Source organism: Melospiza georgiana, chromosome 9, assembly GCF_028018845.1.
Source record: "Melospiza georgiana isolate bMelGeo1 chromosome 9, bMelGeo1.pri, whole genome shotgun sequence".
Classification (NCBI taxonomy): Eukaryota; Metazoa; Chordata; class Aves; order Passeriformes; family Passerellidae; genus Melospiza; species Melospiza georgiana.
Genome location: NC_080438.1, coordinates 1,062,799 through 1,134,887, shown reverse-complemented (window position 1 = coordinate 1,134,887; position 72,089 = coordinate 1,062,799). Strand labels below are relative to the sequence as shown.

General features: G+C 42.1%; 2 protein-coding genes across 3 annotated transcripts; both read left to right on the top strand.

The window, feature by feature from the left end:
• Positions 1-23,595: 23,595 nt before the first annotated feature.
• RGS18 (regulator of G protein signaling 18) lies at positions 23,596-31,327 on the top strand. 2 transcript variants are annotated; one of them, XM_058030244.1, is made up of 5 exons: positions 23,596-23,752; positions 24,432-24,533; positions 27,535-27,596; positions 28,611-28,777; positions 31,073-31,327. In XM_058030244.1, exons 1-5 carry the CDS (start codon positions 23,634-23,636, stop codon positions 31,325-31,327), a joined length of 705 nt encoding a protein of 234 aa, XP_057886227.1. In that variant the 5' UTR covers positions 23,596-23,633. The 2 variants fall into 2 exon arrangements, with proteins under 2 accessions (XP_057886227.1, XP_057886226.1); XM_058030243.1 differs by having other exon boundaries at positions 27,532-27,596.
• Positions 31,328-40,778: 9,451 nt separating this feature from the next.
• On the top strand, positions 40,779-44,886 carry RGS21 (regulator of G protein signaling 21). The gene is made up of 4 exons (XM_058030270.1): positions 40,779-40,789; positions 42,189-42,265; positions 43,533-43,699; positions 44,683-44,886. Exons 1-4 carry the CDS (start codon positions 40,779-40,781, stop codon positions 44,884-44,886), a joined length of 459 nt encoding a protein of 152 aa, XP_057886253.1.
• The last annotated feature ends 27,203 nt before the right edge of the window (positions 44,887-72,089 follow it).

Genomic DNA, 72,089 nt, shown 5'->3' with positions numbered 1-72,089 from the left:
CACTGCATGCAGCCACATTTCCTGTCCCAGGGCCCTGACTGCGGCCTGACCTCCCTAAGAGACACACAGAGAGGCCACACTCACCCCCATAGGGTCTCCCAGCCGGCGCTGGGATTCCCAGAAATAGCGTCCCACAGCAGAGTCTGAGGGAACTGTCCTTTCCCATGGCTCTGCAACGCACGGTGTGACTCCACGCATGAGCACGGCCCTGGCTCTGTGGCCAGCCCCTGGAGGCGGCCTGAGGAGGGGCCGTGTCCCCCAGCGCAGCCCTGGCAGGAGGGATGAGTCACCCTTCTGCAATATGGGTCATTTGCTGCTCACACGGAAAATTTCTCGAGTGCGTGGATGTACCTCCAGGCTGACCCAGTCCCCTTTCTGCTCTGCAAGCACGAGGCAAAAATGGAACTCTTCAAGGGAAAGCTGCTTTAGTTTGCTGTGGTAGTTTCTTGATGAGCCTGCCATTCTCTGAAACAATGCTCTGTAGACATTAGCACATTCATTTGTAGCCTCCTTTAGTTCCAGCTTTGCAGAGTTCATACAACCAAATATGGAATCCAGACAATTTCCCCATACTCTCAGTTGTTTCCTACTTAAATGTGCAGCTACAACAGCATCAGGGACCTTTTGTCATTTCTAAGGGCTTGGAATTTCCTAATCATTCTGAGGGATTGGTAAGAGTCATATTTTTCTTCACTTCAACCCCAAGGTTTTGGGCTGCCTACTTGTCCTGTTAGTACCCAGAAAAAATATTTCAACTTGTGTCAAAGGAAGAATTTTGTTCAGCCCAAATGGATGGGTTTTTTTCCCTCTCCTGGTTTGGATTTGCTAATGAAATAAGTTTTGGTTTTTTGTATGATGGTTTTTTGGTGGGTTTTTTGTTTGTTTTTTTGGTTGATTGGTTGGTTGGGGTTTTGTTTTGTTTTGTTTTGTTTTTTAAGGTCTGGCTATTCTTTTTTTCATGGCCATCAGACCACAGGAAAATTTATTATTTGAGTAACTTGCCTTCCAATTTCCCGAAACTCTATCTCCTCATCCATTTTAAACATTTCCTGCTAATCACTAAGACAATCACTGCACCACAAACCAGTCAACATATGGCTGTTCATTGATGCTTTCTCATACAAAAATCACTTTGAAATGTCTCATTTAGCCACTTGTAATGCATTTAGTATGGATTTTATGACACTTTAAGCCAAATATTGATAGCACGTCATATTCACTTATGAATCTATTTCACCACCATAACTTCCTCATGAAAAAACTATTAAGCTCATTAGAAAAGGTCTATTTTTCCATTAGATCATGTCAGCTGGTATCAATGACATCACTGCCTTTTCCAGTGTGTTCCCCATTGTCCATACTAATTAGTGCTCCTGAACTCATCAACAGTTAAGAGCTATGGGACTGCACAGCTCACCCTTTCCTAGGGAACCGCTTTAATTGTGAGGACTGATCGTGAAGGTTGGAAAAGACCTCCAAGATCAGCAAGCTCAGCCTTTCACCAAGCACCTCCATTCCAGCTAAACCATAGCACTGAGTGCCACGTCTGGGGATGGTGATTTCTCCACTTCCCTGGGCAGGTCGTTTTGATCCTTAACCACCCTTTCAGTGAAGAAATTCTCCCTGATGTCCAGACTGAACCTCCCCTGCTGGAGCTTGAGGCCCCTTCCTCTCATCCTGTCACTAGCTGCCTGGGAGAAGAGTGCAAACCCCACCTGGCTCCAATCTCCTTTCAGGCAGTTGCAGCAAGTGATAAGGTCACCCCTGAGCCTCCTCTTCTCCAGGCTAAACACCCACAGCTCCCTCAGCTGCTCCTCACAGGACTTGTGCTCTCCAGAGCCTTCAGCACCTTCATTGTCCTTCTCTGGATCTACTCTAGCACCTCAGTGTCTTTCTTGTAGTGAAGGGCCCAGAACTGGAAACAGTACTTGAGGTGTGGCCTCACCAGTGCCCAGTACAGGGGGAGCAATCCCTTCCCTGGTGCTGCTGACACACTATTCTTGATCCAGGCCGCATGCCCTTGCCTTCTTGCCCAGCTGGGCACAGCTGGCTCATGTTCACCCACTCTTGACCAGCACCTCTTTTTCTGCACGGCAGCTTCTCAGACACTCTGCGCCAGCCTGGAGCATTTCATGGGATTGCTGTGACCCAAAGGACCTGGCCTTCTTGAGCCTCATACAGCTGGCCTTGGCTTGTGGATCCAGCCTGTCCAGATCCCTCTGCAGAGACTTCCTGCCCTCCAGCAGAGCAACACTGCCACTCAGCTTGGTGTCTGGGAACTTGCTGAGGGTGCGCTCGGTCACCTCTTCCACATCACGGATAAAGATATTAAACAGGACTGGGCCCCATAGTGAGCCCTGGGGAACTGCACTGCTGACTGACCACCAGCTGGATGTAACTCCAGTCACCACTGCTCTCTGGGCCTGGCCATCCAGTCCTTAACCCAGTGAAAAGTGCACCAGTCCAAGCCCCGGGCTTCCAGCTTCTCCAGGAAAATGCTGTGGGGAAAATCAGAAAGCATGGCTTTCCAATTCCAGTATTGTTTTATTTTTAAATGAATGGAAAAGAACCACTCTTTGGTGTATTCCTCCAAGAACCCTAGTGCAAGCCAGTTGCACTTAGCTGATGGGAGACTGTGTGGATCATTCCCAGGGCTGTGCAGCCCCAGGCGGGGAGACACTTGCTGTCTTTACAACGGACACCGAGCTGCTGTTTGTTTAAATACACAGTTCTGTGCTCCTTCCTGCTCTTCACAAGCTTTTTGCACTACTTGAGGCTTACTGGGAAATCCCCCTGTGAGAAACAACAGTTCACTTTGAAAATTTAAAAAGGTTTGTCAAACCTTGACAAAAACACAACAAAAGGACTACATAAGGAAAAATTCACAGCGCTGGGAACTGCCTGCATGCACACCACATGGCTGGTTAATCTTCAAGATGGATGCTCAGTCTTTTATACCCCGGGGGTTGCATCAGCCAGCCCAGGCCCTTCCCAAAGTCTGTCAGGCAGCTCTTCTTTGCCATTTATCAGTGCAGACTGCTTTCCTGTAACTGGATTGGAGCTCAGGTGTTGCCATGCCCACTCCCTGAGCACCACCAAGCTTTTCCATTCCCAGCTGCCCCATGCAAGGGACACGTGTGCAGCCTTCTTCTACCTGTCCTAGAGAACCCCAGCTGTCTGATGGCAACAATACAGGAGGCAAAGGGAACTGTGGGGAGAACAGAGGACACCTAAACTACAATAACATAACTGTACCTCACTAAAGCTTTTCTTAATATTCACACGATAGTTATCCTTTAATTGCAAGAGCCAATCATCTCATTATCCATCTCTAACACCCTTGAGCCAGAAGCTGTGATGAGTGGTGGTGGGACTGCCCAGTGACCCTGTGGGGCCCATCAATCACTGTTTGCTCACAGTCAGTGCTTGGCACACACCTCTCACTTGTGGGCTGATTGCTTCACCCTAAGGTATAGAGTAGGAGGAGGCATCAAGGGAGGCAGGAAGAGAGTTGATGCATCAGAAATTAAGATGTCTTTATGTACAGTGTGCAACAAAACCACTTCTTGATCCTTCTGCACCCTAGCAACCCAGCTGTGCAGCAGCTCCTGTTCTCCAGCTTTAAAAAGCCCAACCCTTCAATGTGAGTGAACAACCTTCTGCCTGGACAAGCACTGCAGGATGAGGAGTTACAAGCTACAAAACAAAATCTTCCATCACTGCAGATGTAGCAGGATCTACTCTCTTAACCTCAAATGGACGTTTCTTGCTCCCTTCCCTCTTATCTTTGCAGCGGCAGCTTAGCAAGATTAGAGGTGCCATGCTACAAGGACCATGCCAGGGAACAAAAGCTAGAGCTTTATTGGCTCGTGAAAAGCCCAGGGGACGTTTTGTCAGTGAGGTCATGGCCCTGGGCTACAAGCACGTTGCTTGCTGCTCCGATCACAGCTTAGTTGTTGAGTTCTTTAAGCCAGCTCACAAAAGGTAGCTTGGAAGCAGCAAGCATCTGTCAGTGCCTGTCTCAAGGTTATGCCTGTTATTTAAAAGGTGACTTCTTACAAGCCTGTGAATGAGGTGGCAAGAATCACGATTTCAGGCTAAAGAAACACAAAAGCAAGAACAAGCAGCTGCGGCAGAGAGACAGCACCTTTTCAGACGCACTGCGTGATGCCAGCGTGCTGCACACAATGACTTGAGAAGAAACGAAAGGTCTTCGTGCCGCCCCAGCCTGAGGGACAATCCTAAAAGGTGCCAGGTATCCGATGGATCCGTCAGCCCTGATGTGCAACTGGTTTAAACCTCACAAAGAGGGAGAAGAGGAAACGCTGACAGCAGTTGATTCTTGCCTGAAGTTTCTTGACCTCTGTCTTGGAGGTGACTCAGAAAAATTAAATTGCAAGTGGCAAACTTCCAGTGTAGCAAAAATGTGGAATACTACAGCGGGCTGGTTGCACGGGACTGCATACCCTGTATAACAGACATGCAGAGGCTGCTTGCTGCGCCCTGTTTTGTCAAGGACATCTTGCTATTTAAAATTTATGTTGCACGAGTACTAAAAATCTGGGCAGATCTGAGTTTCACTGTGCCACTGAGAAAGATTTAAAAACAAGATAGAGAAAGAGCTGTGAGCAAAATCTATGGCACATGGGCTGTGCCCAGCAGCTGAAACTCAGAGGGACCACGCTCAATGCTTTATTGCTCAGAAATTTCTGCTTTTTCAAAAAAAAAAAAAAAAAAAAAAAAAAAAAGAGGAAACAACTGTTTCATGTTGTTACATTTTATCCTTCCGAACTTCTCAGCAGGATGCAAGTGCCTGAAATTTTAGTGCCTCTTCTGAAACCAGTGGTTCTGGTACTCCAGATGCAGGCTGAATGCTAAAGACTGCTATTACTGGCTCAGCAGATGAGCCACCAGTAAGCTGCTATCCCAAGGCAAACTCATGCTTTGTGTTTCAGCTAGAAATAAGTTTTGAGGAAAAATATTGGCTTCTACACATGTTTTGAATCAAGCCTCCAGTGTATCCATAACTGGCTCATCTAACACAGGATCACTTGGATCACCCAGGAATCTGACCAACACTTGCTGCAGCAATCCTAAATGGTCATCCACAGGGGACTTGTGGTTCTAAGGACGTAATGTAAAAAAAATCAAAGGAGATACTCTGTTGGATAACCTTATAAATGGAGCCACAAATGTATATTATGGACCTGGACTTCCCCAGATCAAGTATGTTCAGCTCCAGGACACTGTCTCTGATCACTGGAAACACAAGTCAGCTCTAAAGATGTGCATCACACTGAAAGGAGCAGCAATGCTCATTGCTGTCATGGTATAAATCACACACAAAGAGTTTTATAGTCCATAAGTACAGAGTGTTTATCTTATTTGTTCATCATAAGAAATTGCAGTTTGTGGCAAATTGCGTTTCCCCATTTTGTGAAATTATGCTGCAGTCCCAGTTAGTCTAGCTAAACCTCACCCACCGAAATCTAACATGAAATTGCCACTCGGTTTAACTTCCCTACTGGACTTGTCCCGCCTGGAAAGAAGGATTGCCAGACACAGACCTTGGGTTGTTACACAGAGCACTAGATGACCATCAGAACATGCCCAACATCCCATCAGCCAGGAAATGCTGCCTGTTGGACAGGACATTGCTTGTCCTCTGCCCGTATCACTGGGACAGCTGCACACCACTGCCATGCTGCCCTGTGCATTCACCTCTGCTCCATGGGCCATGTCCTGACACCAGCTGTATTTCTGCCTGTCCCGTGAGCACCAGCATCTTGTGGTGCCTGTGAAAGGAGGGCCAGGCTGAGAAAGGGAATGGAGACACTCTGCCTGGGAATGGGAAAGGCTGGGGTCATGAGAGCTGGAAAGGGAAAGAATACCCAGGGATGTACAGAAGGAGCAGGAAGCTCTGTGAGGAGAGGCCCTGAGATGAGCCATGGGAAGGAGGAGAACACATCCCACAGCATCTGGACAAAACAATCCTTGGGAACACTGTCCAGCAGCCAAAGATCTCCAGGGACATTCATCTGTCCCTGGAGGGAGCATCTGCATGTGCTGAGAGACCTTGCTGGCCTGCAAAAGAGGTCACAGTGAGCTGAAAGCAGCATCCCAGTGCTTCAGGACAGTGCAGTAGGATCTTTAAGAGAACTGTGCCACATATGGGCTCCAGAATGATTCTTCAGCTCAGCAACACCCAACCATCTTTACTGTCGTCTCGTGCTTGAGATGCATCATGGAGAATTACTTATATTCGGAGTGGGAGCAGCTAAAAATAGTGCTAATATAACAAGGATGAGAGATGAATTTCAAGATGGAGCAAGAAAATCCAGAATCCCCTCACAGTCATTATATACTCCCACAGCTTTCAGACATGCTTTGAACAGCAAATGCTGTTGCTGTTTGTTAGACAAAGAGGCAAATTGCTTGTGACAGTGGCAGATGCCTGGAAGGCTTCATATTGGAGTGATTTCTTTTTGCCCCCTCTTCCTTGAACATTGCTGCTCTCCATCTTTTAACCCTGTTCCCTGTTTCCTTCAACCAAAATATATGGGGCTGAGCTGCCAGCAGGCATGCAGAGCATCTGGTAAGCCATCACATCAAACCTTTCACTGGCACAGAACAGAATGGCATCTGCAATTTTCTGCGTCAGCATCAACAAGGCAACTGTCCCTGTCTTTTTCCAGGCTCGCCCTCCGGGCGGTGCCGTTTGTGCCACGTGCAAGGAGTCTGTCCCTTCTGATGGTGTGCAGCACAAATCTCGGAATAAGCACTGCGGATCTGTGAAATCTTCAAGAGCTTGTTGATGAGACACAAGCAGAAGGCTCAAGAGTGGAAACAACCAAGAGCTCAGGGACTGGGGTATCATGATACCCCAATCCCTGATGCTCACACTCCTTCAGGTGGTGCAAAAGGTACTCCTGACTGAAGGAGGACAAATACACAGAAAAAAAATCTACTTGCATCTCACCCGATTAGCTGCCTAGAGACCTCTCAAAAGCTGCAGAATCCCTGAGTTTAAGCCTTATCTGAAGAAAAAGGGTCATTTCTCTCCCTTTGTAGGAGCCCTTTGGATACGGTGACCCCTGTCCCGGTGCTGTCTCTCAGCTGTCTCACACAGATGCTGGCTCCCCCCACACTCTGCAAGCCCTGCACTGCCCCAGAGCAATCCCTGCCCCGCTGCGAGTGTAATGCAGAGGAAGCGGCTCATCTAAACTCTCTGAATCGCTCCGGGGGCTTTAGGGGGTGTTTACCCCTCCTGTTCTAGTAGACAAGGGCTCCAGGGAAGCTACCTTGAAATCCGAGCTGTATTTAGAGTGACAGGCAGCTGATGCAAAACAGGCTCAAAAGGCAGTTTGGAAAAGATAAATTGGGTAGAGAGAGGCCTGGCTCACCCCTCCCACAGCCACAATAAAGTGCTTGATGCGTCCCTTCTCTGCACTTGATCACGTTCCTGCTGCTTGTGTTTCGTATTATGCAACTGATTGACTTCACAAGATGTGAGAACAGAGCGTCTCCTTGCCCTGCTCCCTGATGTGTGCTAAGTGTGTTAGACTGGAAGGATGGAGCAGAAATCAAAACAAGCCCCGAAGCTGCCTGGTTTCCCTGCTAATCGCTTGTGCTCAGATCCTTGTGCTACAGCAGTCTGAAGGCACCACCTTCATGTTTCACTGGTCTGCAGAGCTGCTCTGCTGCAGCTTCCCAGTGACCACTGGGATATTTCCTGTATAAAAAACTGTGCTCAAACAGGACTTTGCTCTTTAGGGGTTAATGAGCCCCTCTCGAAGCAGACTCTGCTCCATGATATGTGCAGGAAGGCAGCAGGAGGCACAGATTGTCTTGCCAGCTGCATCCCCATCATACAATGTTAAAGTCACAGGGCTGTGGCCAAGGGCACGACCTGCTCGAGAAGTGCCCTAGCCCCTGAGAGCTCAAGGCATTTCTCATGGAGGCTCAGACTGCTCCCATTCGAGAATCCACTGCCCTGGAGCCAGCATATCCCACTGTAGCATCTTCAGCCTGGTGCCACCTCCCCAGGGATAGTCCCCAAAAAGCATTTCCCACCATGATGCTCACACTAGGGGGGAACAGGATCTCTCAACAGAGGACACCCATGTTGTGTACTCTCATGTCCAGGGTGCATCACTGTGACCTTGCTGAGCTTCTCAGAATTACTTTGCTCCATGAAATCTAGTGCTGACAAGAGTGGGTTTGCTGCTGTATTTTTCCATTTTCCAACATCCAGCTGTGGATTGCCTTTACTTATAGCTCATGGATAATAGAGGCCAAATCCCACTGTGCTTTTAAAATTCTTCAGTATATGCATGCTTGGTCCAAACCCCATCAGGGCAGTACAGAGAGCAGGCTGGACTGTGTCAGCAGCAGAGACCAAAGTAGGCTCAAATTTTGAAGAAATTATCTCTGAAATCCTGCTTGTCTTTGTTCTGTCTGAGTCACACGAGGTAATATACAGTACATACAGGAAGGGGAATGGGGACAGCTCTAAAAGCAGGGTTTTTCTTCCCCCACTGCAATTTCCCTCTCATATATTGCCTAGAGTTGTTCATAAGAGGGCAGGATATTCTGCCCTCAGCCCTTGACCAACAATCTTGTGGCATATAATTCAGTCAAATGTCTGCTTAGTATAGTTAATAAAAAAGAGGACCGTAATAAGATATTGGCTTTCACATTTATAGATATTATTTTTTGCATTGATCATAAGTATTCAGATATTATGTAATGTACACCTTTATTTAGCTGTTTGTCAGTATAGCAAAATCTATAAGTTTAAGTATGTCCTGCATAGTTTATAGAAATAGTAGTAGGGTGAATATCCCATTTTATAGGCCTTAGGTGAACACTAGGTGTTAAAATACCTCTATGGAGCCAAACAAATAGTGTAAAATGTTGTTCCCCTTTCCATTGACTGAATCCTTCAAGTAATAAGATAACTGTGACACAAACCAGAGCAGCAGAGGACAATTAAAGAATACCATGTTAAATTTAAGGAGGACATACAAAAATCTTATCAGAGGATGTGAAAGAGCAGGATGGAGACACAAGAAGAAATAAATATATTGACCTGACACACAGGATGTTATGCAGATAAGCTGGAGTGTGAAGAACCCAAACAAAGAAGTTCCCAAAACATCAGAAAGTTTACAAGAATGTTTGAATAATGTATGAAACACATGAATATGCATGTACCTCAGGATGTAATCATGTAATGGTTGTAGCCATATAAAGATAACACTTTATATGTCAGGACAGGGCATGTTCTTTGGCTGCCCGCCAGGAGCACCCCAGCACTGGACTTTTGTCTCTTATTTTATCCCTTAATAAACTTTACAAAAATTCTTTATCTTGAACTCTGTTTTTCGCGGTATCACAACAAAACAGTAACAGACCTGGAACACAAAACCAGGTATTATTATATAAGGACAGGGAAATCATTCCAAGCCAAAACTCCATCAGATTTTTATCCAGGTATTCTGTGTTCTGCAGCTGCTAATTCTTTTTCAGTTAACCTGTTCCAGTACTGGTGTAGAAACATGACTATCTCAACCAGCCTCCACTCATGAACTAACTGGCCTAACTATGCAGGGTTTGCAATTCAGTGAAGCAAATCCTTTGTTTAGCAGCAAGTACATCTGACCCTGCAGGGCTTGTCTGGAGACACTCACCCTTCCCAATCTGCCCAGAATCCCCAAATATGCAGCCATGGAAGAGCAGTGGTGAGCCTAGCATGTACAGAGCTTAGCAGCAGTTTACCTACAGACTGGAAATGAGGAAAAGCATGGAGATTTAGAACACGAGTGATCCTGCACAGGGAACGAGGGGAGGGAGAGCAGAGTGTGCCATGCACACCGACAGGCTGCTGGAGGTCCGTGCAGGATGAATGGATGAGACACAGAAGCTTTCAATCAACTACACAGCTAAGCAGCTGTAGTTCACAGCAGCTAAGTTGCTGTGAATTACAAATATTTTCCCAGGAGGTAAAAGGCTACCAGGCTGGGACCATGCTGCCAAGAGCACAGGGCAGTGTGCAGAAACAGAGCCTTAAACTGTACACACTGCCCTTCCTGCCACCAACAGCACAGGCTAAACTCCTCAGATTTGAGGCTTATCTGCTTCTAGTCTGGACACGTTTGCTTTCCTGGTGGCCCATCAGGAAATGCAGCGGTGTGTGAATTGCCATTCTCTTGGTGGGACGTGGGGTCTTGTGATGCCTTCCTTGTCTGTGCCGTGATCTGACCAGACTGCAAGGTCTTTTGGTCATGACATGAACACATTCTTCAGTTTTACAACCAGGAATGGCATCCTAGAAACCCAGTTCTGGGAGCAGTGCTCTACCTTATCACTACAAGTCATTCTTTTAATCCTCACCCTCTTGCTTTTCTCTCATTCTTTACACACACCACGATTCAGGCTTCACTTCAACCTTAGTATTTCTGTTACAAATCTCTTACACACCTACATGTGGGATAATCACAGAGCTCTGCCTCCTTCAGACCTTCAGTAAGAGGCTGGAAGATGGATATTGCTCTTCAAGGAGGTTGCAGACTGACTGGAAAGAGTCCAGAGTGCAGACCTAAAAGGTAAGATGGAAGAATGAGAGTTTGTTCAATCTAGAAGTGGGCAGACCAAAGCGACACAGGGTAACAATACATGAAGTACCTAAACATCACAGCCATAAAAGGCTGCAGTTATGGAGAGGAAGATGATAAACTGTTAGTGTGCCCATGCTGGGTAAGGACAAGAAATGTTTGCCCTCAATTACACCAAATAAGGATTAGATTAGGCAGCAGACAAGATTTTTCCAGCCATAAGATCATGAAGTACTAGACTGGATCATCTGGAGAAGGGCTTTTAACACCACATCGAAGAACTCCCACTAAAAATATAATTTATCTGCCTCTGGCAGGGTGAAGCTCTAGAGGGCCTTTCTGCATTCTTTCAGAGAGGGTTTATGGGGAGATGGTAAAACAGGAGTTTAAAGTCCAGCTTTGGTCTCCATGTTGGTGGAGATTTGTGGCTGAATGTTGGGCCCATGGCATGTCCTGACCCTAATGATCCCACCTGACTGCCTCAGGGACAAACATCCAGCTCCTGTTGAATAGCAGGGACCCACTAGCTCTGTAAAATCCTGACCTTCCCATTCTTCCCACTGCCATAAACCAAGCTAAGCTGCATCATCAAATTTTTTTTTTTTTTTTTTTTTTTTTAAGGTAAATGGATTTCCACCTACTCTGCAACCCTGGGGGAAAAGGAAGTTGAATTTCTGGCTAGAGACAGCAGTTCACAGTGACCAGTCGCAAGGGAAAAGATGATATCAATGTTTCTGAGTTTCCAGTTAATTGTGTTTACTGAAGAATGCATAGCATTACAGTGCCTTGAGCTTTGGCCAAGTCTGTAGAAGTAAATAAAGACAATTCCAGCCTAATGTTAGAAAACTGACCCTTGGATTATTTCTGAGCTCACTTCTTCCAAGAGCCATGGCAAGCATCAGGTGCTGGCCAGTTCCTTTCTGATCCTTTCCAGCCCCTCTTCCCCCCGTGCTAGCCAGAGTCCTGCTGACTCCTCCTATGCTTTATGAGCACGCCTTGCAGATTGCTCACAGCAACCCCAACACAGCCATTTCTGCCCAGTACAGACCCATTAGCCAGCAGCTCTCTCCTCAGTCTTTAATGATTCAAACCACAAAGCCATTTTTCATGCTACATCTTCTTTCCCAGTGAGTAAAAGTCAATTAGTGTTTTCAACTTTGCTCTGAAACAGCCTGGCTCCCTCCTGCTTCTTTATGCTACCAGGAAACCATCTACAATAATGACTTCCTTGGATGTCTAGTGCCATGTTGCTGTGAATTACAAGCTCTCTAAATTTCCCTCCCTGTGTACCAAACACCTTACACAGAAGCTATGTTTTGCTGCCAGAAATTCCATGATGAATTGGGCTTTGAACCTGTCATGTGGCTGCTTTTTAAATTTTAATTTTTATAGTCAAGAAAAGAAATACAATTTTGGCTTCCAGAATCTTATTTCCTAATTCAAACATGTAGTTCTTAATCCTGCCTTAATAGAGGAATAAACTCTTGAAAAGCAAACGCTCCAGAAGATCTGCAGAGTCAAAGCAGGTAGGAGTGCTGTGGTGGCTGCTGTCATTCACCCCAGGGCCCTGGCCAGCCCCAGGTCACACAGCCCAGCTCCCTGTGAGTGGCTGGCTGCAGCCCACAGGAGTTTCAAACAAGGGGCTTTGCAGAAACAAATCAGCCCCAAAAACAGGCTCTTGTATTTGTCAGTGTTAGGATGTGATAAGGCATTAAAACTTGACTGGCACATGATAATTGTATTAGAGCTGCGAGGGTTTTAAAGTTAAGAGACAGTAATGTTCCTGAAATGAAAAATTCAAAACTAGTGTTTTCTATCATATTGATATTTTTATTTGAAGGAATAGCCATTAATCAGAGCTAATTGAAATTAAATAAGATTTTAGAAATTAAATTATTTAATTGCCTTGCCATTTTTAATTAAAGAAAGCAATTCAATTATTAAATAAACTCAGATGTTTTTAGGTTCATTGCTGGTCAGTAATGAGTTTGTACATCTGCCTGAATTTCACAGAATCAAGCAAAGGTTTGGGTTGGAAGGTTTGTCATTCCACCCCCTCGCGAGCAGCAGATTCACAGCAGGTGAGTGGCGTCCCTGAGCTCCTTGACTGAAGTCTCCTACCCCACCAGCATGCCAGCATCCTCCCTTCCACATTGTGGAAGAGCTGTGAATGTCCTTCTATTTGCAAATATCCCCTCTTGGGCAGGTTGTAGTGTATCACCTGCCTCAGAAAGCCCACACAATAATTCCTGCTCTATGGCTAATGGGCAGGCAGGGGCTGGTCTTTGAGTCCATGGCATCCCTTCTGGCGCCTCCTGGGGCAAGTTCCATGCAGTGCCAGGCTCCTGGTGCTCTGCTGAGTGTGCCTGGTCTCTCGTGGCTGGATGGGGCTTGCCCTGGGCAACAGCACCTGGGGCACAAAGCCTGAGTCACTTTTGGGGAGAGCAGCCGGGGCTGAGCACGTGTGCAGGGAGTGTTTGCGAGGGCTCTGCTCAGCTCTGATTCAGCCTTGGAAGCAGCTGGCAAAAGTCACTGGGCCTGGCTTCAGGCCCAGCTCACACAATTAGAAAAGTATTAGCTGAACTTAATAGGAAAATCAACATTAAGCAGATCGGAGCTGGTACAGTTGTTAAAGACTATGTAGTGTTTTTCCCTGGCAGAAGCCCAGCCTAATAGAGGGCTTCCAGCACCCAGAGCAGTCTCCAAATGAAGGCTTAATTGGCCTCTGCAGCCACTCATATAATTACAAACACTTTTAATGAAGCATGAAAAATACAAGAGCCTGGGACTGGGACACGGAGGGAAGAAATCACTCATTTCAGAAAACAAAGCAAAGCTGCTTTACCTTCCTCTTACATTGAAATCTTCCCAGCTTCTGCCTGGCCAGCAGAATGTGGTGCTAATTTCCAGGGCAGTGCTAAGACCAAGGGGAAATCTAACACAAGACAAAACTTCTACTTTCTCCTGGCTGTGGGGGACACCCCTGCAGACCCCCAGCCCCGAGGGGTGGGGTGAACACTGGGCAGACACTGGGACGGACTTTGACTGCCCACTGCTGGTGTGCACAGCGCAGCCCTGCCTGCAGCAACACAGCTGATCTGGCAGAGGATTTATTGTTTGATTCTGCCGTAACTTCAGCTAAACGGCCTCCCTGATTTCTCTTCAACAGCTGCTCCCTGGAACACAAGCCTCTGCCCATGACTCAGGCACAGCAGCAGCATCTGTAGCACCTGGCTCAGCCAGAGCCAGGGAAGCTGCAGCCCCTGCAATATGCTCCCCAGAGCAAACTGGTGGAGAGCCCAAGGTACAGCTCCTCAGTTCCTATGCTGGGTTGAGACAAAGATCAAGGGGGTTTGGGTTGGTCTACAATTTTCTTGTTTACTGGGGCAATTTGTTGGCTCGTCTGTTTTCAGGAAGACTCTCAAGTCTTATTGACAGAGTAACTGAGGTCTGGAAGGGAGTCAGAACCCATCTGGTCCAACACTCACAAAAAGCAAAGAGAGACAGGACATCCTGTATCCTTTCTGTAGATCAGGTGGCACCTGGTCCCACCAAAAGGAAACTTCAATCAGGAATGTTAGGAAGGATCCACAGGCAGATCAAGTTCAATCAAGAAGGCTTCCTCCCTGTACATATGAGCAAAACAGATGTACCAGCACCACACCCAGCCTTGTCCAATTAGCCATGCTATCATCCTGGCTAATTAGCCTACTCAGAGCTTTGCAGGGCCAAAGGAACATTGCTTATTCTTTCAGTATCAGTTCAGATCACACTGGAGACTTTACCTTATATTTTGTCTCAGTGTTTACGACTAAGGCCAGAGTCAGGAGCTGTGTGTGTCCATCACCCACACCTCTGTTGCCAAAACTCAAAGCTGGTAATGCAGGGAGAGGAAAAACTCAGGAGAAAAATTCCAATAGTATCGTATGGAAGGCAAAGGGATGGCACAGGTGCTACCAAGGCTGCCAGAAGGGCAGCAAGGAGGCAAAGAGGCAGCAGTCAGCTGTGCCTGCTGTAGAGTAGATAAACACCATTGGGCATCACTTTGGTGCAGACTGGTTTTCACCACACACCTTGTGGGATTTGAAGGCTCATGGCCCTACACACATCTTGGCCTTCCCTCTTGGACCCTGCATCCCTCTCTTTGGAAAGCTCCAGTGCTCATTTCTCATGTGCCAACACACACCCTACACAGTGTCCATACAAAGCCACTGAATCACTCAGACCAGGAATGAGAGATAGGAAATTTCCATGCTCTCCAAGAAACTGATTTTGGCTGGACTTACTCAGCCTCCTGTCACTGCTGTGGCATTCACGTGTAGTTACACACTGAGAGATGGACACTGGTCACTGGACCACAATTTTTTCCATATGACTAACATGGTTTGCTAGCAAATTCTGTCCAAGAATTCTAGCCCTGCACAGGCCAGACTGTGTCAAGAAACGCTGCAGGATAATCTCACACGTAGCATTTTTTATCTTAGGGGGCACCAGGCAATCTACTGAAGCAGGCTGTATTCAAGCAAAGGGAGAGCATCCTCTCCCACCCAGGAAGATGGTGATTAACAGCTACAGTTTCCCTGGCACAACCTGGACACAGTCAGACCCAAAGCAATGACTTTTTCCTTGGCTTTGCTGGGTTTTACTTTAACAGCTAAGATGCTAACGTTTGATCAAATCACACTTGGCTAGAGCAAGGCCTGTCATGAGCTTTACTGCCTTCAAGTGATGATAAGCAGAAAGTGCGGATAAATAAGGCACCTGAAGAGGAGCACGTTTTGCAGCAGCCAGAGTGAGACTTCAGAGAGGCTCACTTGTGCAACGAGGCTTTTCCTCACATGTCCCAGGCACAAGCCCGGGGTTTTGCTTTGAAGTATCTGCTCTGACTCTGCCCCTAGGGCTTGGTGGGGTTCCCTGTTTTCAGCTCTGCTCAGATAACCATCACACCCGTTAAATGAGTACAGCATGGCAAGCACTGGGGGCAAAGCAGTGCCAAATGATCCTTCAGAAGCCAGACAAGGACCCCAGGTCACAGCCCACCTGGTTTTTTACAGCTAAGATGATGTGGGTTCCCACAGGCACTCAGCTGCCAGATGCAGCTGCAGGTGCAAACATCAAGAGAACAGTTGTGTCTCTGGCCATGTCTGCACAGCCCTGCCACAAAAGTAACAGAAAGAAACAGGGCCTGTGCCATCAACACAAATGGAGATTTGTCATTGATGGGTCTGTCATTGGAAGAGGGTGACCAGGACAGCAGTGCATGATCACTCAGCTGTGGATACTGGAGATCCATCAGAAGCCAGAAGGTGATAAGAGCATCATGTCCTTCTCAGTAGGAACAGAAGGATTCTCTGATACAGATGATCTTTAAACTGAGAGTTGATGGTCTGACCTTGCACAGTCATGAGGGCCAACTCTTCTGCCCCCCAGGCAGCCGACAAGGATCTTCACATCATGGCACATGTCTGGGATGAGTTGGTGTGAACCAGGCAGCAAAACTGCAAGTACAAGGGAAGTCTGAAAGGAGGTTGGAGCCAGGTGGGGTCCAGCCTCTCCTCCCAGGCTACTTGTGATCTGACCAAAGTTTTAAGCTGTGCCAGGGGAGGTTTAGGTTGTATATTAGGAAGAATGTTTTTCACAGGAAAGATGATTAGACACTGGAATGGGCTGCCATGGGAGGTGGTGGAGTCACCACTCCTGAAGGTGTTTAAGGACTGGACATGGCCCTCAGTGCCCATGGTCTGGGCGACAATGTGTGGTTGGGTCAGAGCTTGGACTCGCTGATCTCAGAAGTCTTTTCCAATCAAACTGATTCTGTGATTCTGTGTGACTCAGCAGGGATCTGCTGGAGGTGTGGGATGGACATATGGGGGTACCAAAGGTGCTCTTTCTGCTGGCTGCAGGTCTGACCCTGCTCACGGAGAGCTCGGAACCTCGGGGGAAACCCGAGGCAAGCTGCAGCTAAAGAGGCAAGCTGCACCTCTAGAGAAGAAATAGAATGAAAGGGAGGAGGGTAGGAGGGCTGGGAGGAGCTGTACCCAGGGCCACATCGGGAGCTGTAGTCCTGTACCCTCCATGGCTGCGCCTCAGCCTGTGCCCTGTGCTGGAAATCAGGCTCTGTGTTTCCTGGAAAACCCCAAACAACTGACTCCTTTCACCAGGGAAGCACCTGGGAAGAAAATTTCCAAAAGATCAGACTACTGCACTGATTATTTCCTAGTCCTTTAGAAAGGCTGCTCTGTTCATTGCTGCGGAGCCAAGCCCCCCTCCCCAGCATGAGCTGGGGGGGATGGAAGGTACCAGCAGCAGAGGGACACAGCACACAGCTCTTTTGGGTTTGACTGGAGAACGTGTGGGATGTTGATTCCTAGGCAGAGGTGTTCATGTCCCCTTTTTGCGAGGGAGAAAGGACATGTCAGAACTTTTCCTACAGAGGGAGCACCGGGACAGCCGTGGCTACCGTCAGCCACCAGCTGAGGTGCCTTGTTTTGGCGCTGGAAGGTCTGGGTGCCCATATACCCATCCTCTGGGCAACATGTGTCTATACTACAACATGTAACATCGGTCAGGATGAGACTGGAATTTGATAATCAGAAAGCAAACACTTTAAACTTGGAGATCATTCTGGGTTGAAAAAAAAAATAAATACTTAGCCTCAGTGAAAATCTCTAAATTAGGATTTGAAAGGCGCTTGTGGATCAAGTAAAGCAAAGGGTCTCCTGATCCGCAGACCTTCCCTAGGAATTGCAAAAAATGGCTGTGGTCACTGCAAACTGGAATGGAAATTGTTTCATACATGCCACAAGGACATATTTCAGATCAATCGTCTGTCCTCAGGCAATCTAGGCTGATCAGCAACAGACGAAGTGCAACATTTGAATCAGATTTGGTGACCACAGCAATATCAAACTTCTTAAAGATTCATGTTTATCAAGCTGACAGCAGAAGCTGATAAATGATCACCTGTTTTCACTCAACAGAGAGACTAGAATACCTCCCTTCCTAGTGTGCATACTGAAACTGCAAATATCATGCTTCCTCTGTTTTGAGGAAGCACTTTTGGCAAGCTTTGCAAAACTTATTTTTGTGATTCCAATTATTCTAGCTGTGGCAGAAAAACACAGAGGAGAAGGACAGGAGCAGCAGATTGGGCCTGATGAGGATCTGGTGTGAAAACCAGAGGTCACCAAGGACAACTCGTGCAAAAGTTAAGAAGTGTATCATCAAACCCACAATAATCATGCAGTATGCCATGACTCAGGCTAAAAGCCTGAAAAATTCGAGGAATGTATAGTGCCCAAATGGCAAGGTCTTTTGTCATGGTAATAACAGCACAGGGTGACAGCGAGGAATTCATAAAATCCATCCTGCTGCCTAGCAGAATGAAGGATGGGTTCAATTGTTTCTGCTGCTGCTGCTCACATCTGCTGGGTCCCAAATGTCTCAGATCACACAGTCTCCAACACAACACTGCGAACGAATCAGATAAGATTTCTTGCATGACTGGAATTAAACACTCACACAAGTAAAGTCAAGGACTTTACTAGAGCAAAGCCTTGTCTCTGCTACGCCTGAAGTTTCCCTGAAGGCTCTGTAGGATTCACAGCCCTCAGCCTCTCACTGTGTTAGGTAACCAGTAAGTTTTCTTGAGGGTTCCTGCAAATCTGAAAAAACTGGATAGCAGTTTTGGGAAAGCTGGTACCCTGATGCCTGGTGACAGAAGGCTTTTGTTGGAAATTCTGGTATTAGCAAAGAAGAAGAGAGACTATGACTGACTGGTAAAGGCTGACAAGGAACATCCCTGCCTCGAAGCCAAACTCCTCATTAGATTTCTAAGTTTAGGAGGAGGAAAAAAAAACTACAACTGCAAAACATCCATAATCTAGGAAATAAAACTATTCCAGCTTCCATTTTAGAATACAACTTTTTTCAATCATCAAAAATTAGTTGAACCTTCCTGGAAAATTTCTCAGTCATTCTGAAGAGTGCACTGAAATGTGATGTAACATTATTATTTTTACCTAATTTTCGTGATGAAAATGTCTTTGGGTAATTACTGAAGATAAAGATCAGACTGACATGTAGCTTTTATATCTTCAGATGCTTTTGACAGACCTTGAAGATAATATATTTACATATTCATATGGAAATTCAGCTATATATTTTTTGGGTACCAATTTTTTTTACTGCTCTGATGGGAAATCCACCATACCACTTTGTAAGCCCTTGGACTATTCCCCTCAGCTAAATTCAGGATGCAAGAACAAAATGTTATCAGGAAGAAATAGCAATAAAATATAATAACATATAGGCTGAAAAAAAATATTGCAGAATCACTGTGGAGGTTTGACAATGCCTGCCCTGGTAGCTCAGCCTGGGCTGCAGCATCCTGAGATGTTCCTGATAGTCTGACTGGAAGAGCAGAGATGCCTGGCATTAAGCATGTTGGCTCTGCTTAAACCACCCAGTGGTTCAGTGATATCAGACTCAGTCCTGATGCAACACAGATTTTATTCCCTTGTGCTCTGTAGGGAGTTTGATATTTTGGTTATTACGGTTAATAGTCAGTGGATTAGGAGTCACAGCCCTCTTGTGCATGACCAAGCAACAGTCCCACATCTTTCCCAGAAGGACCAGAAAACTCTCAGCCCAAAACTTGCTGCTGTTTGCTCCATTGGGTTGATAATATCTGTCTTAAAAAAAAAAAAAAAAAAACCAAACGAAAAAATCCTTTAAGATCGGGCTGTCATGTGAGGAGTCATTCTGGGTTTCTGTAAGACAGAAATAAATCCAGTAGTGCAGAACTCCAGTAGGAAGGATATTTTGTGCAGGATTTAGAGAACATTCCCGCCTTCAGCATTTCCGGCGAACAGCACAATGGAAAAACCACATTTTAAAAGAGGCCTGTGAGTGTGGAAGGTGAGCCTTTCCGGAAGCTGGTCATTAACACGCCATTGTCTAATGAGCACTGATGTCAGAGCTGGCTGCCAACACCGCAGGGCTCAGCCGAGGAAACGACTGCCTGAAGATTAATGGTGACAGTGATGTATGTCACTTGTAAACAGCACTAATCAGAGATGCCGGCCGGGAACCGCGGGCCAGGCAGGAAATGAATACAGCTGAGAACTTTGCAGACTCACTTTCTTATTCTGACCTTTCAAAAGACCAAATAAATTAATTCAGTTTAGCACGGATGTAAACACTTTCCCCGGCAGAAGTTCTGATGAAGCTACAAAGACTCCCCAGCCTGCGCCACTCTTCAGTTTTCATCACGGATGGCTTAAAAAATCCTTCAGCAATGCCTGGCTAGCAGACCCCAACAGCAAAGTGTTATGTTCCTGTCGTCAGCGCTTCGTATCTGAAACAACGCAATTTTGTTTCCTTCCTTTTAAACAGCAGCAACAAGGGAGAAAAACACATTTTTCAACGTGAGCCGTGTGCAGGCTTCACAATGATTCTCCTTATCTAACTGAAGAACCCCACACGACAACCCCCACCCCTGGGACACATCTTTTAAGGGCACCACTAAACAAATTCCCTGAATTAGCAGACAGCAAGATCCTCTAGTTGACATTTCCAATAGAACTCCTTTCCTTCTGGATCTGCTTCATGGGGAAGAGATAAAAAAAACCAACCATTGGTTGGATCATACTATTATTAAATTTTACGTCCAATTATTGTTTCCGATAAGGAATAAACAAGATAAATATTGAGGAGTGATAAATTGGTCAGAAGTGACTGAAGAGCAGAATTATTAATTAAAACCAAATTAGTTCAAAACACATAATTTTAGTTTTCAAGTCTTCAAATGTCTTTACATGAAAAATAAATATGGGAATTCATGTTTTCAGCCCATACTCTTCAGTGAAGTTTCTTTCCATGCTTATTTCTTCCTGTAAGAAAAAGCAGTAAAAACACTATTGGTTTGGATATTTTGTTTTTCTTCTCACAAATTTTGCTTCCCTTCAGCAGAAACATAACCCAACAAAAGCCATACTGGTAAGATTAGATTTGAAAAAGAACAGTGCTGGAGCTTGGCTGTGGGCAGAGCCAGAACATGAGAATGGAAATGGAGGAGGCAAAGTTTGCATTTACCTGGGAAGTAAGGAAAACAGCTTTGGAGAGAGATGCTCTGGGACTACTGACAAAGGAGGATTTCCCATTGTGCTCCAGCTCTTTGTGCCGAGCTGAACTGCTCAGTTGGGGCTGCACTTCTATTCAGCTGGACTGAAAGCCTGAATCTCTCAGAGACTCCCTGTAAAAAGGAAACATTACATTCTAAGTGTACAATACAATGCCCCTGTTGTTAACACTGTCAGTCAATTTTTCTTTCACAGTGGGCAGCTACTGTGTCTATACAAATCAAGCATGACCTGATCATCAGCTGTGACAAGACCTTATCAAACACCAACAGAAGCCAGCACAGACACTTTTCAGCCAAAGAACAGGAAGGCCCAAAGGATCAGGACATGACCTCATCATCCTGCACTTTATGCTCTATTCAATTTTACTTTTGTGTCACATGAAGATGGCTATGAAAATACATTTAGTATTCATCCAGCAATTGAAAAAAGTATTTCTGCAAGTAACAGAACATTAACTCAATATTGTTCTCATATTTTAGAATCTTGATTTGAGGGCTTAAAAATCAGAGCCTCCTTCCCAACAGATTTGTGAATATATTTCAGTGGTTAGAGAAACAGCTGGGAAACAGGACATTTAGTTCTCATCACAATTTTTTTAGAGCTTTCTAGATCTCTAGTCATGTCATCAACATAATATTGTAGGTCTGCTTTATCTGGTTTTAAAATAACTTATTCGTTTTCCTGTATCGTCATCCTGCAGCACCCAAAATGGCCCAGAAGCATTTACAGAGTCATTAATACTGTTACTATAACCACTGTAGCTTACAATTCAAAACAGGGATGCTCATTAGCACCAGCAGCAGTGCTGACAAAACACAGACTGACTTGGATGTCATTTGGCTGCTTCATGGCCTAGATTTAGTATAAGCTTTCTGTTAATGGGGAGGGGGAAGTGTGGGTGAGTGGGGGAAAATTGTTTGTGATTAATCCCCCCCTCTCCACACTCCAGATTTCTAAGTGAATTCTCAGGAGGTGCACAGCACACTGCTGCAGTCAGGACTGACACAATTGCTTGCACTGCAGTATAGGAATAATTCAATCTGAGTTGGACAGGCCCTTCAGACCATGGCTGGTGGGTGCTGAAAGAGGGGACACAGCTGCTCATCCCCATCTAGAAGCTGCCTGGCACAGTGGCCCCTTATAATTCACTTCTGAGTTATATTCCATCTCCAAATCTTCCTTAAATCAGCTTAGATAGGATGTGGAGGCTACAATTACAAATATTTTCCAGGAGCTGAAATCAGCAGGTAAAAAAGTTATGTCAGATGGGCACGGACAATATTTTATACATGTAACAGGTAAAAAAAGCTCATGTGACCACCACTATTGCAGAAAAGTGAAATAAAATAATGCAGTCTATCTTTATTTACTTATCTGTTAAAGGCAGAATAAATTATGAAACAATGTTGCAGTTAAAGCCAGTTTAAAATATGCATGATATAAGCCTTCTCTGAAATTGAAAATTAGGTTTAAACTGTAACCCTGCTTCCTAAAGTCCCTTGGGTTACAAAAGGCAGTTGTGCACTGTTCCCCATTCAGTCTGATTTTAAAATTTGTACCACACATGTGGCACAAGAGAGTTTTTCAGTTAACTCTTAAAAAAAATCACAATAGATTACATCTTATTCTTCTTTTAATGTTTTACAAATTTGGATTCCTAGCAGAGTTGGGATTTTTTCATTTCTTTTGAATATTAGTGTCTTCCATTCCCATTCTCCTTAGCTCCACATGAACAAGGCCACAGTGGGACTCTCACCAGAAGTACCCGTGGAAGTAAAACACAACAAAATTACGGGGGGTAATGAGGTCATGTCTTCTCCTCGAAGCTCAGTGTCCTACCTGAGAAATCAAAATGAGACATTGCCATTAAAAACATGAGAACTATTAAATTCTTAATCAATTAACTGCAGTAATTTTAACCCTTTCCAGTTTTTCATTCAGGTAACACTGAAGATGTTTCTTTATTAGATGTATTGTTCTTATGACACCTCCAAGAGAAACTGAATTTAAACCCAAGAAAATTAACTGACATCAGACTTGTATGTGAAGAGATAACTTGTGCTGATGAACCTCAAAGATTAATCTATTTTTACTTTATGCAAACTGAAATGAAAAGTTTTGGGTTATTTAGTAACACAAAAAAAATTTTTAAATGCAGAGGTTTTTTTTTCTGAGCTAAAGATTTTCTATCCTGGGTGGGAGATTGCAAGTAAACACAAATCCACAGACAGAGAAGTGAAAGAGGGAGCATTTAGTGGATGAACTAGAAATTAGAAGTGGGTGGTTGTAATTTCTGAAGAATGGTGCAAAAATTAAAATATCTGCTTGCAAAATGATTGATCAGCCAAAGCCTGGAGGAGACACTGAGAAACTCTGAAGTCAGGGTGCTGTGGATGGAGCTGTGTGCAGCACACAGCACTGACGCTGCAGAGGGCAGCTTAAGGGCAGGTGGAGTGCTTCTGGGGGCTGAAGAGAAGGCTGGATGTTATTTCATGTGACATTACTGTCATTTAGGTTAATTTTAGGAGCCTAGGGCATGCACAGGTGTTTGGGGCCAGGGGCTGGTGTCGCCCTACCGCGAGCAGGAGCTGAGCTGCGCGGAGCAGCTGCTGCTCTGGGCTGCGGTTTGTAGCACGAGCCCTGCAGAGCTGCAGTGTCACTTCCCCAAGGGACGAGGGCACAGCCAGAGCTGCCCGCGGAGCCCGGTGTGGGCACAGCTGCAGAGGCCAGGACAGAGCCACCTCCTGCCACCAGCTCCTCTGGACACAGGGCTGGGGCTGGCCAGGGCAGTCCAGGCTGCTGCAGCATGTGAGAGCGCGCAGCGGGGCCGAGGGAGCAAAGGGAACCCAGCTGGAAGCTTCTCTAGAGGAAGATGGAGAACCCGCTTCTTTTATTCCCCCAACTCAACATTTCTGCTTCAAAGGATAAACCCTATTACAAAGTCATGAAACCAGCGATTAAGGAAGAGCCAAACAAGGCAAGCAAGCCTGGGTAAGTGTTCAGGTCATGCCAACCTTCTGCGTGTTCTATTTACATGGAGGATTCTTCTAGCATAGTTTGTGGGGGTGAATTTAGGGCACAGCTAATTTCAGTTTTGACATATATGTGAGAACTCATGAACTGCAATCCTAGAAATTGTATGTGTAAAATATTAACTCTTTAAGAAGAGTTATCTCAAAGAACTCTCGGGTTTTTTTTTGGGGGTACAAGAAACATACCAAATTAATGATCTAAAAATACTAAGAAAGAGAGATTGCAAGAAGTTCTGAGAAATGCTTCTCTAAAGCCTGAATATGATCCGGGAAAGCTTTTTTCAAAAATTTCAAATGACAGGAAGCAATACTTCCTTTTTTCTTTGTGAAACATTAAAAGTAGAAGACGCTGAGCCAACTGTTTACATTGTCTAATGGGAAGTTTGGCCCCTCATCGTTAAAATAAATTAAAAGGATGCTGAAAATTAAAGGATTTCCATTTTTCTTTGACAGTGCAAAATATGTGCTAAGCTATGAAGAAAAAACCATTAATGTGAATAATATGCCTAGGAGAAGTAACACCAACATTACTATAAGTGAAAATAGGGAGCTCTATAATGCAGAAGCAGAGAATGCTTGAGAGGGAAAAACCAATTTTCTACAATGTTTCTTGAAAAGCCACTCCAATTCTGTCGTAGAGCTAAGCAGAAGAGAAATAGGCTGAGCCTGCTCCTGCAGAAACCTGAGTTCCATGAAAGTGATCACCTTGGCAAACCTGGAAACTTGACAAAAGCAGCAAGGTAAACATTGTAAAAGACTGGGTTGGTGGGTGATTCCCTCCAAGAAGCACCTGTGTGACTTGGGACGTTTCCTGTACCCATGTGTGTGCATTCAGACTGGGCAGAGTAACACTTTGAAAATTTCTCAGTGTAACCCAAGCATGCAAACACTACAGAATTACCTGGTATGCATCGAGGTAATCAGCAGTGTTTTCACACCACTTGGCCCCCATACATTTGCAGAGAGGTTTAAACCTTGTGCCAGCAGCCTTGGTACGAGTCCACTGTCTGTACAGAGCAATAATCCACTCAGAAATGCAGCTGGCAGGAAAATCATACAGCTCCTGGCAAAGCAGGTTTTTCAAATACTTCTGTGATGCACAAATGCCATAGCTGTGTTAAACAGTGAATGCAGAGTTCCTCAGTAACTGCAGTAATTGGTTGAACACTCTTGTCTCCAAAATTTCTACACTTTGGTAGTATTGTCCCTAGTATTTACCATAAAGATGCAGGGTACAGTCTTGGGTTTACTGACTTCCATAAGAGTTTAATTCCTCACTTCAGTGGGGTGCCAAGACATTGCTATACTAAGAATTGCATTTGTAGGTCCTGACTGAGAAGAAGAAATATGTAGAATGCTACAACACTGTGGCCGAAAGAATGTATTGGTCCTTTCTTTCCACCACAAATCATTCCAGAACACTTCAGTGCTTACCACAGCCTTTTCTCTTATTCCAGCAGTTCCCACTTTCTTGACCAAGCTGCCTGCTTTGACCAGAGCTGCTTCTACAAGCCATTAATGTGCTAATTGATGAGCACGTGGTAGAGGTCACCTAAGGACCCAAACTCTGCTTCCAGGACCCGGGGAAAAGTGGCTGGGGAGGGGGGATCTAAACAATCCCACCGGTGCATCTGAGTCACCAGGCCGTGTTTAGTGCTCACGTTTTGAGATGTCCTGGTTGCAGACATGTCAAACCATTCTAAGACTGCATCTGTAAAGAGAAAATAGAGCCAGACAATGCTGTGTGGCTCACATACCCCAGGTATTTAACGCAAAGTACAGCCATTCACTGCATTCTTACAATCTGCCAGACACTTTCAGAGCAGTAACAATTCTCTGAAGAATTTCCCCCTTTTAACATAATTTCCTCATTCAGCCAGCTGTCTTTTACCATGTTACTCTCCGCTGGTGCCTGACTAACAGAGATTTGACTGTTCTTGTATGAAAGAGAAACTTGTTGATTTTTGCTGGTCTTATATTTGGACTAAAGTGACAATCATATTTGTCAAAAATGGGAAAAACCAACCAAACAAATTTACTCTTTTTCAAATAAAAAAGTGAGATAATAGTTTGAAATTTATTAAGTGATTTACTTAGCTTTTATAATTTCAAATTCACATGTTCATTTTCACACAGAATTACTAAAATAAATAGAAAGAGATTTAAATAAAACACTGCAGATGGAAATTGAGGTGATAGTAGAAAAGTTAATTTGTTCATTTAGAAGTTTGGTTTTAGTTTAAATGTCTATTCATTTGTTTAAATTACTTTCTTCTCATATTTAGAAAGCAGCAAAGTTGAACAAATCTTGGTTTCTGTTTATTATTGCACAAGCTCACTGCTGCACTCAGGTGTTGGGGACCTGTGAGGCTCCCGGGTTGTTGCAGATGCTGAAGGAAAACCAGAAGCTCACAGGAGGAGTTTCCAAACCCACAAAGATCCTCTCCAGTATTTCATGCCTTTGTGAACTGAGTATGTGGTCTAAAGACATAAGGCTCTATCTTTCACTATGGCCAAAATAATTTCTGTAGGGACAGGAACCTGCAGCTGGCAGAGTTCATGGTACTTTCTGTAATTCTCATACCTAATAAACGCTGTGAGGGAGTGAGGTCTCGTTTCCCTGACTCCAGAATTCCCCTGCTTTCCCGAATTTCTCCTCATGAACTCTTTTCTTCTCCCTCCATTCCTGCAAGAAATTACTTCGGCTACGAAACATGTGATACCTATTAAAATTTTAAAAAACAAAACAAAACGCCTCCTTTCACTTTTTGTGCAAACCCAGAGTCATAATTGGCTTAAATTCCTTACCAAAGAGATTGGAATTTCCTTTCATCTAAACTACACGTGCCTCCTCCCTGCCAAGGGAGCCCAAACTGTGTAAATCAGGAAACAGAACCGCAAGCCTTGATGAGGAAGTGGGATCATGTTTCAGAAACGTTTGGTCCATAAATTGATTTGATCAACTAATCCCAGACCAGTCACTTACTGGTACTTTCAGTGTCCTGTGATTTGTCCTGGAATGAAAATGGTTCCAAACATGCACATCCACAAAGCAACTGATAAAATTTGCTTCTTTTTTCCCTTTCTTTGCTGTTTCCTAGGGCAGATTTTTCAAAATTGACGTGAAACACGTGCAACTTGACATACTTGATGAAGAACATGAGGAGTTTTATAAATGAGGCACAGTGTCTCAGAATAACATGGCATTTGAAGTGTTTGTGGTAAACAAACCAGACTACACGTGCTTTTGCCCTGTAAAACTGACACCTAAACCATATTGCTACAGTTTTTTCTTCAAGCTACAGAATTCTGTATATTTCATTAAGAAAGCAGACTGTGGTAACAGCCTCAGAGTGAGCATATCCAAAACTACATCTCTGCATGACTATCTCAAGTTTAAATAGCTGACAAGACCTGCTTCCCTTATGATTCACCATGCTACATGGTCTCAATTGCCTTAAAGATTAGTAGGACAACACAAATACCACAGTGAAAAGCCTCTGCTCTGATGTTTTTATAAAAAGAGAAAAGAAATATACTCTGCAGGAAAAAATGTCAAGAGTGAGTTAAAGGAAATGTTCCTGATGCCCCTTAGAGAATGATCTCCCTTAGTGAGGTGATCTAATCAAAGGCTCTGTGGAGCAGTCCTGAGCCACAATGGTGACAGATAATGTGTGTTACACAGCTTCCTAAATGCACAGTATGAACAATTATTCTAACTCCTTTCTGTTTCTTAAGCAGTGTGTCTCCTGAAGAAGCAGTGAAATGGGGAGAGTCTTTTGACAAACTACTTTCTGAGAAAGGTCAGTAGTTTTTTGTCTCTCCATGCAGACTGTTAGGATGGAAAATCGATGGTAAAGGATGGAAAATCATAAAATCCAGTTATGCCCTTGAATAGACATGCCAGTTACCTAAACTAGGTATGATGGGTCATTTATGGCAGCATGTGTTTCCTGCTCTTCTTGTCTTCTTCAGCTATAGCTTGCTGTCAACTTGTGAAAATAGTTTAAAATAATTTTTGTGTTTGGTGTTTTATTGAACAAAGTAATACAGCAGACAGCAGACTCCCTTCAGTAAACAGGAACATTTAACCATAATATTGCTCAAATATTCCCAACTGCATATGCTCCATGTACTTAAGACTTTGTCACTCCTGACAGTTTATTTCTAAGCCAGTGATTAGATCCAAGCTGGCCATCATTGAGAGGCCCTGCTGCTCCCATAATTATCAAATGCACATATGTTCCTGCCTTCATTTTGGAGGGGCACATGTTTCAGCTACAGTGCTGGACACTGTGGGCTTTTCAAAGCTGTTCCTTGAACAGTTCACATCCACACAATTGCATGACTTCCACAGATGAAGCATGCTTGGCAAAGAAAATATCCTCAGCAAAACAACAAAACAGCCAATTACAAAGATGCCGAAAGCCATCCATTTTAAATTGCTGCTGAAGAGTAGTTTACTTATGAGCAAAGATTCAAATAGATTTTTGATCAAACTGAATTGATATTCAGCTGGAATAAAGTCCACCACTTCCACATACTCCCATATGTTTTGCTTAATGTTTTTTCTAAATTTATGAGATTTTGGTAGCATTTTTTTACTGATGCTGAGAATTCTGTAAGGAGAGTTACAGGATCACAATGGAGAAACTGCACTTATTTACAGCCTTTATGTTTTCTAGGATAATTATCTCTAATGTGGTATTATTCCAAGGGAGCAAAACATATTTTACTACATTGCACAGACTCTTTGAAAGAGTAACTGTCTGATAAGGATAGATTTTTTTAATGCCATTCAACTTTCCCTTTTGTAGCTGGGCTGGATGCCTTCACAAAGTTTCTGAAAACTGAGTTCAGTGAGGAGAACATCGAATTCTGGATAGCCTGTGAGGATTACAAGAAAAGCAAAAGCGCACATGATCTTCTGCCAAAAGCCAAGACCATTTTTGAAACATTCATACAGAAAGATGCTCCAAAAGAGGTAAAGACCTTTCTCATTATACATAGCGTTTGATTGACACAACTGCATCTGGTGAAACTTTCTTTTGGGAAGTGCATGCCCAGAAGCAGCTTCAAGAGCTAATCCTGCAGTCCCCTGATATAAGAAGACTTTCATAAAAGTCAAAACGCTGGAAGGAGCACGGACGTGTCTTGATTGACTCCCTCTCCCTTTTCCACCCCTCCACCTCCAATTGTATATCCCTGGTGTGTTACTGTCAGCACAAAACGATGCTGATATGACAATCCTCACCAATGCTAAGGCCTTTTCTTAATATCCTAAGAATGAAAAAAGTTTTCATATTTCCAACTTATTAATTTTACTGAAGTTTATGAAGGGTTCATAAATGAACAGAAGAAATAATTTTTTGCCTGCCCTAAAAAGGAGATGAACAGGTTGGGAGATCATCAAATTTCAGTGAAATCACAAGCAGCCTCTTGAATAGGTCTTTTTGACTTACATTTTCCTTTAATTCTATCCCATTTGAGTAGATAAATAGCTGTATTTTTTTATTTGCCAGAATAGGGGAAGTTAAACACTTACTTCTGCTTCCTTGCAATGAGGGTGAAAAAGGTGTAATTCTCATTTTAGTGAAAAGATTGCAAAGCGGTGCAGTTTCCATCTGCAATTCCCATAGATTGCATTAGGATTCTGATCTGCTTTTCCTAGGAAATGCCTACTTTTAAGGACTTATGTCCCTTTCCATTCCTTTCCCTGCTGGGTGCCTTTGGGGAGAAGCAGCCCTGGACGGGTAACAAGTGCTGACACTGCCAATGCTTGAGACTGATTGAAGCAAAGAGATGAGCAGGAGAAAGCTGAGGAGAGGACAAGGCAGGGAAGTCATAGCAACATAACAATTTATTTCTCTGCCATTCTTGAGTTTGGTGCAGGCAGGGTGGAAGCTGTGGTTCACCTTGGACACTTGGCTTTGGTGTGACTTCCTCCCTTGGGCTCAGCTGAGACCACATAGCTCTGCAGCTTGCATATCTCCTCTAATTCCTTGTCCAGCAGAACTCTTTTACACAGTTTCTAAGCCTACAGTTTGATGGGATCATAAAATTTTGGATGAGCGGACCCTTCTCTGATCACTAATTGCCCTTCAGCTCTTAGATCTAGACTATTTGTTCCAACTAGTTGTATGGAAATGACAGGCACCTCTCAGGGAGGAAAAGAAAAACACTATAGAAGTCACTTTTTGATTGGGTCAACAAATTTTAAAATATATTCTACCTTATTTTTCAAAATAATGTGCTTGAACCAGTGCCTGTCACTTCATTAAAATTCTTATACTATTAAACATTTCCCAGGGTGAATACAGCAGCACATGGAGTAAATAGTAATTTTGATACACTTCCTCAATCTAAGGCCTCCAGAGACCCATTTAAATTAAAAAAAAAAAATAGAATTTTTCCACCTTCCTACTACAGAAAGTACACAGAAACCAGAAATTTTAACTAATCACTAATGTCATCTTATTAGAACAATTTCTACTTTAATCCTACATGAGAGCAGGGGAGATCTGTAATAGTCTGGTATTGCAAAGCTGGGAACATGTGACTATACAGTGTTCACTGTTAGAAAGTTACTTTTAGTCAAATATCAGAGTTTTTCTTCTGTTTCCCCAGTTTTCCATGATACCAATGATACAATGGGATTTGTGGAGACTTTCTGAGAGCCACCACTGAAGGCAAACACACTAATTCTGTGGTGTTAATATCCTGTTGTATGGGGGATTCAAGGTCCTCCTCATGCCTTGAGAGGCTACTAGAACAGAGGCTGGGCAGAGTTAAAGGAATAAAACAGAGATTTATTAAAGGCCTTCACAGGATACACCTTGGGCAGTACAAGAGCCTGGCCGTGGCTACACCCAATATGGACGACAAGTCACAAGTTTTCACACTTTTATGTTTTGGTCCTTTTCTATCTTGGGGTTAATTTTCCAATTCCAGCTCCAGGTGATGCAGTCCCATCCTCCCAGTTTGCTTTCCTCCATTCCCTGTTGTTTGCACTTTTTGGGCCTGAAGCTGCAGTGGTGCCCTTGGTTCTGGGCTGGAAAAGGATAGTTTTGTCTAAGCTGTGGAGAGAACTTGCTAACACTTTATAAGAAGTTCAGAGTTATAAACTAATGCAGTACAGAATCTGGAAAATATGAAGGCTCAAACTTAAGGCTTCACTCTTATCAGAAAAGTCTTTTCCTGGTGTACAGTATCAGTGCTGTAGATAGTAACACTGGATATGCATGAATGTACATTAAATACCCTTTTCCTCGTCCTCCAGGTGAATCTGGACTTTCACACCAAGGAAGCCACAAGCCAGAGCATGGGGCAGCCCCTGCGCAGCACCTTCGACGCGGCGCAGAGCACGGTGTACCGGCTGATGGAGCAGGACAGCTACCCGCGCTTCCTGCGCTCCGCCGCCTACCGGGGCCTGCTGCAGGGCCGGCCCGCGGCCCGCGCCCCGCTCCGCCGCCGCTCCCGCTCCTTCACCGTCAGCGACTTCCAGGGCGTGCGGCCGGACCTCACCCTGTGGTGACAGCGCAGCTCAGTCCTCCTCACCCCGTGTGGTGACAGCCCGGCTCAGCCCTCCTCACCCCTGTGTCCCTGTGTGGTGACAGCCCGGCTCAGCCCTCCTCACCCCTGTGTCCCCGTGTGGTGACAGCGCAGCTCAGCCCTCCTCACCCCGTGTGGTGACAGCGCAGCTCAGCCCTCCTCACCCCTGTGTCCCCATGAGTCCCTGTCCCAGCTCAGCCCTCCTCACCCCTGTGTAGTGACAGCCCGGCTCAGCCCTCCTCACCCCTGTGTAGTGACAGCCTAGCTCAGCCCTCCTCACTCCGTGTGGTGACAGCCCGGCTCAGCCCTCCTCACCCCATGTAGTGACAGCCCAGCTCAGCCCTCCTCACCCCTGTGTCCCCATGTGTCCCTGTCCCAGCTCGGCCCTCCTCACCCCCTGTGTCCCCATGTGTCCCTGTCCCAGCTCAGCCCTCCTCACCCCTTGTCCCCATGTGTCCCTGTCCCAGCTCGGCCCTCCTCACCCCCAGCTCCTGCAGCAACCCGGGTGTGTTTTAAACACCAAACCCTCAGCGGGTGTAACTAAGTGGTGAAGCAAAAGAAAATTCACTTATAGCAGGTCAGAGTTCTGGAGCAGAATCTCACTTTCATAGAAAAGTAGGTGATGTATTGGCATGTCATAACATGTGGAGTTTTCATATAGGAATTTTTTTTTAAACTCACAGCAAAGACTGTGATCAGATTTGGGGGAAAATTTTGATTTTCCTGCTTAAAAATGTCTCATATAGTGCCATTTGATATTACCAAACACGTATCCTGGGCCTGTACCTTTATACCAGAGTTTCATCACAGTTAGAATATCTGTATCCAGTCTTTGCACACATTTATGTTTTTTGCAATATTTCCTACACTAAGCACAGAGAATTTGTGGTATTTTCTGATACTGTAAAACACACAGGAACATTATTAGGTATAATGCCAATTTACATTTATTTTAACTAAAGACACTGCATAATTAAATCTATAATTAAAATGTGGCCATTGCCTATTTTAAGAGGAACGTAAAAATACCTATTTAATTTTTTAAGTTACATTTTTCTTATTCCACATGTCTGTTGTCTACTTTTAAGTTATGATGTATATATTAGCTTTGGCATCAAATGCATGTATTCTAATTTTTTGCAACTAAATGAGCAGCAGCAAGGGGAGAAGAATGCTATTTTAACACAATGTGTATTCTTAAATACCAGCTGATGTCTATGTATATAAATATAAAATATTTCTACTTTTATTTATTAACAGTCATGGTATACCAACTTTGCTATTACAGCTCTTGGACTCAGGCAGGACAACTTTCAGTTCCATTGGACATTAATATCCTCTCTATAGGTTATAGAAGAGGGAGGAGAAATCTTCTTTTTTATTTCTTTACTATCAAAGACAGACATATTTATTTATAGTCAGCACACACATTCATTCTGTTCTTTTCTTTCACAGTTGATGCAGACATACCTTGAAGCTTGGGGCAGTTCTTAAAATCTTAAACATTGGTTCAGTTTAGGAAGGGGCTGCAGGATTTATCTATAACTATGACTTGTATATTACATTGTTTCTTGTGGAATTTAAGCTTTCTCCCTTTCCCTCCCCTTTCTGTAAATGGTGAAGGAGAAGAGATGCAGTCCCTGAGGATGGGACTTTGTGTTCATTGGTAATTTGGGGTGTATAAGAGCTTCTGGATCTGTAGGTTTCCCTGTCTGCTTTATTAACTTCCAATAAATCAGATCTACTTAAAGAGTTGCCAGGATTTGATTTATCATCAGTACATTGATTTGATTTATCATCAGTACATTGAAGACTTCACCTAGGTTCAACTCTAGCTGTAATCACTGCCACAATAAACAAAATGTTACTGTGCACAGAGATCCAAACTCATGTGGAAATGCTGCTGAGCCACAGTGACCCAGGAGCCATCGCCAAGCTGGGGAACAGAGAGGAAACACATTTGTAATGGTTATCTATGCTGGTTTATTCATCACCCTCCCCTGATCTCAAAACACCAGGCATAGGCTCTTTCTGACAGTGAAAGCAGTCTTGACCTGGCTGAAGGGGTTTTTTCACTAAAGAATAGTCAGGCATTGGAACGAGCTGCCCAGGGAGGCGGTGGGGTCACAGTCTCTGGAAGAATTCAAGAGGCCTCTGGCTGTGGTGCTTGGGGCTACAGCTTAGGGCTGACTGTGGCTGGGAAAGGTTAATGTTTGGATTAGATCTCCAAGGTCTCTTACAGCCTTGGGGATTCTGTGATGAGGGAGTGTCAGGATCCGTCCTAGTGAACGGATGACCTGATGGTTCGTAGGGGCGATCTCAAAGTGCAAAAGAACCGACACGGTACAAGGGGATTTGCAGTGATAATCAAAACAAATGCAGTTTTATTGAAATAACCACAGCAAAAATGCGACAGAGGGATTAAGGGAGAGAGAAAGACAGAGAAAGAGAGAGGAGAGAGAGAGAGGGGGATATAGCTACCAACGCAGAGATGAAGTCCTTTGGTCCAGTCCAGTCGAGGGTCCGCCTGTTACGCTGGGGAGATCTCAAAATCTCTAGCTAACTCAGAGGTTTATATTATTGAAAATTGTGAGGGGGAGGGGAAACATATACAATAAGGAATAGATGTAACAGGTAGTCCATGTTCTCAGGAGTAAACAAGAGCCATTGTTTTCTTGGTCCAGTGGTCACAACCTGCAGGCAAACATCTCGCTTCGGTCAGCTTGCCTCCCCAACACACCTCCCCCGGGCTGGGGGTTTCAGTCCCAGTCCTTGGGAGGAGTAGAGGGGCCTTTTCACATGGGGGTTCCATGTCTCAGTCCTTGATGGAGAGGCTCCTTACATCTCAGTCTGTCTGTCACGGTGGTTGTAAAACAGGTGAGGGTCTTCTGTGGGAGACCACCCAAAACTCGGGAGAAGTCCAGCCAGGCCGAGAGGTGGAAGAGCTTCCAAAGCCATTGTTGCAAAAAGGGCACGGTGCCCCCTTCTTAGCACACAGCAAACACTCCTGTGAAAACAAATAGCTTAACACTGAGCTTTCAGGTCTCAGGGCCTTTGGCGTGTGACTTTTCTCCTTCAGAGACAGAGATTCTAGACAGGGGGGGTCTTCTCTTCAGTGGTCCTCCAATGACAATCGTGAGGCAGATGAGGGAAAATTCAGACAGACTCTCACAGGGAGTCTCTAGTATCACCAACAATGTCTGAATGCCTGTTCTCAGATATTTAAAATATCCGTGTTGGAGGAAGAGATTTGAGAACAGCCCCACCTGAGTGCTGGCACTGGCCTTGCTGCCACACAGACATAAAACCTGCACACTTGCAGCTAAATTCTGCCCTAGTGTGATTATGTCCCTTCATATCAGTGGAGAATCCACATCTTGGATGGATTGCCATGAAGGAAACAAATGAAAAAAGTACATATATTTAATACTGTTCCAAAATCCAACCAAATTACAAATATAGTACCCTGAGTAAGACATTTTCCTGTTAGCAAAATCCCAGCTGCTAGTCAGAAGGGTCTGCAATGATAAATAGAAGTCAACAGGAGCCCTTTATTTCGTTTCACAGACACATGGAAAATTTTGCTTATCTCCAGGGAGGTCTTCCTCAAACCCATCAGTCTGCGGTACTGACAGCGCGAGGACCTCTTATGAGTTTTATAATGAAAACAAACAAATAAGATATTCCTGGTAGCTGTTTATGCATGTGTGTTTTCCAAAGATAATTATGAACCCTAGCTGAATTTACAGCAGACTAGTGCCATGGGAACTACTGTAAAAAGAAAGTCAAGATAAACTCAGAGAAAGGAAGGCAAAGGACACAAAGATAAACCAAAATGAAATAATTATCTGGCAATGGGTTTTTTTCTAGAAGAGGCTCCTTTTAGTGGGGGAAAATGAGCACTCTATTATTTAGTGCTGTGCTGCAGTCCTGAAGATGAACTAGGTATGGATTTAGTACAAGTCTGTGATGCTGTTTCAGGATTGATCAGCCTCAGGACTGGCCCTGCACAGATGTATTTACAGCACAAATCTCTGGGCAGTACCAGAGAACACAGTCAGGCTTCTGTAGTTTTGGCAGAATCCATGTCAGTATGTAAATCCTCTTGTTGAGCTGCCCTAATGCAAATAATACATATACTAAGCCTGTTGGGCAAGTACTACTATTGGAGATGGTTTTATATAGCAGCTTTTTATATTTATACGTGCCATTCAGGGTTCAGCAAGAGCTCCCAAAATATTCCTCCTGTCAACACGATAATTTACCCTACCTAAACACTGCACTTTACTCCTTACATAGGTGAAGTCTCAAGACACAAAGCATGGGGGAAGCAATCTGCTGACTTGTGTGGCACCAAGGTTTTTCTCCTGTTTCAACACTTCAGTCTAATTAGATGCTTTAAATTGGCTGAAGGTGCAGCTCTTGTTTAATTTGAGGGAGGCAGAAATACACAGGACCAAATATCTTCTTCCGGTTGTGGATTTGTTACTGAACAAAAGACAACTTGACTGATTTTTCAACTGACAAAAACAAGAATGAAATCTAAGATAAAGAATCTCACAGAAGACAGATTTCCATTTCCCAGTGAAGCAGGCAATCAATAACACGGCTCTTACATGCTTTTACATGCTACAACTTTTAAGTGACTCACAAACAGCAGATCATTTTCCTCTCCTTTTGTCCCCAGCTGCTCAGCCTGCCTTAAATAGCTACTGCTTTGAATGCAGTTCCCTCTCCTTTCCACACATGCTGCCAAAGACATCAGCTGAGAAAAAAATTGCAGAAAATCATCTTCCTCTCATCAGTGATTCATATGCTCATGAACTTACACCTCGCTCAGTTGCTTATCCCAGATCCCACTCTGTTCTTTGCATTTTAGTCAAATGCCTCAATCAAATGCACTTTAAGCTCCTGTGTGGCTCTGTGCCAAAGAAAAAAATTATTTCCTCTATTCACCACCTGAGCTTGCTTCCATTTTTACTTTTCTCCTTGTTAATGTGTTGCTATCTTCCATTTGTTGTGCTCTTATCACTTAGAGCTGGTCTCATAAAAGCTCCTTCTGGTTTCATACCAAAGGAGTGAACTTCTCTCTTCTTTCCTAAATATAATCTGTTTGTGTAACCACCTCCTAATTCTCCCTTATATTTTACAGGACATTATCTGGACTCCCAGATTTACAATCTAGCCTCTACCATTGCCTTCTCCATGAAGAGTAACTAAAATTAACTAGCAAGAAACACAATCCTACAGCAGTCATTTAAGAGTTTTCAAGTAGGACAGAAGATAAGGCTGAAGCCTAAAAAAAGGACAACTCTGAACTCTCATTTCTTCACCATAAAATTTGCTTGTAATGAAGACACTCTTGTTTCTTCACAGCTTAGTGGCCTCATTTTAAATTTCTGCAGCTAATGCTATTCCAGTTTTTCCTGGTTGTACATTTTCTTGAGAATTGTTTCCAGTTCTTTTCCAGTGGAGGTTTGTGGTTGTACAGCACTTGGAAATCATGAATACGAGGAGCCCAGAGCGCTGTAAAATATTTTGACAGCTTGTTCTTGAAATCAAAACATTTCACCTGAAGGGCATAGTTTGCTTGGGTGGAAAATAACAGCTCATTTTCTTATGCAAAACAACTCTGTGGCATACTGAAGGCACACAGAGTTATTCACATGGAAAAATATCAATTATTTTGTGAGTTGCCCATGCTGTGCAGTGCTGTGGGAAGGTGGGCATTTACATAGTATTCTGATTAAGGTGTATTTGCATCCCTGTGGGACAGGCATTTCCATGTTCTTAGGATGCCAGAAGTGCTTGGATCACGTTGGCTTCTACCAACATAAGGGATGCACCCAAGTCCCCGTGGGCTTCGACTGCTTGGGGCAGCAGAACATTAAATTTTTTTTTTCTGCTGAGGTTACCTTGTACAAGCCAGCACTATCCAAGCAAATCTCTGCATGGAATGGAATGGAATTAACAGAGGCCAAGTGCTGAGGAGCATTAACACACTGAACTGCTGGGAAACATCAGCACATCCATTGGAGAGTGTGAGCTTTTCTCACTTTGTGCTCAGGTGAGTACAAGGCAGCCCTTTCAGGAACATATGTAAATGGAAATGGATTACTTAGGTTAATAAAGCAATGGTTTGAATATGTAACATTGATTTAGATTGTCTATTGTGATTAGTCAGATGAACAAAAATGACAGGTCTTATGGCCCGCAACAGCCAATAGCTTTTCATAAAGGAAGATAATTCAGCAAAACTAAAGACAGTTAAAGAACAAAAGGTGAGCATCAGTAAAAGTCAAGCTGTGAGCCTAAAAGTTCTAAGGATTTAAATATTTAATAGATGTGGTGTCCTTAGCAAGTAATATTGGCAAAGTTGGGAACATTAAATCAGATCCACATTCCCTTTTCTAGAGTTTCAGCTCTCCCATGTCATCAAAGGCAGAGGACTCAGAAATCCATAGCCCAGTCCTCAGAGTTACCAGAAGGTTAAGCGACAGGCTGACGGATAAAGAGAAAAATATCCTGCAATTAGCCAAGCAAGTAAGGGTCTGAGTGACTCTGGAGGCCCAGTCCCAGCTAGGACCGAACTGCAGCTGTAACTGTGTGTGTCAGCTGGGTCCAGCAGTGTCAGCTGAGTCTAGATTCACAAAAGGTATAGCACTAACTCTATGTGCAATTTCCAGCCCATCTCTACTACGTATTTAGTCTTGTTTGCTTGATGCTGTTTATTATGAATAGCCAACACATTTGCACAAGCAGCTGATGCATTTATATTAATACTGAGATCACTTTTTCTCCTATGACATTTCAGTGAAATATTAGAGTTTCCTTCCAGACACTAAGTTCCAAGCAGAGGAAGTACAGAGAAATACAACCAGCTGGTTTCTATGGGAAGAAGTGGCTGTGCCTAACTTTGGTTAGTGAACTTATTTTCATTGCCCCAGTACAAATATCACAACAATACTATTAACCTGTTGCATACCTAAAATATTTTCAGCTTGCATAGACTGAGCAGTCACTGACTGCTCAGAATGTTGTACAGTGATGAGAGTTCCTCACAGCTTCTTTGTGGTTTTGTGGATTTGAGCAGTACTCCATTAGATGCAAAAGCAATCTGACTGCATCCATCCATTTATTGTGTGTGTAAAATATTCCTGAGTTTTAGCATAGTTCTGTGGCTGCTAAGACTGACTTCAAAAATATCCATCAGTCCTGAAAAATCTTGAAGAGATGTTCATCTGCTTCATTCAGATAACAGGCTATCAGGTAGAAATTTTAAAAATGCATGTGTGGCACTATCTGGAATTTTGTTTTGAAATAAATGTATATTATCTGATGATTTTAATTAAAAATAGGCACAGGTCCTCAACCTTCCCTCTCATAGTTTCACAGGAGTTAATGGAATAATGATATAACAATGTTAATACCGCTTTTAAAAAAGCAAAAATAAATCAATTTATCGTCACAGTCCTGAGGTGGGTAAATAGAAGAACCACTGGCATTAGATATGGGTAAATGCTGAGAAATTAACAGAGCCAGCCATAAATTATGAATTGCCTAATTTAGTGTCACCTCTGTCCTCACAACTGGACTGGACTGACTCTTCTGGCATGACACTGTTAAAAAATTCAAATTGTAGCTGTTTATGCTCTGCCTGGCCAGAAGCTCCACAGATAAATATCAGCTGGATTTTGTATGATGTTTATTTCCTTTTGCCAAAGCTAAAACCTGGGACTGAATCAGGCACAAAGGACTTGATGTCAGTGCAGATTTCTCCCCTGTTGTAAGATGCTGAAGTTAGTCTCATGAGCACAATGTATGAAAGGCTTTTGGTCCTCTCTGGCACACAAGATATTCTCTAAATAACAAAAAATGACCAATTAACATTTCTGTTCTTCTGCTATAATGTTTAGAAGCAAGCAGATGCAAAGCTAAGGGATTACAAAAAGTATTAGTATTTTGCTGCCAAGAATATTTTTAGTAATATGTGGGACTAAAGGGCATCTTAGGTCATAATTTCTAGTGTTCTATTAATGAAGACAAGAATTGAAAATGATCTTATAATTATATGAAGCTCTATCTTCAAAGTACAGAAGAGTAGAAAGGGAGACTGCAAAAAACAACAGTTTGTGAAGCCTTATTCTGGTTTTCGGTCTGAATTTGTTCACTAGCTGCTTCTATACATTTTTTCTTTTGTCAATATAACCATTGTGCTAAAATAAATTTTTTTTCTCACCAGGTTAGCTCTCTGTATTCAGAGGGCAATCATAGCTCCTCTCTTCTTTCATCTTAAGAGACAAACTGGTCTTTCATTCTTCTCCTGCAAGACAGTGCAATTCTCCTGCTTGTCCCACCTCTCCATATCTGTTCCCACCTGATTTCGTCTTCCTGGAGCACAATTGACCAGATTCACTGGCTTTTGTCCCATGTGAAGTTTGTAAAATAGATTGGCCTGAAACTTCTTTTACAGATCTATAAAGGATAAGGGCAAGGAATAACCTCTTAACATTGCTAAGGGTGAAACATGGCATGTGGTGCTTGTGTTTTTCTTTCTGCTCTTAGAAGATGAACATGGCTAAAATAAGAAAGATGGTCTCACGCAGGCAGGAGTCAGCTTTGCTCATGATTGTACCAGAGAGGAAACTCAAATGAGACTTAAACTCCTAAGGCTGCTCTGGTGTAAAATATGTTTTAGGTGTTAAAAATATTTTAGTTGAGAAGACAAAAATCCCTAAGTCTGCAAGTTGGGAGAGCTGGGATCCCAGTTCCTGAACCACTGGAATTTTATGCTAAGTGGAGACATTGAGAACCAGGAATCTGGGTAATCTGAGCAAAGGATTTGGCCTCAGGACAAGATTTGGAGGGAGGCAAGAAATCAATCAGTAAGCCTGCTTGTTCAGGAGAGTGAAGGACAGCAAGGGTTATACAGAGGGAGCCAAGAGCTGGGGATGAAAGAATAATTATCAAGAGCAAGAGACAAATTACACAGATCAGCAGCTGGCTACAATCCCTTCTCAGCCAGTTCCAGGGAGCAATAAGGTCCCCTCTGGAGCTTTTCTCCGGGCTAAACACCCCAGGTCCCTCAGCTGCTCCTCATCAGACCTGTGCTCCAGCCCTTCAACACCTGCTGCCCTTCTCTGGGCTTGCTCCACTGCCCGTGACCCTGGGCACGAATGTGCTGCCATTGCCCCCTTTCCTTTTGCATTATGGCCACTATCAGGTGGGAGTGGTGCTGCTTAAAAATAGGCTGCATTTCTGAAAGAAATAGTTTTAAAGAAAACGTTGAGAAGGTTTGCCAGTGTGCATTGTCCTGTTTGGTTATTCACATGCTAACTGTGTTGTTCCTGCAGTGCCTTCAGCTTGAAGATCAGTCAGAAAACGAAACTCTGCCTTCCCTGAGACAGTCAGACAGACAAACAGTGGAACGAAAAATGCCAGTGAAGTGAGTTGCTGTTTATGGCTATTTTAACAGCAGGAGATTTATGTGATGGGATGACCAAGTTTGAATAATCTGTACAGCTTTGTTTTCCTTCACCCTTTGAAGGGGGTATGACTATTCTGATTCCTTGTTGTCAATTCTGCTTGCCATTTCCATTCAAGTAAATCCCACACAGTCAGTGAGATCATTCTGACTGGTGACTAAATATTAAAACAACTAATATTACCCATAAGAACAAGAAGCAAAACTGTTTGGTTTATCCTGGTCTTTCATTTTGCTTTTTTGCTTGACAAGAAAGCTAGTAAACATTTAATAAAAATCCTGAAAATTTATCATATATTTGATAAAAGTTTCTTATTGTTGCTAAAACAAATTCTCTGCTGATTAATGCCATCATCACATGATGTCTCACAAAATACAACATAATTCTATGTTTGGTTTTCATTTGTGTTTTCACAGACTTTCTATACTTGCACTTCCCTCATGTATGTCTTTATATATACTTATAAATATGCACTTTTTTTGCTTGCTTAAATATATTTTTTGCACTCTGGATACAAGTAAGTGGAGAGCTACAAAAAAGCTTGCTTGTTTAAGGCGTCACTGTCACCATCCCTTGTAATAATTATAACTACAGCCACATAATATCCTGACACTATTATATGATCTTTTTATAAATTTGCAATTAGAAAATACCATTACTGATGATGCTGAGAAGTGGCTGTGGAACACAGGTCTCAAACCAATCTCTATCATACAGAGAGCAGGGGTTTGATAGCTGAGCTCTCAGAGCCCCCTTAGGAACATCAAATGTTTTTTACAGAACTTGAGAGTGCTTGTCATTGTTTTTAATGCTAAGTTGGTTTTTTTTTTTTTTGATTGGTTGGGTTTTTTTGGTAGGGTTTGTTTGTTTTAAGAAAACTGGCAATATTTTATACAGAAGAAAGTGTTTACCCTCATGTCTAGCAGAAGCCTACAGCAAGTTGCAGGGGAAGAGTCAAAGCTGTGAATTTACTCAATTATTTATGCCCCCTAGAAGCACATATGAGGCCCATATTTCCTATTAGTGTTAGCTTGGTAATATTTTTAGATAATTCCTGTCATTACAAGCAAAAAATGCCATATAAATTAATTCCTAATCCTTTTGAACTCGAGAAGAAATTCAGTGCACTCTCTAGAACATTCCTACCTCTCCTGTGCTTTGTTAGAGCTCTACCAGCTGCAAGCATTACGAGTATTTCCGGGGTGAATAGTCAAGTTAGCAGTGCCAGTATCCCTGCTTTGCTGTGTGTAGGGTAGGAGGAGTGGCTGAGCCCCTCTCCCCAGCAGCCAGCCACACCATAGGCTCTCAGCCACCCCAGGCTGCACAGGGCAGAGACCACAATGCTATTTTCAAGGGCAGATGTTGTTTCCACAGGTCAAACGCTGGGGAAACCATGGCGTGGTCTGAGTCTGTGGATACAGTACTATCCAATAAAGGTAAGAAGGGATGGAAAAACATGTGTGTTTTTAAAACATTTGTCATCCCATTTACCCAACATTCCTGCCAGGTTTTCACTCTGCTCTCCGTTCAGCTCCCCACATGCACTGAACTGACCAGAGCTGCTGATGGAGGTGGGGGACCTGCTGTCCTGAGAGGTTTGTCCAATCTGCAGACACAACATACCTTCTCTCCAGTGCTCAAGGGCAGGCAGAAATGCTATGAAATAGTTTTTATTAAAGTGACTGCTAAATTCCCCTTGCAGAGGTTTCATTTTTAATAAGTTTTTTCACAAAAACCCACAAATGTTTCCTTAGATATTCCTGAGAAATATGTGCATTGTGCAGTGACTTCCAGTCAAACAAAAAAATGACATATCTAAAGTCACTTCTCCTAGAAATGCCATTTCTACAGACCTGACACCACAAACCACATGCAACTTGAAAATTTCCTTGCCCCTGCCCCATTTCCTCGCAATGATATTGTGGCCTGGACCTTGGGACGCCTCCACCCTGTTCCTGGATAGCATTAACTTGACTAATACAACTAAATTTGGGTACTGTCAGCTTTCTTTACTCAGAGGTTCTGATTTGGATTAATTTTAAAAACATTTATTCCAAACAAACCTTTATTTGTTTCATTTTTTCCCCTTCAAAGTGAAAAAAAAAAAGAAAAAAAAAAAAAAAAAGAAAAAAAGAGGAACAAAGAAGTAACAAAAGTAACAAGGAGTCCATCTTTTATCCAGGTCTTAATCTTTCCTTGCAAGGAGATGGAAGCCCCATTTGGGCAGGGAACCTCAGCTGTGGGGGAAGCACACTAGCCCAGTGTGACCTACATTTCTATTTGCTTCTCAGCCGAGGAGTCAGCCTCAAATCTCTGATTTCCAAGCCACTACAAAGCCTTTTGAAACCAAAACCTCTAGGATCCCCTTTTAACAAATGTACCAGTGCTAAAGAGACCAAACCACAGCAGGCAGCTGTTGGGAGCAATCCTTGGTTGGCAGCTCACTGAAAAACTCTCTTAGTAGTCCCCTTATCAGCACTGTAATTTAATCTCCTATTTATTTCCCCTGCAGCGGCTTCTCAAACCTGATTGCTGGCTGACATGTAAAAGAGTGGCAGATACATAGGTTACACTATACACATTCTGTAAAAATAAATATATACCTATATATATTTGTACACACACACGTGTGAGTATGCACACACATAAGTTGCACTGGCCTTTCAGTTTTCCTCCATCCACTATCTGATGCATTTCCCCCAGAGGGCCTGGCAGCTTTTCGGACATTTTTGAAGTCTGAGTTCAGTGAGGAGAATGTGGAGTTCTGGCTAGCCTGTGAAGACTTCAAGAAAACCAAATCCTCCACTAAGATTGCGTTGAAAGCCCAGAAGATTTATTCTGACTTTATACAAGCTGATGCTCCAAAGGAGGTAAAGAGGTTTTTGTGTGTGTGCTTTGGGTACTGAGGATAGGGATGAAGTAGAAAGTTCAGATCCAGACCTCAAAGAATGACCAAAACCACAATTCATCCTGGTTGTAACTCCCATTTTAATGTCCATTATTTACCAGGTAAACACCTTGTGCAACGCTGTGAAGCAAAGATGTTATGGTTTACACTTCACATTCTTTACATTCTTCACACTGGGAATAAGTTTACCTCATCTTCTGAAATTTCTGCCAGAAGTTTTAAGGACGTTTATGCTCAATATAATTTGTTTTCTCTAATAATTTTTTGTAATGCAGTAAGCACCATCTCTTCTGTATTCAATGTACCAGAACATTAGTAGGTTTATGATTGCATTTGTTCTTTTGTGTAGGTACTTTTGACATGAAGAGAATGCAAAAATTTCCATCACAGAATTCAATTTTATAATTATTTCAAAAAGGCTTACTGTGAAAGACAAATTGCTTATTAATCATTATTCACTTTCTGCACCTTAAACATTTACACTGATGTTTTTGTATTTGCTAGAAAGAGTGCTTTAAACATTCCCATGTATTACATATGATTGAAATGTAATCATATCCATCAATAATAAGATGATTGATTGATATTATTGTTAAAAACAAAAAATCCTTTAAAAATACATAGGGCCAAAGTCTAAAATGATGCTGAGTACCTTAATTTTTAATTTTCTCTTTGGTAATCAGTACTTCATAGGATTTGTTTTGGCAGAAAGATGAGAAGGAAAAGCAAGTTTTTCCCTTATTTTTTTCAGTGATGCCATCTTTTTAAGAGCCAAATAAAATGAAGAATTCAGTCGGCTAGAAAAGGAAGGGATGAGCTTCCTGTTTATTTGCATCAGTCAGGTTATTTGGGAGGAAATTCAAATGCAGCTTGTGTCCCGGACACAAACAGACCTCAGCTTTCTGAGCAAACTGACACTGCTTTCATGCTTCTTTCTTCCTACAGATTAATATTGACTTCCATACCAAAAATGACATCTCCCAGAACATCTCTGAGCCCACCCTCCGCTGCTTTGATGCTGCTCAGAGCTCAATCTACTGTCTCATGGCAAAGGACTCTTTTCCCAGGTTTCTGAGGTCAGAATTGTACAAGGAACTGGTGAAGAAGCACCAGGACAGAAATCAGAAGAGATGGCTCCCGTTTCTGTGAGGAAAAACACTGAGCCTTTAGGAATTTATAATGTCTCCCATTGCAATTCAGTACAGATAATTATTCATTATTAAAGGGATTGCAGAAGCCACTTTCAAGAATCACCTGTGCCAACTTGTTTTTAAGTACAAATTGCACATGATGCTTTCTAATAACAGTAGAGAAATATTCAAGAAGCAGGATGGAATATGCTAGACACTTGAGCTACCTTCCTAATAAAAAACTTTGCCATTGTTGTTTTTTTCCTGTGTTTGCTTCATTTTTGAAAGCAATATGAGATTTTTAAGCATAATGTTTTGGTTTCCTTGTTTGCTGTTGATTCCTCTTTGGAAGTACAGCCTCCAAAATAAATCCCTTTCAGTAGACTTGAATACATTTACTCCTTCATTTGTCACCTTATCTGAAGCTTGCAAAATATTTATATACTCTTTTAAACTTGTTTTATGCTAATTCAAAATAGGAGCTGTAGAAATATTGTTGATAACACACTATGATAATATTTAATAAATAGGCAGCTGCTTTATAACAAATGTTCTTGGCATTCAGAGCAAATTAATGTTACATAATACAGCTGTCTTCATGAAGAAGGTCGTCAAGTTTCTTTGTGTTAATTTAATTTTTTACTGAAATGTCTATTTTATTAATTGCATAGGCATCTGGGAAAAAAACTACAACTGAGCAAATCTTCCTTTGTGCGTTTTCAATTAATTAATTTTCTTTGCTTTTTCAAATATATTGGTGGTACCGTCCCCCCACATACGATGAAATAATTTCATGAATTGCTACCAATGAAATTCATTTACTAATTTCATTTCAATAAAATACAGATAAGCAGAAAAGTAGGCATAAGAAACAGTTTTAGGCCGTAAAGTAAACATGTAAATCAGGATTTAGTAATGGAGTTATCTTTCAAACCAGCAAGGTATGATTGGAACCTGCAATCTTCAGGTGTTTACAGATGTACACACTGATCAAATTCACTGCTCGGAGGATTTATCACACATATTTAGATGAAAGGAGGAGAGTTGTGTCATGGCATTGAAGAAAAAATATTTTAAAGAAATAATCTTTGCAATGGAAAAAAATTTCTAAATACAAGAGACAGCAATAAGAGTTTTCAAGAAGAAAAAAAATCTTTAATTTTAATTAGATGCTTTTGAGTGCTATAAATCTCCAGGAATCTTGCCCTGCTTGGAGCTCTGCTCATACCTTCTACACACCACCACATCCTTGTCCTAGGTTGACTATATGATGCTTTTATCCCCCATCATCTTGTTCTGTTTATGCTGAATAATAGGTTTTGCACCTTTAAGACTTGTTGCAGAGAGTGAAGGGGGAGAGAAGAAGCAGCAGTTTGTTTTCAGACACTGCACTCACTCCTCCACATTCCTGCTCCTGGGCTGTGCTGTCGGCAGATGGGCAGACAGCGGGACAGAGCTCTTCTTTTGCTTTAGTTAGTTTTAGCTAGCTGAGGCAAAGAAGTTCCCTGCACTGTGTTTTTATTTATTTTTTCCCTTTTCTTTGGCCCTGTTCAAACCTGCTCTGGCCTGAACACCAGCAGAGCTCCGGCAGCTGCACCTGAGGCCCACCGGGCCGGGCCTGGCCTGCGACATTTCCAGCACTGAGGGACTGAGCAGAGACTGAGTGAGCCGAGCTACAGTCCGGGGAGGGACTTTCTCAATTTGTCATCTCTTTTGGAGCAACAAGGGGTTTTATTGTCTACTGTTGTTTAGGTTTTATTGTTTAATAAACAGTATTTTCCACTTTTCTACAAAGAAGTATTTTTCCTGAACCAGTTGGGAGAGGGGCCAATTAAATCTGCTTTTCTAGAGAAATCCCTTTGGAAGTTCTCTCCCAAATTTGCCCTGAACCAGAACAGTCCTGTATGCAAAATAACCCACTTTATCAAACTACATTAAGGAACCAAGTCATTTAGACCGTAAAGGGTATTAAGTAGCCTGAAGGACTGAATACACTTCTCAAGTTAAGAACTAAGGTTAAAATCCTGACACATCTTAAGCAGACAGGGTGAAAAATATCTATTCTTTGATACCCAACTTCTAGTCTATCACCTAGTTTTAATTTTTGCTGTCTGCATTTCCTTTTCTCTTCTTTTCTTTCTTCCCCAATGCTGGTGGTTAGTAGAGACACGAATAGGAAGGCTGAGGTTAAGCTGCAAGGAGGATGTGGGCTCCTCTGGCCGTGCCACAGCTGCCTCTGATCTCGCAGTGACATTTCTGGGGACAGTCGCCCCTCCTGCCTGCGCTGCAGCCTGGAGGGCCCAAATTATGGCATTTACTCAAAAGCGTAGCAAGTCATCTTCCCTTCCTACAACTCCCATTTGCGTTTTCAGAACGGAAAATTCCCACAGGAAGGCAGAGGTGGGATCACACCACTTTTCATAGTAGGTAAAGCAAGTAAAAACCCAAAATTTCTGTGCTCCCAATCTTTTGGAACCTGAGGATAAAAAAGTGCTTGAAAACAAGTGGGTGGTAATGAAATCTCACAATTCCCTCTGTGCCCCTATAAATCCTCCCACTTCTGGCTCTACCCCAGCAGAGATAGAAAGTGCCAGAATGGTGGCTGCCAGGGAGCTCCAGCTCCTGGCCATTTGAAAACACAGCTTAAGGAGGAGTTACAAGCAAATATAAAACAGTCAAGCATCTTCAAAATGATGTGTGCCATTATTCTGATAACTGCATGAAAACAGTATCACAAAACATGACGTCCACGTTATGTCTGGCTGATCCTCTGTTATCGACAGCACCATTATTGTCAAAAGAGGTGACAATTCTTGACATTTTCACATCTGACATGAATTTTAATAATTACACTGTGAAGAACCATTAATGATTTTAACAAATTTTCCATTAATTTATAATGTTTTTATGAGAAATGTAAAGGAATGGCACTTCTAGGGGGTATATCCCTAACTCAAGGGTGAATTAACAGTACTAATTCTTTCATAACCTCTTAATGAAAACTTTGGTACTTCTAATTCACAAAGTTAATTAAACTTTTGCTGTTGATCAAGCCTCACAACATTTTTATTAATCTGTTTCAATGCTAAACATGAGATGAAACGTGGAGAATTTAAAGAAATTATCACTATAAATTCATATATCTTTAAAGGCAATTTGATTGCCATTCACATGTAATTTTTCAAACTCTCAGAGAACTATCTGCCCATATCCTATGCAATTACATAGAAGCATCTACAGCATATTGAAACGGTTTGGATTTTAGCAATCCCATTTATGAAAACTTCTGTAATGCAATTTATCATTTAAGCATTATAAAAGATCTATTTCAGAAAGTGTTTGAAAACACCCACCTGTGAAAGATGGGAGGCAGTAATCTTTATTTCTCTTTATTTCCTAGGTTTAAAACTGCTGCTTCATACTCCTACATCACCAAAAAAAGGTCACAGCTTAGCATTCAAGCTCTGATAATTTGACTTAAGAAAGGCCAAGGACAGAAGTGTGATTTAGAGGATTTAGATTGAACTTTGCCAAAAAGACTCAATCTTGGTCAGCACAAAAAGGCGGGTTTACCAAAAAATCCTACCAAATATAAATGAGAGTAAAAAAGCAAAGTGAGTACCACACATTTTAAAAAATAAATCCCAATTTCTTCGCAGTGCCAATCCTAAAGCTCCAACAGCATCTAGACTCAGAGATCCCACCATATTCATCATGCTTACAGCATGAAAGGACTGTTCCAGGTTTAATTTTAAAGGCATATAGTCTATGTTTTCATTCTATTAATATATTTTATATATATAAAATATGCATAGAAAAATAATAGGCATGTACATCAAGATAACAAATGCAGATTTGCCCTCAACAGAGGATGGATATCAGGATTGTTCTGAAGCTCAGGACCACAAACTAAAGGCAGACAGGTATATTTTCAGTTGCTGACAGGATTATATAACATCCTTTGGTATGTCTTGTCAAAGGTTTGTTAAATTCAACACATTTCTGTACATTTTGGAGATGAAAACTCAGTATTTCCTCTTTTGCCAGAAAATTCTCTACTAACATTGTAATGCAAAAATGTACTTGAACAGACACACATAATTACAGGCTTTGCACAGGAACCTCTTTGGCAATTTGTTTGTTCAGATCTTGATCCAAACAAAAAAGATCAGGAGGTGGAATTCCCGAAGCAGTGTCTCCTGCTTAAGCAAGACAACCATCACTCTAGGAACCTAAGCTCCTAGCCTTTGAGGAGGATTTTCAGTGAGCCATTTTCAGTAGGCTTCTGCTCCTGAGGCGTTCGGATTGATGCCAGAGCCCAGGGCCCTGTCCCCATGGCTCATCCTATTCCTGCCTGAGCTCTCCGCTGGGAAAACTGTGCCCTTCTCACATTGCCCGGACTTTCTGCATACAAAGCTCTCTCTTGGTGAGATGTCTGCAGCTGATTCTTGACCCAGTCCAGCTCTTCTGAAGGATCCATCTTTTGAAACGAACCTCATTCACAGAAAGAGCAGAGACAGCTTCAGCAATGTCTGCAATTTATCCAAACACGAATGACATCGGTGTGGTCAAACCATTCCAGTGAGCAGCAGTCACAAAATGTTCCATTTGACAACTTCCCTACATGTGCATGCCAAAGTGGGCAAGTGACTTCCTGTTTTTTATCTTCTCTCTGCACCACACACCTTTAGAGATGCTCCAGCTTGTGAGAAATCGTGTGAATGGTGCCCATGAGCCAGGGGAAGGGCCCCTGCTCACCTCTGTGGGGGTTAGATCAGACGCAAGACAAGAAAATCCAACCTGAACTAGGCATATAAAAGTTCCAGTAATTTTGAAGACTACGTGCCAAAATTAACCATTTTTGATTAAAAAAACTCCCTGGATTTTGGGGAGAGCAGGTGCTACATCTAGACTTTACTGCAATGTCTTAGAAAGGGAAACCTACCATTTGTGTAATATGACTCCTGCAAAGGCAATACAGGGGAATTAACTTAATGAAATCACTTTAATATCTTTATTTCTGGAGGATAATTACACTCTGCAGTGCTGGTGGAATTTTAAAGCACATTATGTATCTGAAATTGAAGCATGTTTTCTGCCTTTTGGTTTACTGAAAAGCGAGGCAGGGAGAAAACCATAAAGAGAGGCATTGTCACAGTTGTTGACACCAATTAAAGGTCTCATGTAACTCAAGAAGCAGCCTGTGCTCGTTAAAACAAAATGAAATGGAGTAATGAAAAAGAGATCCTCATGCATATTCACCTTCATTCAGTAAATAGTGCGCTGCCTAGGAGCGGTAATTGTTTGATATGGTAATTTTGAATTTTATTTGAAATACTTATCTAGTAACAGAAAGTGTTTTGGCTAACTGACAAGTGGCACTAAAATTATCACTGAAAGCTCTACTTTAAGTATTCTTAAGCTGTTCATTTTGAGAAAAAAACACCTCCCAGCAAAGTTTCTTTTCCATTTTTTTCCCAGCTTTTCAACTTCTACAATATTAGGCCCTGGAAATTAGACTCAATGTATTATTATATATTTCAAAGAAGGCCCTGGATGCCTTGATCTTTAGTAAGAAAAATGAGTCAATACTAGATCAAATGCTTCCCTACTTTATTTTTTTATACTGTTGCTATGGTTTCTAGCTGCAATGTCATAATTTCTCTGTACTAAAAGAGACATTGCCTTTTAATTTTTTTTTCCTGTATTGCATGGGTTAGGCTATTTGCATATAAAATGAGTAGAACTGGATTTGTCTCTCAATCCATATCTGTTTCCATTTAGGTTTGCATGGAGGTTATTTTTACTTCTATGAATAGTTTCCCTACTATGCATAACAGTCCTGGAAAGACAAACAAAAGCAAGTACTCAGTAAAAACCGTAGGGAAAACATTTTTTTCCTAATACAGTGGTTACAACTTACAGGCTCATAAACCAGGGAAGAAGAGGAGGAGGGCAATCCATAAATAAATTGTTTCTTGAATAATTTCAAATATGCTGTGCTTCTAAATGTCATGTTTTCATGGAGAGAATAGAAGAAATAATGAAGTTAAATGATTTAGTATTTTGGACAAAAAAAGGTTGAAGAAACCCCTCCATGACTCCAACTGCATGGGGAATACAGCAAGACAGGATACAGGGAGATTTCCCAGCCCAGTCTCCCACACTGGTTAATCACCCAAAGGCTGAGCTGCAGTGGATTCACCTTTCAATTCTTAACCAAATTCCAGCAGCAAAAAGACTTTTATTAACATGCATTATGTTTTATCCTGCCAAATATAGAATACCTGCACTGCATTAACTACAGGCTACAGAGGCCTTGGTGTTTAAGCCCCCACCACTCATAAACAATGTTATTAATAGTTATTCTCATCTGCTCGTAGATATTTCTGCCATCGACCTTGGGAAACACCCAGGGTTCCAGGGGCAATTACTTCTAGATTGATTATCTAAAATAGAAAGAACACGAAGAAGTGGAAATATCACAAATTCAAGAAAGCTCATTCTTCACATCACAGAACAGGGGAAGCTCCTTTGAAAGGCTGAACTAGTTTGTTATGTAAAACATATTCAGGAGAAAAGGTGCATAGGCAAATGCAGGCTGAATGGGCGGGCAAGAGAGGGCCTAAGAAATGCTCTTGACACTGTAAAGTGGCATCACGTGAATGAGGAGATGTCAGCCCATGGCATTTTACCCGGTAGTAGGACACTGCTGCTCATAACACCAGCATTTTCCTAAGTTCTGCATTTTGTTTTCCTGGTCTCTTACCCAGGCTCCTCGCCATGAAGGGACTGATCTCACTACAAGCCGGTTTTGAATTTGCACAGTGCTACCAATTTATCTCGAAGTGTCATCAGCAACTGTATGATGGGAATAGCTTCAAATTGATTAGAATTTAATTTCCAGAACAAATGGACTGGATTTTGATCTCTGTGCAGTCATTTTGCCTGTTGTCATAGGATAAAATGGCCCCAGCAAAAAGCTCTTGTACTTATTGAATTTCTTGCCAGAGCTGAGATTTTTAGGAGAATAAAATGAAAACTGCAGCTTGATAAATGGCATAAAAGGGTTTTTTTGTGACATGGTATCTTTTCATGTCAAATGGCAAGTACAACATATTCCAAACTAGACAGACTCATTAATGCTGACACCTTTTACAGCCCCAAATGTTTTTCACTGTTGATAGTGACTCAGTATTGGAAATTATATCTTCTGAGACAGGAATTACCAGAACAAACTGTACTTGGATCATACTTCATAATTCTGATATTTATCCCTTTTTACAGCTTTTCTCACCCTTTATGAGGATCCCTCTGCAGTGACAATGCTTCTTTTGTCACAAAGACATTGGTTTTCATTGCAATATTGCATTTTGGCATAAATTTCAAATATAGAATAATTTGATGTTTTTAAAATATCCTTGATGGTTGAAATTGCCTGTTAATGGTAATCCTCCAAGCTTGTTCCCATATTTTTATTAGGACTAACACTGGGTATTGTTTGCCATGCATGGTGAGGTAATAAATCTGTATACTGGACCAAAACTAGAAGTAGAGGAATGGTAAAGGAAGGTACAAATGGAAGATCCTGGTTCTTAAAAAAAGGTCATAAAAATCTCCCCAGGTTTCTGTGAAGCAAATTAATAAAAACACATGCCTACCACCATTATTACTTTATAACCTAAAAATGCATTTTACAGGGCAACGGTACGTATGGGTTTAATAATTACAAAAATAAACCCTTTTGCTTCTTTCTTAAAGGGAGCAATGTGGTTTGTTTCCTTTTAGAATGGTTGGAAATATTAATTAACTCACACTTTGCTATTCTCTGTATAAGGAAGGTTTTATGCATAGGAATTGTCTGATGAACTTTAATTTCCAAAGGGCTGTTTCTAACCAAAGTGTTTACAGAGCAAAAGTGTTCACAAAATGTTACAAAACATTCCAGTCTGTGCTACAAAATTGTCTGGTTTTATTGTACAAGAAAATTGTATCTCATGTTTTATTTTTGTAATGCATTTTAATATTATTTTGTGTTACTACTAATTTTTTTAAAAAATTGTGTATTTAAAATTAACTGAGGGATTGATTTTTTGTTGGCAGACCGTATGAACAAAAGAGAAATGACAACAGGAATTACAGGCCACTAGAGATCTCTTAAATTCTTCAATTATATAAAAGCGAAGGAAATTCATATGCAAATTGAATTTGCTGGCGTTAAAAAGGGAGGTGGGTACAATGTAATTGCAGAGAAACTGCACAGTGGCAGCAGGATGATGACAGAGACATATAAATGCTTTATAATGCTTTATAAATATTAAGCCAGTACAACTGAGGAAAGAGCTTGGAGTGCAGCCCCTTGGGCAGGTGTCAGCTCACAGCAATGTTCTTGAAAGACATTTTGTGCCTTGGTGTAGGAACTTGTTTATTCACGTGTTTGTATTAACTGCCACCAAAGCCATCAATCTGAGCCCATAGATAACATTTATGTAATGCCCCTTTAGGTTTCAGTGAGAGCACAGACTCCAGAAATCCAATTAGAGGGACGTGGCCTTGCATTAAGAACAACCCACTGAGCTTCTCTTCAAGGATTGAAAGCAGTTCAGATGGATCTGCACACACAGACCCACAGAGTCCCAGAATTAAATACACATCTAGAATGCTGCAGTTTGGAACTATTTAGGGCTCATTTCTTTTTCAAAATCCTATCAGCATGCAACAGACAGAGAACTGTTGCTATCTAAAATTTCCATACCATTGGCATTTTTAAATCGGAGGCACCTCAGTTATCTGAGAGATGCAGGAAGTCAGTGACTGGGTAATTAGGGCTACAGAGGTTTGATTTATGAAGAAACATTAAAGAGAAGAGCATAAATATGGTGTGTCAGTCAAGGAGATGCGAAGCATGGATTTTAAAGTAGCTTAAAACCAAACTACAGGATGTGTGTTGTCACGTGGAAGGTGATTCAAGGGACTGGAGGAATGGGCTCACAGCTACACAATACATTCTGAAGCTTTGTAAAGATTGTCACTGTTGGTTCTAAGGGAAAGGACAGAATTCCCATGAGTCTGGATACTCAGTTATGGACCAGAGGAGTAATCCTCACTGGCACAGCTGCTGGACTTCCACCACGAAAGAATTCCCTTTTGCCTGTACTCCAGTGGACACTGACCCCACCTGACAGGGACACCAAGCTGGTGTTTTATTCCCAGACAGCGGAATTATTTAGGTTTCTCGTTCCCTTGGCACTTAAACATCCTGGGCATTTTCAGGAAAACGTCTTTGCTCAATCCAGGCACAGCTGTCCTTAACTGAAAAACCAGAGAACCTCAGAGTGACTAACATGTGGGAGAAGGAAGGGGAAAAATCAGGACAGACATCATAATTTACTTATTTAGGCAGATATCATTGTTAGGAAAACATTAATCTGCTTAAATTTCAACACCTAAACAATCCGTCTTGCATAATTGTGGCAGGAGAGCACGCTGCAAACATTGCTGCCCAGTTAAATTGGTGCTGTCAGACAGACCCTGTTGCCTCTGCAGCGCCAAGTTCTGCAGACAGCCCCTCTGCAGCACTAAAGGGGTATTATCTTCAAAGAAAAGGCAGCTTTTTGCATCCTCATCTCTTCTACATTGTACCTCTACTGAGAAAATAGCTGTTTTAAGACAAAAATGTCAAAATCTTATTAAATACTGTGGTACCACCTTGTGGCAGCTTTACAGATAGCTCTGTTGGCATTAAGACTGAATGACTTTTTAAAATTAAATTAGAACAGTTAGCATTTGGTCTCATTAGAGTTTTGAGCTGTGTTCTGAACCATCTGCATCCTTCTATTAATTGGAACACCTGACATTTGAAGAAAAATTTAAATGCATTCCAGTGAACACTGGATATCAATTTTCCAACACTATGTAAAAACATTTACAGAGACACAGAAGCTGCTTTCTGAGGCACCACGGTGGGAGAAGACACCAGGCATTGTCTGTCAGGTAGGACTGGCAGCTCAGGAAGCTGCTGAGAGACTGCAGGTATCAGCAAGACAAGAGGCAACCAACAGAGGAGCCCACGTCGCCCCTGCATTCTCACAGATTTGCAAGGAGAAGGAAGCCAGTATGAGGTACAGAGGGAGGACACAGACAAGACAGCAGCTTCTGCTCTCATGATGAAAATTAGAGGATGGCACGGAAAGCTCTGGAAGGTGAACAGATGTGTAACGGGGCTTCCATGGTAAATATGATCTTTTGGAAAGCAAAACACAGAAATCCAGATACTGCTAAGCTAACTGGAGGCACCAGAGTGAAAAAGCATTTGTTTTAGCTGGCCTGGCTGAGCCAGCAGCTAATTAGCTCATCTGTACTCTCCTGCTTTTGCATCCTTTTAGAGACTCCAAAGTGTGACTAACAATAGTTTCCAGGACCTTTTAGGTTGCCCCTCCCACAGCCATTTTTTGCCTTCTTTTACACAGCACTGCAGGAAATGAGATTTCTTCCCTTAAACAAGATGAACCATCTGTTTACAGTTTGTGCTTTGGTTGAAGGCTGTCTCAGGGTATTGAAGCTTAGGGACAAATTAATCTCTTACAGCTTTGACTGATTTGAAAACACAGAGCAGGAAGGAGAACTTCTTGTGCTTGAAAACAGGAATTCACAGGAAAGTGAATTAACAGGAAAGTTGTTTATTATGTGTACAGGGAAGCTCTGTGTCTTTTCAAATTAATGCTTTAAATATGAAGCAGATTGCCACATCCCAGCTTAAACTCAGGTGTGCTTCTGTTTCATTCACACCAGTAAGCACAAGTTTAGTGTAAAAAAACCCCTAAAACTGGCACAGAAACCAGGCATGAATGACCAAATTTGAAGCAAAGGTTTTTGTCTCTGTGAGAGCTGGTTCTCCAGCATCCTGCTTTTCCATTCCCAGCTGAAGTTCCAAGGGAGAAGCACTGGGATTGTGCATTGCAGCTATTGATTAAGGTTAGTGATGAAATATGAAAATAACAAATGGTTGAGGGTTTGGTACAGCATGAGACTAAAATACAAAGTAAGAGAAGAAGTGAACAAAAGCTCTTACATCCTCTCAAGAACATTCTCCGTGTAGGTACCTTCCTGTCACACTTTCTGATCTCTCCAACCCCGTGCCTGTGTTACCCCTCTGCCTCAGATTTAAAGAGATCACAAAAGAGTGCCAAGGTGGCCACTAGAGGAGTAAACCTCCTTTCTCCTGAAGCACCCAGACGGATGCTGGCTCCTGCCAGACTAATCAGATGTGTACTTTTGGACTATTTCTCTCACTTTTAGAAGCTGCCCTTTGAAGGCTCACACCACTGTGTTCCCAGTGTCCCAGGCTGTTACAGCAGTAAAACATTTTTCCGCTAAGGAGGCACTCACGTACCTGGGACTCGCGGTTTTCAAACTCTCCTGCGTACTCTATAAGGCAATGTTGATTGTGACCTGTCAAATAACCTCCCAAAATATCCATCATTTATGGGAGCTATAAGCCTGTGCCTTGATGCTACATTAAATAACTCGTAACTCATGGCAAGAGAGGCAGCAGAAAGGGAAGATGTATCGAGCTAATTAAAGGAAGATTTCTTAAACAGTTTCTTTAACCTCTACACACTAAGCACCCATTTATCACTCTGTGCTTGCAGCAGACCACGTCACACGTCCTCTCCTCAGGAAAGAAGGCCAATTCAGAAAGTGTTTAAACATGTGCTCACCTCCCAGCTGCTGAGCAGAAAGTCAGTCCTCACTGAAAAAGCCTGAGGAAGAACATTTTGAGAAAACACTGCATTTTTGGGTTGGTTTTTTTCCCGTGCTACAGACTGGGCTGAATGCTGTCTCAGTAGGCTGGATAAGGAAGGTGTAAAACACTGTGCACAAACCGTCTGCAAAGTGGGCGGTGGAAAGGTGGCAGGGACGCAGAAATATTTCATCAGATATTGCTGTACTAGAGAATATTTTTGGCTCTCAACTTATTTGTACCTCATTTGTCAGCAAGAGCCTGATAAGTTCAGATCCTGGGATACAAATGAACAGTCTGAAAAAATTTCTGTTCCTGAATGTCAAGGCCAGGATTTTTCAACAAAAGCGTTTTGATGGGAAAACGATGAGTGAAACCCCAGATTTCCTAGAAAAAAAACTAATTTAAAAATGTATGTTACAAAAGGACTATCCTGAGATTTTTTCAGGTTAAGGTTGGAGAGGAAAGAACAAGAATAAAAATAATTTTCATCATGACTGCAATATTTCCTCCCTCTTTTGGAAATAACCAGAGATAACAAACTAAGCTGGGATGTGTGGAGGTGCAACAGAGCCCAGGACAGCTATCTCAAGTCTCCCTCACTCCAGCTACTGCTTATCTTGTGACTAACGGGCACCTGTCTGCATGGTGTGGGTTCCTCTGTGAACACACTTTCATTTCTGGCTTGGGTTTTTCTTTTTACACCAAACCCTTTGTCCCCCAACTTCCCATTGCCCCCTCTTGCCTTTTTCCTTGATTTGGAGCACTTTGGTTTTTGAGGTCCTGGTGATGCGATCCCACGCCTGGCTCTGCCCACAGAGGCTGAATGTTACTCAGCCTGGGGGTGGACTTGTGACCTCATGTGCTTTTTTTGGTTTGTCTGCCCTGGGGGAGGGTGATGGAGATAGCACTCTGGCCCACACTTGAGCCTCTCCGTCTATATATAGATGTATACTTGTGATATTTCCACAACTGTAGGGTTTAAGGGCCATGCCACAAAAGCAGAAAGAAGGTGGTGAGTTGCATGGAAAGTTTCTGCCAACGTGCCCGGCTGTTCTGCAGGCCTGAGTCACCCTGGAGTGTTCTCCTCCTCACCACTCCTCCCTGCCCATCCTGGCCCAGGCAGGGGCACAGTCCGCTTTGCTGCTCAAAGACATCTCCTTCCCAGTCCAGGAGAAAATATCTAACTGCAGCATTTGCAACACCCTTTCTAACAAGCGGATGTGAGAGCCCAGAGGCCAGGGCAGCCTCTTCTCTCTATGGAAATTGGTGCCTTCTATTCTTAGCATGGCAAAGTCTCACCCTGCTTCCACCCACCACCTCGCCCTTACATAAGGTTCCGTTCCTTGCACCCACAACCCTTCTCCTTCACACCTTCTCTCCCCACTGCCTGCAGACCTCTGGCAAGGCAGTGGCAGCAGGGGAGTCAGAGACACCGGGTCCTCATTGACCTGAGTCACTCAAGCACAGGCACAAAAATAAAACAAACACCAAATGTGCCAAGGTTTAAAGGGACGCAACAAACAGTGGGCTCAGACAAGCTTAAAGGTTTTTTCAAAAACTTAAAGGTTTGTTTTAGTTGCCAGCAGAGGACAGCAAGGCTTTATACATGCAGAGAGACTGATTTGCTTCTCTGCTCTGGGAGAAGTGACTGGTCAGTGTTCAGATATACCCTTAGGCAGAGGCTCCCAAAGAGAACGAGTCAGGAGTGTACATAAAAGTGCTGCAGAAGCAAAAACCTCCTGAGAAATGATGGAGCCATCCACTTGGCACAGCTATTACATCATCCGGATACTGAAAGCCTCAGTTCTTAATCCTGTTTGCCTTCAGTGCCAGGCTCAAATTCAGCCAGAACTGTGGGATAACAACAATAAACACCTGGAGTACAGATCACAAGGCCCAATCTTGGATTAGAAACACAACAACTTATTTTACATCACCAAAAGTATCGAGGAGGAGAATTATTTTTTATTTACTAAAGTTAATTTAGTGCTATTTTACATTCTGAATGTGTTCCTACTTGCCCTTAGTTGCTATTTCAGAAGGGCAGAAACTGCAAGTTCAATGTCACAGCTGACAACCCTGTACCTTCAAAATTTTAGGGCACTTGACAGTGACAGTATGAACTTATTTAGGCAGCTGCCTCACACTCTCTGGCTCTTGAAATGAGGAAGAAATTTTGAAATGCACGCTGTAATTTTTGATCATAGCTCTCATTTTCCATGACTTCATATTCCACAAGACTTCATGACACTTTATCACCAAGGAATGACAACATTTACATAGTCCCCCATCACAAATTAACAAAAACCTCTATTGTGTCTTTAAAAATCAGGACAAGAGATTTCTTCTTTAAAAGACATGGGGAGATCAAGGGCTCTTCTTTTCTACCTTGGCAAATAAGGAGCATCCTTTTGGAAACATTCTCAATAAGACATTTTAACTTTGTTAAAAATATTTTCCAAAAACATGAACTACTCTGTAAAAATGTCAAAATATGGAAAAATGAATGAGAACATCCCCAAATGTAAAACAGCATATGTATGTGCACTCCAAATGTGATTATGGAATTCATTTTTGTACTTTGATTATTCATGCAGAGAAGCATTCACATCCTTGCATATCAAGTGGGACATAAATACCATCCTTAGTTTTGATCTCCATGTGTTAAAACCATCACTTCCAAATTTAAAAGGCTTACAAAAAGAACCAGAATTGGGGCCCAGTAATCTCCTTACCAATAAAGAAACAAAGAAATTAAATCAATTTAATTTGTCATGGAACAGATCAACGAATGATGTGATCATAGCCTATAATAGAAATACAAAAAGCAGGACCAGTTCAAACTAGAATGAGACACTGTTTAATGACAAGACCATGTTAAGACACAGTAGAGTGGTACTAAGCTTTAAATCCAATTTGGATAGCATTCTAAAGAAAGTTTTACTCGCACACAGTTGTAAAGCTTTTACTTTGCAGCATGTCAAACTAGGTCATCAAGGTCTTTTAGGGGTTTAAAAACCTTTGAATCTGCTGTATGAATTTATTTTGTAGGCATTTTTTAGCCCTTTAATCTTCTCAACACTTCTGTTGAGAGTCTGACATCTAGTCTCACTGTACTATAAATGCCATGGATCTCAGCTTCTCACATGGACTTCAGCACTAGCAGGAGCAGTTGCTAGTTTATTGCTGTTCACAAGGTACATTAAGTTGCAGCACTGTGCCTATCATCTGTTTTCCCCTGAGTACCTCTTTCTTCATGCAAGCTGAATGTACCAAAATTAATCAAACAGTGCTCAAAAAGAGAGAACACAGAACACCCTGGCTGTTGGACATTCATTCTATGATATGTACTGGTTGCTATTAACAGCCAGAAACAGTCTTAAGCTTCTGGCAGCTGTGTTGTTTCATTGTCAGCAGGATTTGTAAGAACATGAAAATCATGCCAATGATTCACAGCCTTGCTTAGGGAGCATTTCTTGGGAGCATTTTTGCAGCTCCCAGTGAAGTCAGTTGAAGGTCTGAGGGCTGAACAACTACAGACACCGAACCAGGGGATTTTATTTCTGAGAGACTTCATCTTTTCTTGCCCTTATTATCAGGAGTGTGAAATTAAACTACAGCAATAATAGAAAAGTTCAGAAAGATGACCAGGTTATGATGCATTTAAAATGGAAGGGAACACATATGGACGCATATAAATTTTACAAGTTCACTTACTATTGGAGTCATAGCTCTCCGAACCAGGACAGTCTGTCCCCGTTGTGTCTAATTTAAAAACTCCAAGTCATAAATATCAAAAATGACTAGAATTTCCTTTAAACTTTTACGTAGTCTTGTCCAAGGCAAAATTTAATAAATCTGATTGTGTCTACACATATTTATAAGACTAAACCTTTTTCAGTTTAGTGTACTGAGCACCTTTTTTCTCAGCCACTGGTATTACCAGAGGCAGGTGTTTCACAGGTAATTCTGCAAGTCTGCCCATAGCAAATGCTTTTTCCCTTCCCTGGGGTTTGGTGCATGGTGAACATTACAGAAAGGGGAAGCAGAGAAATTCCAAGGCCTCTGTGACTTGGTGAATATGTATTTTTTAAACCTTTCCATACTTCTGTGGGGAGGGAGATGCAAGAAACTTAGGAGGGAGGCATTAGCTTTCAAAGTCCAAGAACCGATACTGCAGTGTTTTGGTCTAATTATCTTTTTCTTGGAATTACTGATTTGTGTGAACACTCAAAATGTATTAACCAGTCTAAAATATTTCCTTTTATAGTCTTGTATAAATATTCTCCAAAAGATGTTACTTTTCCCAGAAAAAAGTGTAGGTGGAAGTGGATAGGGCTCTGTAGCTGGAAGCCTTTGTGGGGCAGTGGCAAATATTTGCTTCATTTTTTGATAAGAGTAAAATCCCCTTAATCCTTTGTCTACAGATTTTTCTTTGTTTTTTCATTAACTATTTTTATTAAAATGCTTCACTTTCCAAAACATTTGTTCCCACAATGAGTGCTATTAGGGGGACTTCATGATTTTTTCTAGGAAATATCAGTCAGGTAAAAAAACCAAAGCAAATAAACCTAACCCTCCTCACCTCTCCACAGTCCAAACAGACACAACTCACATCACACTGCACAACTAAATGTCACATACACTGGAATCAAAGAAGTTTAAATTATAAATTGATCAGTCCTACTTTCTTTGATAAATTGTCTTTTGTGTTCATGAATCATAATTACATGATTGAGCTTGGGCTCATAGTCATAATTCCATAATTGATGCATTTTAAAGAAACATCATTTAAATACAATAAAGATCTTTCCTTCAGTGTCAGGCTTAACATCTACTTCATCCTCAGATTTGAACACTGGAATAAGTGAGGTAGAAATTTAGTAGACCAGATCTTTAAGAGATCTTTAAGATATCTTAGAACCTTTTTTCTCAGGATTAACTGCTGTAATATTTGTTAAAGTCAGTCATTAAAAATTGAATTACACATACTGAAAATACACACTCCTATTGGTTTAGTACCTAGCATGAACTACATTCCACCACACTATCAATAAACCTAAGAATTTTTTTCCCCCCTTTGGAAAACGACTTACAACGTAACTGAAGAAAAGATTACATCTTTTGGTCTTATGAAGGTCTATTGGTGTGGACACACGCTGTCACTTTATTCATGTAAAGGGGAGGGGTTTATAAATACTGATTTAATAAATAAATGGATTTATTTGATGCATTCAGCTGGATCAATAAATAGTTTGGCCATAGAGGGGACGGCGGTGGCTCTGTCTGGCAGCAGCATGTGCCTCTGTGGGACGTGTGCCTCCAACGCACTGCCTCAGACTTCTGCTCCCCCGTTTCCTTTTTCCTGCCCCCTAAAATGGGGCTGGGCGGACGCTGTCTGCTTTCGTTTCAAAAGGCTGACTAATCACTCATTGCACTCGGTGCTTGTAACCTCGTGGTGGGATTTGTAGAAAAGCTCTGCAGGCAGAAGAGCTCCAGGAGCTCTCCTATGTTCTGCTTCACTGATGGGACATGGCCAACAGCACGGAGGAAGCACAGGCCCCCCACACTCACCTAAGGCAGGAGAGGGTGTAAATTAAGGAAAGCAACCATAGTCATGTTTTAAGTTAGAAAAGGAAACAAGGAAGGAAAGAAAACTAGTACTTTTGTGTTTATAATTATCTAAGGAGCAATAAAGCAAAGGGAGAAAACACACTTTAAAAGGTATTCCCCAAAATCAAGGTGCAGGAGTGGATAGTGAGCTGTGATGCAGGGTCTCAGTCTGAGGCTGCCTAAAGTCTTCGAAACATCCAGCCAAACCCAGGCCAAGTACCTTTGGCAACCTCACAAAACTTATTAATTCACTTCAGATCCACATTAAGTTGAATTAATAGCCTTTTAAGCTCAGCATTCCTGTTCCAGGCTAGACATCTATATCCTGAACAAAACCAGCTCAGAGCCTGGGGGTTGTTTGAAATGCAGACATCTAAATATACTGATAGTAAAACTCAAAACTGGTGTTTGCTTACATTAAACCATGCCAAGGTTCATTTCACATTTTCTCCTTAACAAGTTTTTTGTTGAATCTGCACTGTTCTACCACCTGCAGCACAGCTGCTAAACCACACACAAATCCTTTTCCTGCAATTTCTATTCTTGCCCTTTAGCTTATGGATAGCCAGTACAGGTTGTAACCACTTTCTAGCTTTTCATTCCTGTATACAAATGATGCCAGGTTCTGCCTTCCTTGCAGTGGTGTACAGGATCTAGGGCTGTGCCTCCATTCCCAGATACAAGGTGAGAAGACAAGCTCCTCCATGGCTCACAGGAGAAACATTCCATGCTTGTAAAAGAAGCTTTTCAGTGTCTAAGGTGTATGGAAACAGGGCCAGGATGGAAAGTTGTTACCCGCTAAGTGAGAGAAAAAATTGGTTCCTTTTTATGCCACCAGTAAAAATTGATAATTGTTGAAGAGCTTAAAAACCCCCTCCCCTGTAAGTGAATAAAGTGGCAACCCATGCTTACACCCTGCTACTCTAAATTTCATTTTTCCTCAATATAACATCACTATTCTATTTTTCAAACCTCTACTAACAATGACAACGTTGGCTGGTCGTTGTTTATTTTTTTTTTCTTCCTCTCTGCTGTTACTTGAGAGACTGAATTATTTTTGTGAATTCTCAGAAAAGGACTACTGGAAGACTACTATTGAGTTCACACAATCCCTTAATACCTTCTACAGCCTCTGGAAAGCTTATTTAATAAACTCAGTAGGGAGGACAGAAATTAAATGGAACAAGAAGCAACATCTCCTTCCCTCGTTTTGGTGTCAAAAAAAGATGAAATACTCCATTCCGTGGCGCACACAGTGGTGTATTGACGCCTGACACCCCCCCGTGTAGCACAGGATCTTCACTCAGCCCTTGAGGAGAGCGCAGGGCTGCTCCAGGATGCTGGGTCACACTTGCCAGTGCTGCCCAGACTTTCCAGACACCCTGCCCCAGTGACTGATGAGAATCCAGCAAGAGCAACTTTTGCTCTAACTCACACAGGAAATCCATGGTAGCCACAGGAATTAGACCCAGCTTACTCAAGTTTCAGCCCAGAACTATGTGACCTCTGGTGCTGCTGCAATGAAACTTGTTTAACAGACCACCCCTTTCTGGTGGTGAGAAACTTCATTTATTTTACACGTATGCTCTAACACCGAAAGCCCTACACTCTATCTTCTAATCACTTCAACACCACTTCTCAGCTATTTTTGTACCCAACAGTTGATCTATTCCATCATGTTCTGTTCTGTGTCATGTCCTGTTCTCACTGCTGTGTCAGTAAATAATGTTGATGTGTGACCAGCACACTGATTCAGCCCCTCTGAAGCTCTAGGTTTCCTGTCTGCAAATGTAATTCTGCAGCATCACACACGCAGTGTGCTCTCTGGCAGGGAAACTGGGGCTAGCAGATAGCAGGAAACCCTAGCTTACAAATAAAACCAGACAAAATGGATTTGAATTCAAAATACACAATTTCCCAATCCTTTAATTATTTTGAAGGAGCAAGCTGGTCTCCTTTCTTCTCTCATGACTGCACAAGGCTGCTTTGTCACCAATTACAAATGTCTTTAATGTGCTTTGATATGCAGGCAGGTTCACAAGGCAGTTTGTGTAAGAATCTCCACTTTTGGATACTTGTTCTTCACAAAACTTCAAAGAGATTACAATTTGAAAACGCATGGGTTCACCTTTTGCCCGCCCAAGGCACAAAGAATTTAGCACCATCTGCCATTTTTAGTTTGTTTTCCTTTTTTTTTTTTTTTAACTTGTATCAGTGGCACCAGGCGTGTCCTGTGTTACACTCAACAGTTGTCCCAAGAATATACAAAGCACATTTTACATTGCAAATGTAGAGTGGTATACAAGTTGGGACTTGAGATCAATATCCTCCAGAACAGAGCGTCCAAACTTCTTGGCTATAATTTTGTTAGTGTTGGTATTTTTAAAATTTTTTGAGTAAAACGTCATCAAAATTAAAAGAAATAAAAATCTCTATCATGCAGAATATACCTCTATATAAATAGCCAACAACTAATAAGAACTCTGTGTTAAAAAAATGACACCGTTGCCAAACAGGCAGGATAGCATGTTAAAATAAGAGTGCTTGCATGGTATTACTCCAAATTGTTCCTGTTTAAGAGAAAAACCACCATTAGACAGGTTCCACATTGATTATGGAATTACTGAGCTGGAGTTTTGATAAGGAACCAGAAAATTTATCACAAATTATGTTGAGAGAGTTTTCTCATTAATACAGGTACAGCTCAAGTATTGTTTTTAAATTAGAGCTTTTTAATTAAACACACTGGAAAACTCCAAGTCTGTCTAGTAAGAATGATAAATACACTTCCTAATGCTACTGCAGCAGTATCACAGATTTCTTAGAGATCCTTTTATCTGGCTTTCAAATAAGATCAGTTTTTTTCACTGTCAGGGTAAGCTCACAACAGTCACTTATTCGTACTTTCAGAGCATCCTACAGTTCTGTGAATGCTGCATAAAACTTCCTCATCTGCCTCTGCAAAATATTCTGCAATAAACAAATACTCAGCAGAGACTCTACCAAAGGCAGGCAGACTCATTTATGTAGAAGGAAGTAAAGAAGGGGAATGGGCCACTGCTAGACAGGCACTGTGTGTATGTGACAGATCTTCAAGTTTATTCCAAAGAATCCTGGCACTGGGTTTGTCCTAAACCTCAGGTATGCCCTCCCTACCACATCTTGTCAGCCATTGTAGCAATGAAATCAGCTACCTTTGTAAAAGGCTGATAAACATTGCCCAGACAGAGGAAAACCACTCATTCTGAAGTGGTTTCCTTTTGCCAACCCCTGGGGAGAGCAACGTGGATGCTCTGGTGGCCACAGCTGCTCCAGGTGTTTCTGAGAGCGCCACTCAGCACGAGGGGAGTGCCTTAAAGAACTCTGAACAAACAGTTTTCCACAGGTTGGGGTTCCTGTGCCACTCCTGGAGCCAGGCCGCGGGAACGAGGTCTCACCGCCCTGCTCAGGAGACTGAGGAGTTTGAAACTGAGAGGTCTTTTATATATTATAAAACCTCACTTCACACATCCTCGGGAAGTTTTCCATTTGGGACAGTACTGAGCTTTCATTGCTATTTTCACAGAACCTGGAACTTCAAGCTGAACCCTACTATCAAAGTCAGGGAGAAAAATCAATGCGAGAGCTTTTTTTATTACTGCCTTGTGAAAGTACAGGGTTGGGACTCATTCCACAGCACAGCAGCAGATTGTATGGGAAAAGTGCCCTCTCAGTCTTTCAATCCTTTGCTTTTTTCTTTTTTATAATTTCCATTGTTTCAGTCCCTCTCAGCCCTACCTCCCCCACTGCTCTTCTTAACACTGCCATTATCCTGACATTTAGAGAGAGGCTGAGCTGAACAGTCTTGACCATTGAAGAGATGTTTCATAGAAAGAAGAGAATGAAAAGCCCAAGTTGATGTTCTAAGGGGACAAGAATCCAGATAAACTACAAGTCCAAGGTGATACATAAAAATATACAGGTTTTGGGCCATTATGCTTTTTCTTCACATCAGCCCTCACTTTTTCCCTTGAAAATGCAAGCAGCATATACAGTACTGGGAAATCAGGCAAGAAACCCCTACTTCTTTGTGAGTCTGAGGCATAGCACAAGTTAGGCAAAAAGGAAACAGGTGTCAGTACGAGTCACTGAAAGCAAGAAAGCAAAATTCGCAGAAATTACATTTGTAGAAATAGCAGAATGGTCTGAAAACATGTTTGGTCTTGACCTGAGCCTGTCAATGGGCAGGTCAGGTAAACAGCATCCTCATTCCATCGTAAGCCATAAGCTTCATAAAATATGTAATCCATGTGTTGTGGTGTTGTGAGGCCTTGGGCCAGTTTTAGGCTCTTGGGTTCAGGGATCATAATTTTCCAGTTGTTTTGCTCTGTGACTGGAACCACATGGAGCCTTGGGCTATGCAGTTCCACAGTTCCCTAATATTTGGAATGCTCCATGGCAACCCACAGAGAGACTAAACCAGATGACAAGTGAAAGTGGTCCTGGTTATTCAATGAACGTAAGAGGAGTCAAAAGGAGGTTGGCTTATAAAATACAAATCTTGCTACAATAGCAGACAAAGCAAGTTATAAAAAGAGAATATGCAAACAGTATTCTGAGTTTCAAATGACGCAAGTTGGTGTTGTCAGGTCTCTCTTTTATTAGCAGCTGACTTTAGAGGGTTATTTGCATGAGCCATGAGAACACAGAGTGATGTTTTAAATGCTCATCAAGGTTCATTGCAGCTTTCTGTTTAGTGTGTTCTGCCCATACTCTCATAGAGGGCCGAAGTTAGAATGGCCCCATTATGCAGAATGTCATTTTACACATTTCACCCCTGCCCAGTAGTCATTAAACATCCTTATTTTGTCATTTTCCAAGCAGCAATATTTATTTATGTGAGGGGGAAGCTGCCACATGCAAGATTCTAAGCAAAATGTAACCAAACAAAAACATTACCATATGAAAATTTTTCCTATTGGAAATAAGCTAATAATTCATAACTGATTATTACATGAGAAATAAGTGGCAGGGCATGCCAATTCACTAGAAAAAGACAAAGAAGGCAAAGCCCATTTTGTATTGATAGGAGAGATCTGATAATTAATTTTCCACTATTTATCTGTGTCCTGGGGCAAGTGAAGTCTTATTCAGCTCAGAATGGAGCTTTCTTATTTCTTACCATTGTCTTTACTTATTTTGGTCATAGATCCCAACCAGTATATTAAGAAAAGTCTAGAACACATCTTTCCCACACAAAGTTTAACAGAGCCAAAAAAAAAAAAAAACAAAAAAACCACAATGTAAATTTGAGTTGCCTCTGTTTGAATAACAGCAGTGAGAGGAAAGAAATAGCAACTAGAAAGAGCTTCCAAGCTGAGGGAAGTGTCTCTTACCATCACAATGAGGGGGAAATTTGGCAGCAATCAGTCCAGCTCCCTGACTTCAATTCAAACTGCACCATTACCCAACTTAATTTTTTATTAGGAATAAATAGCTGAGGAGTGTTGTTCTTCAGTTTAAAAAAAACTGTTCTTCAGTTTAAAAAAAACCAAATACAGTGAGCATTAGGACTTCAAAAGCATCAACACACATGTGAAAATGAGAATGTGACACTAGAAAACCTAAGTTACCTTCCCTTTCCTTCCCTTGCTGTGGCTATTCTTACATTATGTGAGTGCATGGTAAACTAAAGTGTGCAATAAAACTCTAAACAATTCTAAGAAAATTACACCTGTGTTTCTATACAGCACAATAGTAATTTTATTGCATTTTATTTTCTAACATCAACAGGTTTTGTCCTTCTGTCCATCACTGAACACAGGGTGTTCCAAGTCAGGGCTTGAGCATAAAACATGACATGATTTAAGTGAAAACCAAGAATAAACTGCATTTGAGAGGAAACTTTGTGACTTGGAAGTTACAAAGTGCCTTTTAATATGGATAAAACACACGTAAATATCTACAGATACTTCCTAACATGTATTTATTCATCAGACCTGGTGCAAGCATTCTGGTGTTATATATCACATGTGGAAAGAGAAAAACCATTCTGATATTATGTTTAAAGGGTTGTTGGAGATAATGTCAAGTTCTATATACACATATCAATACCCACACATGTTTTTACAAGTACCTACACTCTTAAAAAAAGAAAAATATTTTTAGAGGTCTTTTCTTGCTTCCTTTTAGGAGTTGCTTGGGCAGTGCCAGCCAGCAGAACAGGTATCTCTCTAAATGTTTGTTAGCCTGTGGTTTCCTTGCCCCACAGCTGAGGTTAGAAGAACATGTACATCAGTGTCTCATGGCTCTTTCAGAGTAACTCAGAACTATTATTGTCATGAAACTCAGTGGGTTCTGCTTCCTGCTGCTCATATAAAACCTTCCCTCCAGATCTGGTTATCTTGCTTTGCACACTGAAATTATTTTTTGTGTTCATCTTCAAATTAATTTCAAAATTAAAGGGAAGTGGTCGCATCTATCAAAGCTCACCTGGTTTACTGACATGTACAGAACACACTTGGTGGGGAATTCCAAACCAGGCAGCCCACACTGCAGGAATGGCAGTTTTAATTGTCTGTGGAGGAGGTCAGGGCTGAAATAAGGAGTTTTCACCACAGGTGGGGAACTGGTGGGACATGGGAGTTTGGTTTTTCATAATGACGCATACTAGGGAAATCCAGTCTGAGTATGTGACAGCTCCTCTTTTGCACAAAGGTTATATTCAGTGCTTTTGTCAGCCAAGGTCTGTGGGCTTCCACACAGATAATTAACAAGGAACTGAGCAGTAGTTCTGAATTACAAGGGCCCATGTCCTGCAATTTAGATGTAAATTAGAGCACAGTCATTTCCCACATACTTTATAGAGAAGACAGATATGCAGGGACACAAAGAAGTGCATATATTTATTTTGGCAAAACTGTGGGCACGTACATAAACTGTGTTCCTAACCCTGCCAGAAGAAGGTGTGAAGGATCAGGCTGTTCTCAATAAAACTCAGACACTAAAGGCTTTGTTAAGCATGCACTCATTCTTGAACACAGGTGCCAAGCACACAGGCACTAGTGACATGGGTGAATACATTCAGGAACATTTGTCTTGTCACTCATTTGTTTGTTTGACAAACACAAACAAACATTTGTTTCTTACTAATAACTGTCTTTAACTAAACGGTGTATGATCCAGGATTACCATTCTTTCCCAAGTAGTTATCTTCTAACAGAATTAGACTTCTATATGCTAGCCATTATTCATTAGTTATACATAGAATATCAGGATAAATCATGTTGGGAACAAAATGAGGAGGTTTCTGGTCCAACCCCCCCTGCTTTAAGCAGGATCAGTTATGAGCTTAGATCATATTGCTCATAGCTTTATCCAGTCTGGTCTGGAAAACCTTCAAGGATGGAGACAACTCAGCACTGCAGGCTGCCTGCTCCACTGCCCTGAAGAGGGAAGATTATTTTCTGTATATCCATGATCTGGACAATGTTTCAAATTCCCTTCTATTTAGCACATCCATTCTTCCACTCCCTAGCTGCTGTTTTTTGGTTGGCGTTTGAGTAGGATTTTTTTTGTTTGGGGTATTTTTTTATTTTGGGGGTTTCTTCAATGTTGTTGGGTGAGGTTTTTTTGGTTTTTGTTTTATTGGGATTTCTTTTTTGGGGTGGGTTTTTAAAATTTGTGTGGATTTGTGGTGCTTTTCTTTTGTTTATCTGCTTGAGGGTTTTTTGTTGTTGTTGTTTGGGTTTTTTTTTTTTTTTTACATCTGAGCACCATCATGAGTTCCTTGCTTTGCCAAGATAGTCCCCTGATACATCTGCTGGTTCTCCTGAGTATCAGGACAGATCCTGCTTGTGTCTTGAATGGTTTCCAGTAAAAAAGGCAATCATTGGATGAACCCAGCCTTGTGATGGTTTTTTTGGGTTTTTTTTTTTGTTTTTTTTGGTTGGTTTTTTTTTTTTTTTTTTTTTTTTTTTGTTAAGAGAGCCATATCTGGGCTGGCACTGAAGTGAAAATTCAACCAGGAAATTGATAACACCAAGTATAAAACAGACACTGTGCAATTCTTCAGAGAATTCTTTATCAGCATAACTCCACTAAAAGCTTCAAGTAATATTTCTACTGTTCAAAAGTTCTTAAAAACATTTCTTAAATTCATACCTTGAGTTTCAGCTTGCTGTGTTCAATCAAATGTTTGTTATTATAATACTGAACGATACGGAATTTTACCATCTCAGAGAGAAAAAGCATCTGATTTTTCTCCATTAAGATTCAGATGAAACTGAAGCCTTCAGGCCTTGAAAGCCGAGCTTGTACTGTACTCACATGTCGCATTTCCATGCTGACAGTGGAAACTCAGCAAACTGCTTCACACCCCCCCAGTGCCACAGGCCCTGCTCTCAGTCTGTTTTGCTTAATAAGACATGAGAAACAAGTGCTGGTTCAGTGCAGTGTGGGACTCGTGAAAACGTGAGGAGATAATGAGAAATGTGTGCATTTCCCAGATGGTGAGCGATGAACACTTCCTGCCCTACCCAACAGCAGATACAGGAAGCATCACCCTCGGCACCCAGAAGTCGCTGTACTGCAGATTTTTCTTTTTTTTTTTTTTCCTTTCTTCATCCAGGTGTCAGCCAGTCTGGCTGAGAACCAAAAGTCCCCTGATTTCACAGAAATTCAACAGTTAATTTATTTCAGATAGAAAACCCCAGAAAGAAAAGGATCAGGTTTCTGATAAACGGTGTAAGCTTGCTACAGTCTAATTAAGAAATGGTCATAAAAAAAGAGGGAATTACTGGATATGCTTGTCAGTGAAATGTGCTTTAGTATGGTGAGGAAATACACATCTAATTCTTTGCACTGACTGTCATAGAAACACAACCCTTAATGCCAACACCATTTATCATAAATATTCATATCATTTTTCTGTAAAGTCAAGTCATGAAAGTTTGCAAAGATGCCATAGAAAAAATAATAACCGTAAGAAAAATTTTATTCAGCAAAGTTTCAAATCAAAGGCTTCCAGTAGGTAATGGTGACTTGCAACAGCCATGTGAAGCAGTCAGACAGGTTGGGGACACAACTAAAGTCACAAAAACTGAGAATACAGCACCCCTGGAGACATTTAGAGGTTGAGACAGACAATGGAAAGACCTGTTGTCATCTCTTTACAGATCCAGTAGGCCTACAAGAATGGATGCAGGGACTGGATTGTATTTTAGTCCCCATGTGATTCATAAAAACAGGGAAAACATCATTGTGTGCTCTCCACAATGACTTGGCTCCTGCCACATTTCTCCTTCACTGTCTTGGTACAGAAAAAAAACCCCCAAACTCCACAAGGTTCCCTCAGACACTAGGGGAAACCCTACCAAAAAAAATCCCCTAAAAGCATTCTGCAGATACTTCAGAGACAGATGGGGGAATTTTGGGCTGAACTGGAATTTTGCAGGAATGTTCCTGCACTGCCATTTTATAGTGAGGAAGGGAAAAAGCCAAAAACAGATTTCAGCAAAGCTCTGGTCCCTTGTCCTTTACAGTCAAGTCTCTCATTGACCCTGTGCCACAAGACACTCTCAGGTGGTGGATCATTACTCATTGTTTAGCTTGTGGCATTCCTTGATGCAGGTTGGCATTAGGCTCCACTTATTTTTCAAATCCAGAACTCTTCCTGAATTTTGAGGAGTCTGATGCCATTCCGCCCTACTCATGCCTTACTGGCTGCAATATTAGAACTCATTGAATTAATCAGGAACAAAATCTAACATGGGGAACATCTTAATTTCAACCCCCCCCCCCCCAAAAAATAGCCCTCAAAAAGATCCAATTCTCAATCAAATCAGTCCAACACCAAAAATGAGTCTGCTAAAACCAGCAGCAAG

What these genes read in the sequence shown, in the direction of transcription:
- RGS18 (XM_058030243.1), top strand. Translation starts at nt 23,634, where the DNA reads ATGGAGAACCCGCTTCTTTTATTCCCCCAACTCAACATTTCTGCTTCA. An exon ending in AACTTGACAAAAGCAGCAAG is followed by an intron (nt 24,534 to 27,531) that starts GTAAACATTGTA and finishes CTGTTTCTTAAG; the next exon opens with CAGTGTGTCTCCTGAAGAAG. An exon ending in CAAACTACTTTCTGAGAAAG is followed by an intron (nt 27,597 to 28,610) that starts GTCAGTAGTTTT and finishes TCCCTTTTGTAG; the next exon opens with CTGGGCTGGATGCCTTCACA.
- RGS21 (XM_058030270.1), top strand. An exon ending in TACAGTACTATCCAATAAAG is followed by an intron (nt 42,266 to 43,532) that starts GTAAGAAGGGAT and finishes CATTTCCCCCAG; the next exon opens with AGGGCCTGGCAGCTTTTCGG. An exon ending in AAGCTGATGCTCCAAAGGAG is followed by an intron (nt 43,700 to 44,682) that starts GTAAAGAGGTTT and finishes TTCTTCCTACAG; the next exon opens with ATTAATATTGACTTCCATAC.